General features: G+C 31.2%; 3 protein-coding genes across 5 annotated transcripts in view; 1 reads left to right on the top strand and 2 right to left on the bottom strand.

Moving 5' to 3' along the window:
• Positions 1 to 17,193, bottom strand: part of LOC111035532 (ankyrin repeat and SAM domain-containing protein 3-like) — a 17,509-nt gene extending 316 nt beyond the window's left edge. The window contains exons 1-5 of the mRNA XM_022317183.1: positions 16,896 to 17,193; positions 10,169 to 10,364; positions 2,475 to 2,593; positions 660 to 829; positions 421 to 550 (exon numbers count right to left, since the gene is read on the bottom strand). Of these exons, the coding sequence (XP_022172875.1) occupies positions 421 to 550; positions 660 to 829; positions 2,475 to 2,593; positions 10,169 to 10,364; positions 16,896 to 16,957 (677 nt within the window). The 5' untranslated portion in view covers positions 16,958 to 17,193. The remainder of the gene's footprint in view (positions 1 to 420; positions 551 to 659; positions 830 to 2,474; positions 2,594 to 10,168; positions 10,365 to 16,895) is intronic.
• Positions 17,194 to 27,980: 10,787 nt separating this feature from the next.
• LOC111035518 (cadherin-related tumor suppressor) lies at positions 27,981 to 63,352 on the top strand. Its single transcript, XM_022317163.1, is given in 14 exon segments — positions 27,981 to 33,122; positions 44,108 to 44,425; positions 46,357 to 46,590; positions 46,899 to 47,100; positions 47,745 to 47,938; positions 48,020 to 48,941; positions 49,019 to 49,199; positions 49,267 to 52,843; positions 53,206 to 54,758; positions 54,833 to 55,388; positions 55,448 to 55,718; positions 56,341 to 56,991; positions 57,514 to 57,770; positions 62,213 to 63,352. Coding segments are annotated over 14 exon segments (15,168 nt in total). The 3' UTR covers positions 63,323 to 63,352.
• A 3,778-nt stretch (positions 63,353 to 67,130) lies between these two features.
• On the bottom strand, positions 67,131 to 71,814 carry LOC111035529 (lipoma-preferred partner homolog). 3 transcript variants are annotated; one of them, XM_022317179.1, is made up of 9 exons: positions 71,638 to 71,814; positions 71,277 to 71,555; positions 71,098 to 71,213; positions 70,818 to 71,031; positions 70,540 to 70,709; positions 69,607 to 69,785; positions 69,017 to 69,137; positions 68,559 to 68,935; positions 67,131 to 67,943 (listed from the first exon to the last, which is right to left on the bottom strand). In XM_022317179.1, exons 2-8 carry the CDS (start codon positions 71,530 to 71,532, stop codon positions 68,804 to 68,806), a joined length of 1,188 nt encoding a protein of 395 aa, XP_022172871.1. In that variant the 5' UTR covers positions 71,533 to 71,555; positions 71,638 to 71,814; the 3' UTR covers positions 67,131 to 67,943; positions 68,559 to 68,803. The 3 variants fall into 3 exon arrangements, with proteins under 3 accessions (XP_022172871.1, XP_022172870.1, XP_022172872.1); XM_022317178.1 differs by having other exon boundaries at positions 71,667 to 71,814; XM_022317180.1 differs by having other exon boundaries at positions 71,098 to 71,210; positions 71,667 to 71,814.
• Between the last annotated feature and the right edge of the window lie 275 nt (positions 71,815 to 72,089).

The following is a 72,089-nucleotide window of genomic DNA, read 5'->3' as shown; positions in this document are numbered from 1 at the left end:
GATTAAATGTGATTATTTTAGGTCAAGTTAATATTTTAATACAATTACAATTTATACAAATATTAATATAGTTTCAATTTTAGATTACAATAAAGAAATTTCAGTAGACACATAAAACACGTATAAGTAAAGCTTAAAATTCAAATGCATTATTCAGTTTTATAATTGTGATTTAATTTGTTTAAAAAAAAGCATTTAGTAGGTATTCTAGAATAAAAGTCAAAGCAGACGTATTTTGAAACTATTTAAATACATGTATTTTAATAGGTTTACTTAACAAAAAACCCCTAAATGAAAATGGAAATAGGTAGGACCTTAGAACCACTGCTTATGCCACTGTCCTCGACCTTACTCAAATACAAAAAAATTTAATAATCATAACTTAAGACTGATGATTGTGTATATTTATTGTATACTAACTTTATACCGATATCTTTTAAGTCTTGCTCAGATAACTTCAAGAAATCATTATACCGGATGTTTCGTTCGTCGAACAGCGGCCAATATTTTTCCAGCGACAACTGTCTTAATAGTTTTTCTACGTGATAATCTATAATAATATACGACTATAAATAATTTCAGAATATTTAACTATAAAATAAACACTGTAGTGTGTTTATATAGTTAAAAGTATGCACATTTAGTGAAATGAAACACACCTAAACGTTCGTCACTTTGATGATCGATTTTGGCCTTTTCCATTTTTTCTGACCACATAGTCTTCAACACATTTTTTTCGTCTCTATTTTCATACTCGTACAACAATTTCATTACTCTCCGGAATCCTTTAGAGATAGCTGTCATAGTCATAGTCTTGCCGAAGTTGTCACTATAAAAACAAGTAGGTACCTACTATGTAAATGTATATTACAATCTAGATGCCTATAGTTAAGGTTTGAATTGTGGTGTTTTCCTGACTCCTATCGATGTAATATGTATTTTTCTATACGTCGGTTTTATGATTTTTAAAGTTTAAGTACCAAAATAATAATAGGTTCATTAATATTATTAATAAATTATGTAAGAAGTCAAACTGTCGTAAATTTATTGTAAATTGTATATTTACATTTTTCCAATTGACTACATTTATAAACAAATAATATAAAACCCCATCAACATATTGACTGCACCTACTTATCTAAAAGGTGTTTTGAAAGTTACGATATCCTACGTATAAGCACATCAGATGTATCGTTAATTTGTTAAAAATTGATCCAAAGTGTTATTAAGAGGTTTTTCAATTAAAATTTAAAGTTGCAGTAAGTATAAATACTGTTTTAGAAAAAAAAAATGTTATATTCAATTCATTTCTTCACACCATTTAGATTTGAAAAATAAAACACACAATGCAAGGAAATACGAATATCACGATATTATTTATATTTTGAACTTCAAATATTTTTTTTTTTTTTGTATTAGCCTCTAGTAAAAACTAACTTCGAATAGTTAAACCTTAAATAACTCTTGTCATTATTTATACAATACATGTATTACTTACCTATATAAAGGTAAAAAACAAAACAGGCAGTTATAGGTAGGTATATCGTGTCATTGTACAATGTACATAAATAAATTATTAAAAACCAATCTTGTATGCTTAGAATCTACTTATAATAATCTTTTTATATTTTTGTAACATATTTTATAAATACCGTGGGACATGGGAGACTGGGAGAGATACATTTGGTTATGGACTATACTACTATAGTGACAGTTTACCTGTCAGTTTATGTTTATTTTATAAATCGGGCGGCTGTATAATTGCAATAAAAAGTTCCCACCCGTTCCTGCTTTTTGAACGAAGGAAAAAAAGGTTTATCTTATAAAACGCAATGAAACCATATTATATTTTTTTTACTGGTTAATTTTTTATATTGTTTTATATTTGATAATTTTATTTTAATATATTTGAATGTTTTCTGTTTTAAATTAATTAACTCTAGTTTAGGATGGTATATACTAAATTAGAACTTTGAATTGAGTAGTTAAGTTATTCGGATAAGAATCTTTCAAGTCTAATATAAATTTTTGATCAATATAACTTAAACCCTCGTCATATTAAATGGATACATTTTTTTCTATTAATTTCATTATTGAATATAAATTACGCATAAAATGACATGTTATAAAAATAATTAGGCGGTAAAAATATGATGAGATTGTTAAATTGAGATAGAATATTGTTATAGGTATGTGTAGAAGTGTATTCTAGTATTAGTTTTAAATAAGTTTTGGAGTTCAAGCCAACACACAGATATTTTGTTATTATGAATTCAGTATCATTACTTAACTAAAGTATCTACATAAAAACTATTTATATAATCTTTTAACTACAAAATATGTTCAAGTGTAGATGTACTATTACAGTCTATGGGTTAGGTTAGGTAATTATTAACCTAACCTAACCTATCATTGTATTGTATACACATAAGCTGCAGTGCATTTTGAGTTCATCAATAAAAGAATCTACTAACATTACGTTACAATTGGCTTGTTTTTCAATAAAATACTCCAATATTTCTTCTTGATTGTATAATACCGCATAAAACATTGCAGATCTGCCTAGTTTATCAGGCATCTCCAAAATGTCAACCTAAAAAATTCGTTTAATTAATATTCGTATAATATGCCATTTTAATTCTAAGAACATTTCGATCATGTACATTTGTTCAATCGAAATAGTCGGCGTTTAGTGGTGCCTACATTTACAGTGGCTACAAAGATAACATGCCACACTATCTATAGGTACACTCATTAATTTGGAGTCTTTAGAATGCATGGCAATACTTAACGATGCAATTACACCAGTTTGCAGCGTCCGTTCAATTATCGATGGCAAAAATGTGACTGTGGGTAAATTTGTCTTTCGGTACCAGGCTCTTGTATATTGTCCACCTCAAATACTACATGCCGATGGGAAAAAAAATCAACTCAATTGTTGAATCATTAGAAGTTATAACCTGTTAATCCCCACTCCAAATCTTAAAAAAAAAATATATGAAATCAATGCACGCACTACTGGTTCCTGGAGATGACCATTATAGACGGCGGTGGCTCGTTGGATCATCTAACGAATATATAGATGTTTGTCACGAAGGAAGAATATCGCCAGAGTAGGTGTAACTGTGCAAGTAGATAGAAAACGTATATTGAGTGGGAAAATAGTTTCGCAAAGACGAGTGGCCTCAATATTGACAAGGGTTTCACTAAAAAATAGTTATAAATAATAAATATTCGCAAAAGAATGCCGATTCGAGTAAGATATATGACTTATAATAGTATAATGGGTCTATAGAGGTTGGCGACTAACGAAGGCAGAACTGACAAAACGCAATAGACATGTGTGTAGTGTTAAATGTGAAAGCGATCGGCGATCGCAATTATTTGAATGCATTTTTCATCTTAGATACAGTTTATGCTTATAAAATAGTTTACATAAAACGTTACTTACTACAAAAGAAACATACATATTTCAGTTAAATACCAATAGAACATTTTAATAAAAAAGAAAAATAGTTAATCACTAATCATTAACTGAGCAGTATTATTACTTCAGGCATGAGTACCTATATTACGTCTTAATCGACTTAATGAATAGATTTTTGAACACACCTCTTGTTTTCGTATCGCTTTTTCAAATTACTAATGTTATTAAAATTAACCATTTTTAAACAGATAATTTTATTGTGTATAATACAGAAGTAATTATTATAATAATAGAATCTAAAGTAAAATAATAAATATTTCATGAGTAGAAAATTTGAAAAAAAAATTAATTAAATATTATTAAACATAGACTTTCGGACCCAAATCATCATAGGGCTAGGGCTTATCAGTGTGTTTAAAAAGACAGGAAAACTCGCGTTGTTCCTATTGTGGGCAGCGTAGGTGCCGAGTGTACCTATAATTGTCATCGAGTATGCGCGGTATAGACCACAATAATGAACCTATAAAACTTGATTAAAACGATGATAAATTATTACATATGAAAAACGATTCTAAGCATTCTGTCAGCCTGTTTTATTATTTACTAAGTATATTTTGTATTATTATATACTTGAATTGCTATTTTGAATATTTTTTATTATTAGTAATACGGTAGGTTTAATTAATTGTTGACAAAAACATTTCATTTATTATGTTTTTAATTATTATAGTACTCGTAGTATATTATACTTATGTCATTTATAATTTTTATTAATTTAACGTAATATTGTTTTTTGTTTCCCCGGTTATTTTTATATTTAATCACAATATATTTTTCTATTTAATTGAAAACTTAATACAATAAAATCAGTGTATCTTATTAGTTATTACATTTGAACGTTGTCTTAAATATTTATACAAATCTACGATCCACCTAATTATATTTTTGAAACAATACATGCGGTTACTAAATGATAGTAGCACCGTAGTAGAGCCTGTACTTTTCAACTGACTAAACGTGACCTAACGTTTCAGTTTTCTTTTGTCTATTCACCGTACCCATAATATGTTTAGTTTTTTTTAAGTATAATGCCGTATTCATCAAACAGTGTTGAAAACTGGTATACCTGTGTAAAGCCTACACAAAGATTAATTTCACACATCAGTTACAAAATTATGTACAAAACAAATCGTTTATACGGAAATTTTCCATAAACTGTTAGTTGATCATCATTTCCATCATCAATAATTTATAAATTTACATTAAGTACTTGTATGTGTTTTACTAAAACGAATACAAGTCACACATAATTATTTGATTCCACCTTCTTTCACAAAAACCATATCATGGGCAATTTTTTCTACCTAGCGGTTAAAATATTCACTTGATTGTTTAAAATATTATTAATATTATCAATAAGTTATTGTATATTTGGAAATTATGATTAATTACCCGTCGTTAAAAAAATGATAATTTCCATAGGTATTGAAACCAAAATAAAAACTTATGAATACCTGTTTAGTGTGTACCTACAGTACCTACAAATGATTCGTATATATACATACTGAATATTATAATATTATATTATAATCTATATGGGCGATTAAGAATTGTCTATAAATCATTACTAGGCCAAAATATTTGTACAACACTAAGACAACCTATCTGTTTATAATGAAATTTAAATTAACCTTACATTATTCACTCGAAACACAACTCTTAATTGATGGTTCTTGAAAATAATTTTTTTTAAATTATTTATTCTAATCTTATACTTTCGTGTAATTCTTATTATAAAAATTGCACTAAGGATTTTTTAAATGCAATTTTAATCGATCGATCAAAAGATAACCAAATAAACAGCTTACACATTTTTTTAAACTACCTTGAGTCAACACACAACATAACATGGTTGGACCCCGGGGGGTCACTAATAAATATGACTTGTATAGTCAAGACGCATGATACAGATTATCATATTATTTCTCATTCTCTATTATACAGTGCTATGTAATTTTGGTTGCCTACATTTATGATTATCAGGAGATAGAAACATAAAGTAATAGACGAAAATAATAGATGATATTTTAATATTTTATTTTATCATTTAAAATAAAATATACTTGAAACAAATTTTCACCAAACATTTTAAAAATATGATTCATCGTTAGTTTTACTATAATGTTATAACTTTTATAAGCCTTTTTATATTATATTTATACAAATATAACTATTAGGAACTCGGAAGTAGTAAGACATTTTTTTCTGTAATGGTGTATTGTTTTATGTTTTGTTAGAGACTATTATTATTATTATATATTTTGATAGATTTTATTCTATTGAGATTTTGAGTTCATGGTGTATATTGGAACAGATTAAAAAAATTGTTTATATTTATATTTTAATTATTTTTTATATTATAATTTATTGTACAATAATTGATTAGATAACAAATAGAACATTAGGTTGATTAGGATTTATAAAAATAGTTTTTATAAGTTTTTACTTATAATCTTTTAAATAAGATTTATCAAACATGTTATTTTCATGGTTTCCGCAATATTTGGAAGTATAGAATATCTTAATGTAATTGTTCAATTTTAAACTATTACATTTTTCACTCTGTCAAAAAGCTCGAATATTTAATACAAGGTTTTTCATAAGTTGTTATTACTGAAATTAAAAAAAAATTTGATCGTTAATTTACAAAAGTTATGAGAGTTTGAAGTTAGAATTTTTATGACATTGTATATTCACTCATCAAATAACTATTTCTCCTAGGTCCTCGAACAATTTTCTTATTTCATTGTTATTTCAAAACCAACAACTGTAGATACTTGACAATTTCATCAAATATCTACAATAATATATTTTATACATGGTATATTTGTCAAGATATTTTGCCTCTTTTTATTTTTTAGTTTTATGTCTATAAATATCGATATAACTGTTTAACTTAGTCAAAAAATTGAAAATGTAATGTAAATTTCTTTATTCTTTATACTTATTTAAAAATATTCAATATCTGTATATGCTCAAGTTTTTTTTACATACATTTGAAGGTTAAATATTAATAAAATTCGCCAAAATGAGCAAATTGTTTTGGAGTAAAAAATGTATAAAATTATCAATTTTTATAGTTAAGGCTTGAAAATTTAATAAAATGTTCTTCATCATTAGTCATGCTGAATACTACAAAAAGTTAAAAATGAATATTATAATGTTAAATTGTAAAATTAATTACTAATGGAAATATAAATTAAATATAAAATATCGTAGGCTAACTAATATGATAAAATATACTTGGTAATATTGGCTTACGAGATGTCTCCAGTCAGAATTGTTTTTCGTTTATATTGATAAATCATTGAATTCAAATTTAACATCGTCGTTAGTGACTCACTAGATCAGTTACCAGGTATACTGTACATTACTGCGTTACCCGATTGCTACTATTTTCACGAATTTAAGTGCCTGTACCAACTTTCTAGGTTCAAATATGGTTGAGTAATAGCATTATGAATATTAGATTATATTATTTACATGTCAACTACGAAAACGCTTCTCTTACTAGCATCTCCACGAAAACTTCAAGCTGTTGCGCTCTAACTTCATATCCAATAAACGAAAAGGAACGAAATTTTAAATCTAAAATACGAAGTCACTGGATACATGTTAAATATTATTTGTGTATTAAAAATAATAAATCTTCCTAAATAATTATAACATAATCTGTTCATCACAAAATTTAAGAATCAGACAGTATATTATACACAATGTAGATTGTAGGCACATAATATGTATATCTACGTAAACGATAGTCTACACTGAAAACAATAATTTCATATAAAATGTCATCAATATGATAAAATTATACATCATCTATTATTCCACAGTTGTATGTTAAAATTGTTATTCAGTTATATGGAATGCGAGGCCAAATTTTGCGATGGTGAAATCCGGTGTGTAGGAAATGTACCAACTCTGAGAATTATATATCGATATGAGAATTGTCATAATAAGAGGGAACAGCATATCTACGTAATTTGTTTCTTAGCTGGAACACATAAATAGGGCCTAGACCCGGAATCATTTCATTCGTGAATGACGCACAGAGTTGGTGTCAATTGAACTTTGACGTCACCCAGTCCTAAGCTACAGATATTGTGAAACACTTATTAAAATTATTAAATAACACGTATTTTACTATTATTAATTGCCGAAATGTATTTTAACTTTAAGCAAAGTTTTATCCATTTTAACGATTGTTGATATTAGTACGAAACATTTCTTTGTCCCTATTTTATTTTATTTTATTATTATGTATATTATATAGTATTACTGTATTAGTTAGGTAATTATTAAACTATTGGTACAATGATAGAATTTTTTACTTATATTAATACTGATAAATCATAATGTATATAATATGTACATGTTAATTTATTTTATGATATCGTATATTCGTGTAAAAGAGTTAATGGTTACAGAAGATAAACTAATAATCAATTAAAAAGACACAAAAAACTTATGTTTTAATAAAATTAACTTTTTTATGTTTGAGTATTGCCACCGTATGATACAAAAGAGCATGATTAATACTTTAATAATAATTTAGATTTAAATAAAGCCTAGAGTAGTTGTTAGTAAATTAAAAGTTTTAAAGAGTTAAAAATTATAACCATTGTCATTAATTAAATGGTAGTTACCTACTCATTTTGTGCAGTTACAGTGTAATAGGTATCATGATCCTATCAACCAAATTTTGAAAATTGCTTATTCATTTTTAATATAAAACAATGTACTAGTGTACTACAATATATCACATATCATTTACAACTACATATACTACGCATTAATATATAATATAATATTAATACCTAACTTATAGGTACTTGGGTTCGACACTAGTATTTTTAACCAATATTAACCATTAGGTAAGGTATGTATGCAGTTTTCAGGGATACCTTATACACTTATATGAATATGTATGTATAGTAATATTTATTGTGGGTACATATTTATAGGTGATTACCTGGGTACATGACGTATGGGTTGTCATTTGAATTTGAATTTAATTTTATAATAGTTAATTTAAACTTTTTTAACATATTTGTAGACATTCAAATCAGAATAAATCATCTGAAACAATTAACATTTTTTTCTGAAACGTATAGCACTGCAGAATCTTCATTCCATGGATATATAGTTATATATAAACGGTATGTAGATACCTTCCTATTTTACATTAAATAAAATAGTGTGGCAGATTATTTAGTGAAAATTACAAAATCAAATCTACATAACACTTATAAATCTATGCACTTATAGATGATATGATGACTGTTTGTTGTTCGATGATATACATCTAATAATATTAATACATTTAAATATTATACGAAACCATTAATCGATATCTTTAGTTTACCATAATAATGTCCACCTTTCCGGTATATTTAAACGCATTAAAATATCTATTCATAAATACCATAATCGTGGACTAAATAAGTGATCACATATTATATTTCCTTTTTCCAACGCAAAAATGTAATGCTTTTTACGTGTTTTTTTTTTATCCTCTCAACTGACCTTCCCACTCGGATACTGGCTAAATACGAGTTGATTTTTTTTTCTATATCCACAAATGTGCTAAATATAATTATATAGCGTCCGAATGAAATATCTTGATAGCTGAGTTTTTTCCGGATCAAATGTCACTTTAAATACCACCATGCAAATTACGCGAATAAAATACAACGAAACTAGATGTCCGTGCATGAATGAGCGGGCAACGACGCGACGGCTCCGTTGTTGGTGGAACAAATAAAATCATTTTAATTTATTCATGTGGTCACGTCCTTATGGTCGGCTATTTTAAAGAAATATGACGTTGGTTAAACACTCCATTACATACGTTCGTTGTATCCGTGAACTATAATTAAATATAATATAAATTATATATTCAACATTGTTCTTCTTATGCAGGGAAGAAATTGTCTTCAAACTCCGGTGGGTAAACGAAATGTTTAAACCGTCAATAAGTCAATATACCGCGGATCACTTAGGTGAGTATTTAAATTTAATAATATCCTTATGCACATGTTATAATAAAATTGTGTTATTTAAAATATTTATTAAGTATTGAGCAACGGTTAAATTTTAAAATAATTGTTAGTTTTTCTTGTGCTTATAATCTACAATATTTATTACCTAGGTACTCTGAGATTATAACACTATGGAATTTTATTTGGTACATTTAATATTTTAATACGAACAATTATGGTGGTTATATTTACTTTGATAAAATATTAATTGTATAAAAATAATGTATAACAACTATAACACAAGTTATTTTTGTGCAAAAAAATATAAATAAATAGATTAAACGTGTATATGTAAATAGGCAATGATTTAGGTGTATAGAATGAATATTGATTTTCATGCAGACACCTATATTATTTGTACTCAAAATTGGAAGATATAATTATTAATTTAATATTTGGCGCTATTTATTTGAAATCCAAAAATTACATATTATAATCAATAATTATCAAGTATTACAATATTTTTAATTGGTACTTATTAATAAGAGATTTCTATTCAAAAAAATATTGAAACTTAAAATTAATTTTTTTCTTTTAGTGTTTTGAACATTATTTAATTATTGGAAACTTACAATCTTATTGTAAGAATAATTATATAATAAAAATAAAAAATAAAAAATAAAATATTTTTACTTACGTGAAATGTTTTCTTCACTATGGATACGTTACCGGACATGGTTGCAATCATTAAAGGTGTTTGTTTATCGTTGTTGATCGAGAACAATGTTGTTGGATCTAAATCTATTATACGATCTACAAGATTTTTGTTCCCATAATAGCAAGCATACATTAGGCAAGTCCATCCTTTTTTATTTGCCATATTTAAATTGTTGCTGGGAAATAAATGTTTGAAATTTAAATTTAGTAAACAGCCAAAATATTATTTTAATGATAAATGTAGTAATACACCTATTCCTTTCTTAATCACGAATTTCAAGTTAAACATATACAATATACATAGATAAATAAATGGATGCAAACCATACTATTTTTATTTGCTAATATTTGGGTACATTGAAAATATGAAAATATTATAGGTAGGTATAATCAGTCATAAAACTTAATTTAATTTACTAAAAAATTGTATTTTGTCTCAAATATCTTTCCATTGCAGAATTTTATAGACAAATTTAGGATCCACGCAAGAATAGAAAACAAGACAAAACTTAAATTCAAATTTTCTCAACACAGAATTAACAATCTAAATTGTTTTTAAAAACAGAAACTAGTGTGGACTCGGCATAAGAGCTTTAAACTAGAATTTATGAGTAGTATCCGCTTAATTACTATAATATTATATCATATTTAAGACCAATATTTTAAAACCAGTTTTCTTTGCAATTACACCTTGCTCAGCACTTTATTTTTGAGAACCAATAATTGTTGAATGATATTATTTTATGGTTTTGGAGCCAGTTGAAAATTTTTTTTGGGTAGCCAATTTAATTTGGATTGTTCTTAATATGAGAGGATCCAATTTGATATTCCCCTCTTTAAAATCAGCCATTGTACATACAATTCTCATTTTCTCTTGTTGAATAAATACAAAAATTCGTACACTAAAGAGTTTTGAGAAAATATTACTTTCTATAAAAATATAATATATACTATTCTAGATTTTATTCATATAAAATAACATTTAGCGAAAAACATGTTCATTTTTTTCTGATACAGGCATAATATTTAACAAGATAATTTATAATTAATTCGAACTGTAGCCTGTATATTAGAAATGTACAATATCTCTAGTGACTTGTTGTAAACGTTATGGGAGTGTTATGCTTAAGAAGAGGGATGGCTTAAGGCTTGGTGGTAGTATATAATTTGTTGTCATAACATTTTTTCGAATACCCATCGTATACAAGTAACATGTATTAAATTACTATTATTTGAATTAACTGTAACAATTATGTTGTCATTCCAGAAAAAGTGCTACAGAAAAACTCAATAAACTATAATTATATATTTTTTAACAGTCTACCCACGTTTAGTACATATTGAAAAGAACACTGAGTAAAAATTATCGTATTTTAATAACAACGAATTAAACTCAAAGGATATTTTATATATTATCATAGCTATTTCTTCAAATTTATTATCCATTTTTAAAGTGTAGCTATGTATAATTTAAAATGGGTACATTTAATAATATAATTTTGTAATACATTGTATTTATATAGGTATATGTAACCAACCAATAGGTACATGAATGTGTAAATTATTCTTAAACTTTTTAAGTAAATAAATATTGATATATATACACGCAATATTGTAATCTATTGAGATTAATATAGGAATAGGAGTGTACATTTAGTTATAGAATAAAATATAATTTTCGATGTTGAAGTGACTTGACTAGAAATAATGAGGAATATTCCAAATGTATAACTATAAAATGAAAGTTTATTCTATTGTATATGTTTGAGATAAAATATTTAATATTGATTAGTTGAAATGAAGGTACCAAATGATCATACTCAGATCATAGCCATAAGTCTTCAAGTTTCCACAGAAAAAAATATATATAATTCGATAAATCATGATTAGTAGTCACTGGTAATGTAGGTATGTCTGTTTGGCAATGTCTTCTAGGGACAATGTCTTCTAGGGACAATGCGCAATGCAGTTTATTATTTTTTAAAAGAGTTTTTTTGTAATTTCTTTTATATTTTAGTTACAGGCACCTTAAGCCTAAAGCAACAATGCAAGACGGAATGTAGACATAAGTTGTTAGGGGCATTTGTCATATTGCTTAACTAAACTAAGTGACGGATGGTGCACTATGAGTCAAGTGTGCACTACTATTATACATTTGAATGTGATGATAACTTATACCTGATGTTAGAAAAAACAATTTTGAGCAGAGGATTATGGTTTTATATATCATTTATAGCAATATTGCACTACCTATCTTTAATGTTATTTTAAGAAATTGATCCATTTTCTTCACTTACAAATGTGCTGTGATATCATTGATTTATGATTATACATATTAGTATTTAATATTTACAATCTAAGACGATATCAATAAATCATGGAGTATCTATACCATGTATTAACTATAGTGTATATGTACTAAATATAGATTTGTATTATTACTAGCGATGACATTTTTAACTTAAAATTTCAGTAAATACGTTTGGTCTATTTTAAAATCGTTATTGAAAACCATATTTTAATATACCTAATGATTTTAATAATATTACTGATATATTTAAAATTATGATTTGATTTATCTACTAATATTTACGCCTATATTAATATCTATAAGAATCACTCTTAACTCTTAAACCTAGGTTGAGATATTTATATCGAGAATATAATATACATATTATGACTAGAACCTGAAGATTTCTGAAGTATGCGTTTAATGTGAACATATTATTATATAATATTTTTGTAGCAAGATCTGATCTCTACAGCACTAATCGTTATGACGTTATAAACATTATTAAATTATGATAATTACGCCTACACTGTTCATACTGGTATTCATGTAATTGGTTTTATTGTCAAAAAAAAAAAAGAATAATAATAAAAATAAAAATCAGTATCAAAAACCGATACATGTTCGTGTTATAAATAACTATATTGTATGTGTGTAAAATTGTAAACTGCATCAACCCACAGGCGGAACAAGCGAGTAAAAAAATGTATAAAATAAAATTTACCACTAAAAGCCAGGGGGCATGATTGTACTCTCTACTTGCCTTCTCCCTGTTATAGACGACTGCCCTTGGACGTTGGAATGCAGTGGGAGATTAATCGGAACGCAGACCCCAACTGTGCAAAATGGCTTAATGCAAAATTAAAGAAAAATTATCTTTAAAGATTCATGTTAGATATTTAGATCAGGAATAATTAATAGTTAAATATATTGAAACATGGTAAGTACAAGTTTATAAGTTATTTTTTATATTGATACCCCGATTATATTGTATCTATACATTTATGCTTTTAGAAACAGGGTTTTGGTCTCGTTAGGTATATTTATTAAAATCTCTAAAATGTATTTATAATAAATTCTTATCATTTTATAAAATATATAAATATCTATGTTATTTAAGTTATATATAATTATTTGTGTTTAATTTTTATTAGGTGATTAAATAAGTAATGATTTTTAAAATGATTTTATAGAGAAATATCTTAAGCCTTAGCTTAATAAGTCAGTTAAATACAGAACCATATTGCATTAAAAAGTGTAATTTTTTTGTGTACCTACTTATATAATTTTCAAATGGGTGTCTCTAATTTCATCGGGAAATAAATTTATTCTAAAAAGAAATCATAAGCGAAAAAAATTATCACGTATTAGACAAACTTTTTATCTGGTAAGTTGTTTTATTCCAAAGATATTGATGACACATGGATCAAAAATCATATTAACACATAACGGATTTAAAATTTATTTGATATCGCTTCTCTGTAGTCTGTGAAGATACAATGCCAACAAGTTCCTAACACTGATCATAATCTATGACTATTGACTACCTATCTAAGTATAATATTACTTCATATCATTATGTATACCGACTATGCCATAATTGTGAAACGTATACTTTAAAACCAATAAACTAATAAAAACAGTAATCAAATTAAAAAATAATATGACGGATTTCACGATTTAAATAAAAATATTTTATTACTACCAATTGGTTATTGAAGGTTTTTCACTCCTGTAAATGGTATGACAGATCAATGACACATATCGTCAACAAATAACAATAATAAAAGGAAAATTACCTCTTTGATATGTAATATTGCAATGATTATTTCAAACAATTACCAATAATAGATAATAGTATAAACTATGAGATGTATAAAGAAATATAAGTATTTTATATTTTACAAGAATAAAACATTGTTTCTTTATTCCCATATGGTCATATTTGTTAGTTGTACCTATGTAATTTATTCTTGTTATTATAATCCAAAGTCATGTTTTATTTAATTTAACAAATTATGAAAATATTATTTAGGTAGGTAATTATATTCCTAATATGTAGTTTTAAAATGTTTGATCACTGAATATTGAAAAGTTTTTGATAGTTTGAATATATGTATTTGATAACCGAAATAAGTTTCACAGTTTCACTTTCACAAGTGTGAGATAGTTACATAGGTATTAATTTTTTTTTTTAAGTTAAATTTTATCATACAGTTCCGTTTTTCTTAAGAATTTGATCATATTGTTGATGTTTTTTGTGTTTGGACTTTATGCTACGTCTATATTATGTTGGATAGGGTGTTGTATTTTCTGAGGTCCCTAATATATTAATTGCATTCTGCTATTACGTGTTTTACTGTTAGGTTAACACGTATGGAAAATTGTTTATTTCGTTACCTACAATTTAATTGGTACCGATTTTTATGTTTAGGTACTAATCAAGGTACAAATGTATTCATCAGATTTTTTTTATGAAGTGTGAAAAAAATTATAGGTAGGTACTTCATTTTAGATTTAATAAAAACATTGTGGAACTTTTGATATCTAAATGGAATTTATATATTTTTTAAAAAACAATTTAATTAGTCATATGCACAAGTTAAGAAAGCACACATTGCGAGCGTTCTAAATTCCCGGTTTCTTAACTTATTTTAATGCAACGCAATAAACTATGATCTAATATTTTAATACCTATATAATTTAAATATCTGCAGGAATACAATCAATCGTAACTATGTACAACACTACAACAGTCAATAAATATAATATATCTTAAACATATTAATATCAACAATCGTAATTAACTCGAATCGGACGGACATAACAGGGATATAAGGCTTTTTCAAATTTATCTTCTTAGATACCTAAACCTTTTATTAATGCGAATCCTCTATTGCTATATGGTAATTGACTTTATATCAAATCAATTTAAACACCATCAGTTCTTCGATAGAACATTAACTATCTAGAATTATAAAATAATATCTTAAATCAATTGTATTATTTGTAGCATAGTTAATTTTAAATTTATTAAAACTAATTAGGATTGCGATTTGTAATTGAAATCACATTTTGATTACTTTTATTGTGTTACAATAATTGTTAGCGATTCGATTGACGTAGTTATTCAATAATTTGTTGCATTGTAAATTCGTTATTTTATTTTTGAATGAAAACATGTAAAATGTTCTTTTAATAAATATAATTACGTAGGTAGGTACCTCTCAGTTATTACTTATCTCTATCAGCGATATGAATGATATGATTTTATTTAGTTTATTTAATGTATATAATATATTATAATAGTGTAGAACTTTAAGTCTGTAGACTATACTTTATAGCAATAGTACCCAACTCGTGGCCCTCGAAGGTATACGCTATGTGGCCCATTATAATTTTTCAAAACAAAACAAAATATTTAAAAAAAAAAGTAAAATATTACCTAACCTTGATTTGTAATCTTTTCAATAGTCAATAAAAGATAAGAAAACAAGTCCAATATGTACCTACATGTATTGCACATTGTATACCTACTATGTGCAACAAAATTATATTGATGGATTGAGATTGGGATTATTCGTACTCTTATTATTTGGTGGCCCGCTCGAAGATAAAATTGTTAACCAAAGTGGCCCGCAGAGGAAAAAAGGTTGGGCAACACTGCGGTTTGTAGTGCTGAATGCCCATTTAAACGGCTATGAAGGTCTGTTTCACTAAACATTACTAGTGTAGTACTACTATAATGTATAACATACAATAGTCAGTAGGCACCTACTTGCTTGTTTCATTTAACGAAATTTGTATTAAAATTAATCAATATATCTTTACAAAAATATTACGGCATTATTATGAAACGCTTTAATTAATTTAAATCGAGATTAAACATTATCGGTAGGTGCCTATTAACGGCCGGCGAGGTAAAGCGATTGTCATCGTACTGATAGATACGCGTATTATTGATGTTAGCTCTAAAACACACGTTTATTACTGTTATTATTATTTCCGTTACTGTCGTTCGTAAGTAAAACATGATGTGGTACTTTTTTTTTCCATACATATTATATTCCGAAGGGTATAATCAAAAAAATGGTCAATGGTAGTTTCAGACGTTTAATATCGAGATTTTTACGTTTATGTTTAAATTGTATGTTCAAGTAGGTTATATACTTATATCATATTATGTATATATCTATCACAGACACACGATATCATAACCGATTGAAGCGTGTACCTTCTTTCTATATATTCGTATATACCTAGGTACGTATTTTGATGATGGCGACCACAGATCGCAACAAAGATAAATATGTTTAAATGTAGAAAACTATCGGCTGGAATTTCGAATACAAAACATACGCTAACCCTTCGTAAGTACATAAAAGTTTCTTAACATATAATTGAATATAATCATTACCTTAGAGGCAGCATGTCAATCACCTTTGGGTGATTCAGTGTACACGCTGTGTGCAGGTCCATGATCTGGTGCGATCGACGTGTGTGTAGCCAAAACAATGTAAGATAATTATTGTTTTTGTCAAATAAAACGTTGTCCGTATGAATGCAGTAATATAAAGTAGTAAAATTCACGAAAAAAAGAACATATCAAAACTGATCATATTTATGGTGACCGGGTCCGGCATTTAAAATGAGAGAGCATACCCACATTCGTGTGCCGGTTGTAGCATATTGTTGTTCGCATCACGATTCACAGTGAACTATCAATCAATGATAATATTGTTAATATAAGTAATATCTTATCGTTATTCACCGATGTTCAAATACATTCGACAATCGGTATTTTGTTTAAACAATTTATTTCTGTCTACCATTTTGTTGTGTTTTTTTTTTTATATTGTTGCTCTATAAGCCGACCGGTCGTGTCACGCTAATTACCGGCTCTTTTCCACACAAACCGCTCCGGGCGATTCGATAATTAGGAGCAATCTTCATGCGGAAAATTTTGTTAATTTTAGATAAATTTTTTTATATATATGTACATAATATGTGTATCGTGTTGCGCACGATTTCTTTATTACACATGTATGATAGCTTGGGGAATGCTCAGAGGAATAATCTCGGGTACACACACACACACACACACACTATACGTATGGCATATCGTACGATCGAAGTAATTTACGCTGTATAATAGGACGTACATACAGCGCTGCTGCTGTAAAAATATTCCCCACACGCATCAATAGACATTCTGACCACCTTGAGTTGAGTTCTTGAGAATGTTAGGGTAGAATACACGCCACAGAGGGGATCGCGTCTGACCCATACCGAAAGGTTCGTGTCTGTGACGAATTCGGATTTCCAAGACTTAGGTATGTTTTTTTTTTATATTTGTCATGGAATATTGTGAGAGAGTGAATTTTCCATTTACCGAGGCGGTCAGACCTATAGGTTCCGAATTTAAAATTTAAATTCAAAAATAATATGTACCTATTGTTGTATCCATATGATAACTTCTAAATTGTAAGACGCACATAAAACGCAATATTATTTTTCTTCATAAAAACTAAACATAATAATATTATATACAATACAATATTACAATACATTCATATTAATAAAATATAACATAATATTTATTATAAATATTAATTCCTAAGAAAATTATACAAATTAATTAATAGTTAAAATTTAACAATCGACTTATGATAGTCTATTAATCTGATATAGTTTTGAATAATTCCACTTCGTCTTTTATCAAATAATTCAATACGTAAGATTTAAATGGATTAAAATGTTTCAAACAGTTCCGAAAATCAATTAAAATTAAAAATATATGAAATATAATATAGGTACTTTATTTGTTGCATAGTTTATATTAAATAGCACAATATAGGTGTTAGAATGAGTAAATATATTCATACTAAAAACTAATATTATTATACAATCAAATTATAATATTATTTAATTATTAAGATTTAAGACTATAGGTAATAATAGTGATCTGAAAATGTTTTAAAAAAATAACAATGATATTATATGATGGAACTATGGAAGTTCGGAGTATTTCTGTGCACTTCATATAGATGTAAAATTAAATCGGTTCATAAAATAGGTTCGTATCTATGTACATTTGAAGTTCTTAAATAAACCAAACTCGGCTCTGAATCGTTTTTAAAAGCAATGGCTTAGTAACAATTGGTAGTGACTAGTGGTCAGTGGACAGGGACTCATGTACCTATCTCATTTTGATTTTAATTTTAGTATTTTCTAAATATTAACAAGTAGAAGGGTTAAAAACTTGATTTAATACAAAATAATTTGATCTTTATGTATCTATATTGAATAGTTCTTTTAAAATTATCCTTCAAGAACATCGCATGCCGTATTACGTTTAGTGAATACAGTACACATACACATAGTACAAATTGCGAGTACATTGATTGTATATTGATTTATATACAAGGAAATATATGTATAGTGGTTACAACAATCAAATAAACAACTTTTTTTATATTTTAACCTAATATTAATAAATAATAATGATTACACTCAGTGATATGATGATATTAGGTACTGTATTAATTTTCTTATAAGCGTTTTAACATTATATTATGAATTATTATTTACCTATAATATCTGCTCTTAAGCTACGGTACAAAAAAGTAAAAACATGTAGGTACTACGACCAAAATGAATTATTTTTTACAATTTTAGCTTGGTATTTTGTACTCAAAATATTATAATTAATATTTAAGTTTATATTCTTGAATATCTATACTGTAAATTGTGGTTTGTGTGTAAAATATGTTTTTGAAATATATTAATATTAAAAAAACCAGCATACGTATAACGTATAATTGTTGAAATTGTTAAAAAAAATATAGTATGTCTCAATTTCTATGATGTGTTCCATCTACAATATAAAATACTCATCCGTACGCCCTGTTGTTCAAATTTGGTCATTGTATACAATGATTTTCATTGAATTCGAATTCAATATACACATTACAATGACCTCAGACCTTCTCTATAACGATATATACATGAAACTTACACTACATAGTTAGCCAGAGCAAAGAGATTTTCCCAGTTTGTATACAAGTACGTATGATGTACATTTTGTTGTTGTCCCATAGGCATGCGCACGGAGTACTATGCAACCATGCAGGGTATGCCATTGAATACTCCGCACTCTAAGCTAAGACCCATTTGTTTTCCTTTAAGGCCATTTTTTTCTCAAAAAACTCAATATTTGTACATTTGAAATTTCATTTTCAATGAAATTAACTTCAAAATGCTTCTAATATTTTTTTTATAAATAGTTATTATTTCTTAACAAATATTATATTTTAATGACAATAATTTTGGATTTTATTACTGAATTTTTTTTAAGGGAAGGACCAACGACGGTAAATTGTCCTGGATCAAATGTTTTGTTTTGCATACGCTGGCAATAAAGTCTGAGTATGCTTATGTTATGTTCCAATGTTCCATAATCTATACTCATTTAGTTATTACTTATTAATTATTATATGCCAAAATATATAATATTTTTATTATTTTTTTTAGTATAAAATCTAGTAGTATAAATCTTAGTATAAATAAACTTTGTGGTGTGAACCTGGAAATGGTTTCAAATATTTCAAACTTTTATAGTTTTGAATTATTTAAACTTAAAAATAAAATATTATGTTTTATCGTCTTATAGTAATAGATTATTTTTTATACTTTAATAATTTATAACCACTCATATTAATAAAGCAATATTTTAAAGTCAAACTTTCTCACAAAAATTAATATAAGTCAATAACTTATGGCATATGCAAGCCACCATGGAGTTATTCTCTATTTAAATTGTTACCAATTTTTTTTTTTTAATGTTCCTAAGCAATAGTTATTTTTATAAAATAATAGTTTTTAATATTAAAAATGTAAATAACAAATTTAACTGTTATGTCTGAAGTATGGTCAAAATATTAGGTAGTTACTATAATTTATTGATTTGAATATTTGATAAATCTACCAACAATACGTACGTATACATTTTGTTGGATAATTTGGATATATTTCTACAGTTACGTTGAACATAATGATAAAATTCTAGCCAACTAAGTTAGTAAGTTTGAATATGAAAACAAATATATTTCCATCACACATTTAATTTTTGTTTGGAAATTAAATATTCAGGAATTTCTATAATGTTAAACAATAGCTATGGGCTATGACTAAGACCATCATAAGCGTTTTTATTGGATATGTTTATTTTTTATTCGATGTGTTTCTAAAACGTGTTTTTGAGAAATTCATGTAGTCTTGTGAGGACATAGCCTAAAAATGTTCAGAGAAATATTGGCGATATTGAAATAATTAGGATGTAATATTGATATAGAAAAATTATTTTTTAATACATTAATTATCAACGTATTTTTCAGGCAATAAGTGTATTAAATATTCATTGTTCAATATTTCATTGATTAACTTATACATTTTAAGCTAATTGTAATTTTTTAAAAATTTTTTTTACCAATAAATCATTTAATAATGATTCATTTTTGTTGCTTCAATTTTAATTTGTTGGTATACTTTGCGATAATTGTTTACGTGCCTTCTATCATCAAATCACGGTCATTGCGATTATAATATGCATTATATTATATTATTATCAAATAATATAAGAAAGAATGTTTGTTAATTGTTTCTGGAATTAATTGACTACAGGTACCTATATAAAAAAAGGTACACTATTGAATATGGTTTACATATCTGAAGAATTACACAACTACACAAGTAATGTAGATTATAGAATTATCCTATTATACATTAATAATTTAAGGTTTAATTTATTTAAAATATTATTTTTTAGCTATGCATAAAATTATATCTCTAAGTAATTTAAAATACAAAACAAATTCGAATTTTACGTTTAGCGTTAGTTTAAAAATCACGAAAGTAATAGGTTTATCATAAACCTTAAGAGTTATAATTTATAAGCTACTAAATATTTTGTGTACCTATATGTGGGGTGAATGTAATAACTAATAACAAAATGTATAATTTATTTCATATTATAAATTTATAAATACATAGTATACACCACACTGCCGTATATAATGCGGTTCTTATTTAAACGGGGGATGATGTGGTTTTATCCCTTTTTTTATTTTATTTTTTATACCTATAGGTATAATTAATTCCAAAATATTATATTGACTATAATTTATTAGTTATTTGTTTAGATTTTTCCACATCCTTTCATCGGGACATTGTAAACATTAAATACGTCACTAATCCACTTCAAAATATCAATCGTTTTTTTATTATGTGAATACCGAAGTAGTATGCCATTATTTTGTTAAGCCGAAGCTCTAAAATGTATATATATAATTTCTGATATTAATAAATTATTATAATAATATATATATACAACTATACAAGCATTTAATATATAGGTACGATAATAATTAGTAAAACTTAAATATCACATCAGATCTTTGTATAGTATAATAATTATCAAATTGCTGGTAAAAAAAAATCAATACAAATTACAAATCTTTCTATGTATGGTATTAAAAAAACAATGGCCTATAAAGAAAAGATGTATTAAGATAGGAGAGATTTGATAACAGCGCTGGCCATTCACTGTAATATATATTATGTTAACTGTATTTTTTTAATGCTTCAAGCATTCAGAGACCATTTGGTTTTGTTTTTTGTAATATCTTTCTAATGATAACGCCCACGTATTATTATGTATTCCTGTCGTTCTGTCAAAAATAAAAGAGAGTAGATACCTATACCTATAACTAGTATGTTCCGACAGAGATCCAACCCATGTTCCTTGTGTATACGTGTTATATATACTCGTATATATACATATATGTATAGTAAAACTTCAAAATAGCATTTATTTAAAAATACTCAGTCATTCACTGGCCAGTGGCCATTTATTATCTTATATATTATTTAGTAGGTATTTATCATAATAAAAAGTTAAGCTAAGCTCTTTGTTTCAATTATATGCGGTTCTATGTGAACGTGACTCTTAGTTGTAAATATTAATAGGTAATAAATAAAAATATGCATCGATTTATTTACTACAAGATCTACAGGTTGATCGTTTAAAAATACATTGGAATAAAATCTATAAAGTTACAAAAATATTACGTTACTTCAATATATTTTGTTTTTAATCATTAAGGGCCCATGCTTAATATGGACAATTTGCGTTCAGCAGAACCAATTTTGTTTTGTTAGCTTTAATATTAGAGCGAATAAAGTTTACATCATTATCTATGTTTATTAGTTGGTTTTTTAACGATGCTTCAATTTCCACGCAAGTTCATACTTGTATGTAGAATATTTAAATTTAAAAATGTCTATTTATATCACCAAATGATTGAAAACTAACTTAGAAACACAAATCACATTCTTAACTTAAAGATTGAAAATGGGTAAACTATCATAGATGTATTTGTCTGTAATCAATTTAACCATAATCAAGTCAACAATCATTTAAATATCTTTAATAAGTTCAAACTTTCCATAAACAATAGTTACTTATAAAAACGTATGGATGAGTATGAAAAAATACTCAGTAGTGATTAAAATTAGCTTATAAATAAAAGTTTCTATACAACTACTTAATAATATAATGTGCCTATTTAGTATTTACCTAAAATGTATAATGTACATGTCACATAATACACTTATAGAGTTATAACTTAAACGTAATACATATAAACTTCTTAAAATGGTGTAAATAATTATTTACGAAATTGTTTTTGATTATTACACTTGGAATTATAATATTTGAATTAATTTTTATAACAATGAAAAAAAATTAAAAGTAAATATGAAACATCGAAATAAATTTCTATTTCTATTTTCTATACATTATATCAAGAATAGGAAATATTAAACGTTTTAAATTTGCTCTAAGAAAATATAGTATAGTTTCTTTGTCAATTGTCTTGTCTGCATCCGAAATCAATATTATAATTGATATGTATATTGTACATAGGTGTACCTACCCATATTTATTTAATCAACCGTGTAGACATTAAGATAGTGTTAAACGTGTTTTATGTTTTGTAACAAATGTCCAATAGTGTTTTATCTTAACTACACACAAAACCGTGTATTTTTGGGAATACAGTGACAATATCACGCATGTCAATCAGTAGACACGCTGAAATGACATCTTCATTCTACTCACATTGGATAATAAAAGAACCACCTACAATAATAGCAGTCTTTTGAAACTCGTGTAAATAGGGGGCACAATATTCGGATGAAACCTGTACCTATACGTAAATACGTTATTATATTATATTATGTACCTATACTATGTATAGGTATGTGCAGTTATACCTACCTACATTTTTTTTACTTTATTTAAATATGCGTATGTCTTTTGTATTGGCACTGTCCCATTCGTAGTAAGGACTACGCTTTTATATATTTGAATACGCTTAAATGTAATATGTATATTTAATTTCGCATTAAAAATAAAATAAAAATCTAAATCGATTACGATTAATCAACCAAAAAATGGCAAGTTAAAATTTTTTTTACACCTATTAGAATGTGAGGTAAATTTAGACTGCGCATAAAAATGAGAAACTAATAAATAATCGAACCGATTAACTCTAAAATGTTTGTATGATGGTACTTAACCGGTCACGTGTGGATACCAAATACCGGACGAACAAATGAACAAAACGAGTCTCGTACAAAAGGTTAGATGTTGAATTTCCCAACACTCGTTACGGCCTACGATTGCTGCATATAATATATATGTATATAAATATATAATATATGTATGCCTACGTGGATATACGAGCACAAATTTTTCTATTACTGTGGCTTCGGATAATACCTATATACTTGTTATTCTTATAGTTTATGAATACACGCACACATCTACATACCTATATCGAACGACGGAAGGCATGCAATTGACATATTTGGGGGTTCCTGTTCATAAAGTAATGTTTACAATTCATTCACGATGAAACGTGAAAAAAAAAATAAAATTGAATTTCAATCAAATTCTTTTGAATTCAGGTGACGTGATATTTGGTTAGTACGTTAGGTTTAAGAAAAAAAAACACCTTGTATTATAGGTACAATTGATAATATTCTAAGTTTTATTGAGAGGCCTTTTGAAGTATGTCCATATAGTGCGATGTATATTATAGATAATATATTGTGTATAAATAGTATAATAAGAATAAATATTTATCAAATGTCAAATATTCTATACATATAATGCAACTATAGTAAAAATGTTATCCATTTTTGAATTTTAATATATCATCTTATTATTTTAAGTTACCACAATAAGTTTACTCACAGACCCTAATAATACGAAACAGTACCTATTATTCCAATAACATTTAAACAATAATTACTTATTCAAAATAAATATTTCTAAAAAACAAATACAACGACTGAGTGAACACGATGGAAATGAAATATCCACAAGTGAAATTAATTAGTGAATACTTCATTTAATACAATCATACAATTGAAATTACCTGGTATAATAGATTATTATCGAACTTATTAAAGGATATCTATAAAAATACATATAAAACTAACAACTTATTTATTGCAAAACAAAATACTAAAATGTGATTAATAAATTGTTAGTTATTTTCACTGAATAAGTGTAATAAATAAACTTAATTGAAAGCATGTGATTAATAAAGACAATATATTATCTTTAACAACTAACAATATTATTAAAATCTATTTTATAGTTATAACTGTTATAAAACTATTATAACGTCATATAAGTTTATTTTACGTTCATTAATCAGTTTTCATTAAATATGGTCCACTATAACATATAAATTATCCGAGTAAACTAATACTTGACCGTCGCTTAACCAGACAAGTGACAACATATTATATAGTGTACCTATTCTATCTATCTATCTACCTACCAACCGAAATATTAGTAATAGTTAATTTACCGAAATATATTTACTGCAAACAATAAGAATAACAGATGCAAGCCAAATATCGGAATAATAAACGGAATATAAACAATATTTACATCCGTAGCTGATTCTTCAACAGGCCCGGCGTGTACTAAATGCCAGACGGACAAATGACCAAACGGGTACAAATCGTTGGATGTTGAATTTTTCCGACGCTCGTTACGAGAGTCCGTAACCCCCGGCGCGTAAGCGGCCACACGTTTCTTTACGGATTCGTACTCGAGAAGTGCGTTCTGCTGCCAGCTACCTGATAGAGTATAGACAAACAACGTGTTTTTTTCTTCTACACAGAAAATACGTATACTTAAGAGAGATGGGACACAAAATATTGAATAGGCACCATCTGTCTGCCGCGTGGACGACATTGTTGCCGTGTATTTATTATTTTTCTTCTTTTTTTCTATGTACAAGAACGTCGCGTGCATACCGTGGAAAAAAAAATCAAAAACGTCGTCGAAGTTATTATACGAACGGTGCTGGCCGATGTATTTTACGATTTTTTTTTTTTTTGAAAATAGATGTCTAAAATATTAGAACACTAAAATATTGCCGATATTATAATATAATTTATTAATATATAATAATATGTAACGAAAAATGAAATATAATATTAAACGCGCACACGCGCATTTTGTAACAAAACACAAAAAATTAAAAACAAAACGTCGATAATTGACGGTTTGGTCGGCACCCATAAACGTTTATTGGGCGGCGGAAACGGTGGTGGTGGCGGTGGCGGCGGCGGTGGTGGCGGGAGGGGTACCGACTGCTGTAGTGGACCACAGGCGAAAGACAGGTGTGTATATCTTTCCGATCAAATTCGGCAATTATTGTTTTTATTTGAATTTCAGTCGTTGGTTTTTGATTGTACGAATCCCATATTGTTTTCCGTATTCTAGTGTTTGGTTGTTATAGCGTGGGCACATACACCAAGTACAGTCGGACCATATAAAATGTGCCTTTGTGCACACTCAGAACCTAGTTCACTGTATATTATAATGTGTTCTGAGAACTGAGCATAATATGTATTTAGAGTGTGGCGAACCGTCGTCGTCGATACTTGGATACTTGGTCACTTCATACTTGGCTTATAATATTAGTCGGGTTATACAGCTATACGACGTATACTAATGGTTAATATTATTAATAAATTATTACGCGATACGTATAATAATATTACGTATGATGATTAACGATTGTAATGTACACGCGCTGAAATGGAACGAATGATGCGCGAAACATTATTCGGTTACAGTAATAATAATAATAATAATATTATAATTCGGATGCCACTGCCGTTTCTCAAAAATAATAATAATAATAATAATAAATAGTGCAAGATGACCGGACACAAAGCGCGGACGCACTCGCATGAATGGGCGCGAGCGCGCGGGCAAACGAACGAAACGAGCGCGGGCGCGGGCACGGCGAATCCCCCCGTCATCGTCACACACACACACATGTACCACACACACATACACACACACACACAAACATAATATGAGCGATCCGGTGGTGGGCGAGTGGCGAACGGGGTGCAGCCATCTTGAATACCTTCAACTAGAACCCGGGCCGTGTATATCCGAACGGCAGTAAAATACTCAAGCACCACCACCGCCGCCGCCGCCACCGCCGCCGTCGACGACGACGACGACGACCGGGCCGACCGACCGGCGCGCACTCGCACACACACTCTCGCGCGAACACCCGTAAATACAACGGTACGAACGCACACACTCGTACGCACATACACGCACACGCACACGTAAGCATAGGGCCGGCGGCGGGTAATCTTGACAGGTAAAAACGGGCTCTCCGCCGCCGCGTGAACGCGAAGCGGGTCGACGGGGGTCGGAGGACACACGGTTCTGACGGGCGGGCGGGCGGCGATGAGTATGGCCGTGTGGCCGGCGGGGTTAGTGTGGAACGCGCGCAGAAGGGGGCCGACCGAAAGAATGTTTCCACTTCGGATCCGACTGAGCCGGCCGCCGCCGCCGCCGCCGCTGATCCGACCGAACCAAACCAGTCTTCAGTATACGCGCACACACTCGTCCGTTCCGTTTTGCGATCCGTGTGTGCAGCTGTAGTGTTATATCGCGTGCGTGTGTTCACCGTAGTCGCCGGTTCGCCGTAGTTTTCTACCCTGCGTGTACAGTTCAGGGGCGCGATATATCATAACCTATTTAACAATCTGACGGAATCGCGATTTTTTAAATATTTTTTTAGTCGATTTTTAATCGTTCGCTAGTGTTGGTGTGTTCGCACACGTCAAACTCGGTTATCCTTCCGCGCTTAAGTTTTTTTTAAAATTATAATATTGTACACTCTCTCGTCGTATTGTTTCCGAACCGAAGTGATCGTCATCGTCGTCGTCGACGTCGCCGCCGCCGCACATGGATTACGGTAGTGCTGTGAGTGTAGTTGTTAGTAAAGTGTGCAGTGGTACCTATGTGAGAGCGTACGTACTTAGGTGCGCGCGCGTGAGTGTGATGACCGGGTGATACGGTGTGAAAGGGTTCATCCCTCGCATAATGTCATGGCGCGCCGTGATATGTGTGGTATTGGCGTTGGTGGTAGGTCCATCGTCGGTGGTTTGTGCCAGCAGCGACGTGGACAACAACGCTCGGGTACAGCTGGAAGTGTTGGAGGGCCAGCCGAAGGGCAAAACCGTCGGACGGATACCGGTCAGGCCAGGGTTCGTGTACAGGTTCAACGAGCCGTCCGACGAATTCGTTCTGAACGCCACCACCGGCGAGATAACCACAGCACAGATACTGGACAGGGAATCGCTGTCCAATGACAGGTACGACCTGATCGTGTTGTCCAGCCAGCCCACCTACCCGATCGAGGTTCGCATACTGGTGGCCGACGTCAACGATAATGCTCCCGAATTCCCGGAGCCGGTCATATCCGTGTCGTTCCCGGAAAGTGCGGCGCCCGATAACAAGGTACTCCTAGACACAGCCACGGATAAGGACGCGGGTGCCAACGGCGTGTCGTCCGATTACAGGATTGTTGCCGGCAACGTGGATGACAAGTTCCGGTTGGATGTCACATCCAACCCGGGCGGTGATCTCACCTATTTGTACCTGCAGACCACTGGTAAACTGGACCGGGAAACCGTGTCATTCTACCAGCTCAATATATCCGTACGCGACGGTGGTGTGCCTACCAGGTACGGTTACCAGACGGTCAACGTCACCATACTGGATGTCAACGACAACCCTCCGGTATTCGCTCACACGGATTACAGTGCGTGGTTGAATGAGAGCGCGCCGCCGGGTACGTTCGCACTACAGGTGACGGCCACAGACGCCGATCTGGGTGAAAACGGCCGGATCGTGTACTATTTGCCGGAAACATCGGACACTCGGTTCCGCGTTGACTCAGAAACGGGCGCCATATACACGACGGAGATCCCCGACTGTCCGCAACAGAACTGCCCACATACTCAGCAGCCGAGGGCGTCGTGTCCGAAGAGCTGCGTGTTTACAGTTCATGCTCGAGACCACGGGTCACCCAGACAGGACGGCCGGGCGTACGTCACCATCAGCTTGATCGACGCCAATGATCACGATCCGGTAATAAGGTTCCGGTATTTCCCGTCGAACGCGGCGTACGCAACGGTAGACGAAAATGCGATAAACGGTTCCGTGGTCGCCGCTGTGTCTGTTATGGACCCCGACGAGGGACTCAACGGCGAAACGACCATAGAAATCATATCTGGCAACGAGATGAATCATTTTCGATTGGAATCATCGCAGAGCTTCTACATTGTTCGCGTACATGGCATTTTGGACAGGGAACAGATTAATAAATACAATCTGACCGTGTTGGCTAGTGACAAAGGGACCCCTGCCAGGACCACCATGGCATATCTGCTGATATACGTCAATGACATCAACGACCATGAACCGGTATTTGAAAAGAGTGAATACTCGGCAACACTAAGCGAACTGTCGCCGGTGGGCACGTACGTGGCCAGTATTACGGCCACTGACGAAGACACCGGTATAAACGCGCAGATTTACTACTCAATTGTGTCGGGTAACGCTTTCGGATGGTTTGACATCGATCCGGATACCGGACTGGTGACACTCAAAGGGCGACTTGACCGCGAACAAATGGGTGCCGCGGAGATAAAGATTTCAGCTCGAGACGGTGGCCCCAATCCCAAATGGGCGTACACACAATTAAAAGTTATTGTTTTGGATGAAAATGACGAACGTCCAGAGTTCACGCAAGAATTAATTATTGTTAAAATGTTGGAAAATGTACCAGAAAATACGTTAGTAGCCATGTTGACGGCTTCAGATCACGATCAAGGCACCAATGGCAGCGTGTCATATAGTTTACATCCTGAAGTCCAGTACAAGTATAAGGGTGCGTTTGCGCTCGATTCGTTGACGGGTCAACTAACTGCTAAAACTCAACTTGACAGGGAAAAGGTACTGGAATACAAAATTAAAGTATTAGCCAAAGATCAAGGATCTCCGCCCAAATCGTCTACAGCTACTGTCATACTTGATGTGCTGGACGTCAATGATAATGATCCAGTGTTTTATCCACAACAATATGTAGCATTTGTTGGCGATAATCATTCGACCGGCACCAGTATTCTTACGGTATCAGCATATGATATTGACGAAGGAGAAAACGCAGTCGTTGAATATCGATTAGCTGGTGGCGGTGACTCGGGCCTTTTTTATATTGACGCACGTGATGGATCGATATATTTGAAAAGCAGTGGGGATCTAACGAAATCCATATACCGCCTAAACGTAACAGCAGTTGATAGAGATGGTCGGCGAGCAGCCGAAGACGCATCTGTAGAAATAATAAAAAATGCTGATGAAACACTTAAGTTCGACACGAATGAGGGATATTCTTTTCAAATTTACGAAGACCATAGTGGCCAAGAGGATCCGATTTCAAATCGACAAGTGGGCCGCGTTCGAGTTAAGGATACTAAAGCTGATGTTGCTTATTTCATACTGAACGGTGATAATGGAAACTTCCGGGTAGATCGAAACGGAGTCTTAACAACATGGAAGAAAATCGATCGGGAAAATCAATCATTTTACAGTATACGTATAGGAGCGCGGGCTGGACTGAAGTTTGGTACTGCTTTGGTAAATGTAACTGTCTTGGATGTGAATGACAATGAACCTACATTCGTCACGGTAATCGATGAAGTGGATCTTTACGAAAATACTGCCGTTGGCCAAGAACTGTGTGTAGCAAGGGCTAAGGACAAGGATGTTGGGTTGAATGGCCGGGTAACTTACCGATTGGTATCCAAACCTGACAGCTTGTTTCGTATCACCGAATCGTCCGGAATTGTGTATCTGCATAAGCCGGTATATACAGCCCCAGGCACCGTACTAGCCGCCGAAATTATGGCCACTGACTCTGGCAATCCCCCACTTAGTGCTAAACATGTAGTCCTATTCACTATTCAAGATGTAAATGACCATACTCCTGTATTCGATCAAACTTCATACGAATCGTCACTTTCCGAAGCTACTGCCGTTAATAGTCGGTTTTTCGGTTTAACAGCTACGGATGGAGATTATGGGGCCAATGCTAGATTATCGTACGCCATTGAAGAAGGGGACGTAGAAGGAAATTTTGGAATTTTTCCAGATGGAATGTTGTACATCAAACATCGTCTGGACAGGGAAAGTAGAGATTATTACGCACTTTCTGTAGTAGTCCGAGACGCGGGCACACCAGCTCGTAGTTCATCTGTGGTGGCCATCGTACACGTGACCGACGAGAACGACAATAAACCGGAATTTGCCAATGTCACATTCGATTTTCACATCAACGAAAATGAACCAGCTGGTACATTTGTGGGCAAATTATCGGCTTCTGATCGGGACACGGGCCGAAACGCCGAGTTAACATACTCGTTAATCAATTGTAAAACAGACTTTTATATCGATCCTAAAAACGGATTCATCAGGACTCAGCGGGAATTTGACAGGGAACAATTGATCCGTGCTACGGGCCAAAATGTTATTACATTGGAAGCTACAGTTTCAGATAACGGAAAACATCCACTTTATGATAAAACTAAGGTGAACGTCTACGTAAACGACGTAAACGATAATCGACCACGATTTTTCCGACAACCTTATAGAGTACAAATGTCAGAAGGGTCACCTGTTGGTACACACGTGTTGCGAGTATACACAACTGATGAAGACGATGGACAAAACGGCGCTGTGCATTATACCATGGAGGACGGGGATGATGACAAATTTAGAATTGACAATGGAACTGGTATGATTACAATCAATGCGCTTTTGGACAGGGAGTCACGTGCATCGTATATGTTGCGAGTTACTGCACACGATAACGGCACGACTGTGCAACTTAACGCTTCGGCAACAGTCACCGTAGAAGTATTGGACGATAACGACAACCCGCCAAAATTCGAGTCACCTCCGTCGGGCGTGTCAATTTTTGAGAACGCTACAGTGAACACGGAATTAGTTCGATTCCGTGCTACGGATCCGGATTTGGGAGTGAATAGCGAAGTGCGGTATTCTATAGTATCTGGAAATCGGCGAGATACGTTTCATATCGATATTGTTACCGGTGTACTGTATTTGCACAAGCGACTTGATTATGAAGACATCAGCGCATACGTATTAAATATTTCTGCTTACGATAATGGCAACCCCAGGCTATCCTCCGCACTAGCATTCCACGTAACTGTTTTGGACTGTAACGACAATCCGCCTCAGTTCCCAAGTACGGCCATTGTACGACAAATTATTGAAAATCTGGAACCTGGCACCTCCATCGTGCATGTGGTCGCCGACGACCCGGACTCTGAATTAAATGGTCTAGTACACTACTCTATTACACAACAACAACCAGATAACGACAGGCGTAGTTTTAAAATAAACGAAAAGACGGGCGTGATAAGCACTGTGTTGCCTATCGACAGGGAATACGTGGATACTTATAGACTAACCGTCACGGCAATCGATCAAGCCATGCCAGTGGAAACTCGGTTGTCAGCTGAAAAAACGGTGACCATTATAGTGGATGACGAAAATGACAACGCTCCCGTGTTTGTTTCTGTGGACACCGGACTGATACGGGCCAAGCACGCCGGTGCACTTATCATGCATGCTTTGGCTAGGGACATGGACACTAGTACAAACGGACTGGTGACCTATGAAATGGTAGGCGGGGACTCGGAACTATTTTCCATACATCGAACATCGGGAGCAATCAGTTTGCGCCGCGAGTTGACCCGGCCCGAAAGGTCGTACAAACTGACGGTGCGCGCCACAGACGAGGCAGTGCAATCGGAACGAAAGTCTACCGACGCCTACATTACTCTATTAACGGACACAGATGGCGTCGATAAGCTGGCTGACCTGAGGGACTATGAAGGGTCCGTGTACGAAAATGAACCATTGGGCACGAGCGTGCTGAGGATGGATCCGTTGTCCGGGCAAATTGAATACTACGTGGTGAACGTGACCGGGTTCAACGGGCAGCAGGCGGATCGGATGTTTTCCGTAGACGTTAAACTGGGCGTGCTTTACACGGCCGCGATGCTGGACAGGGAGGGTGGCGCCGACCAGTACGTTGTGCACGTTTATGCTACTAACGTTGGATCGCAGACACCGAAAACCGGTCACATTCAGGTATTTTTTTTATTTATTTTTTTTTTATTCTACAACTTCTCCTTCTCCTCTTTTCTGCTCTTCTACTTCGCGTCTCGGCGTCCGAAACTTTATCATTATTGTTATTATTGTTCGCTTACTATATGATTTATTCGATTCGCTAGGCTGCAATTAGCTAGGCATTCCGGATTTTGGTAGACCGCGGTGAGTTCAAAGTGGATCAGTAGTAGTTGACGAGTTACCTATTCCCGTGGTGTGTGTGGGGGATGGTTACAGGGGGTCCACTGCTGAAGTCTTGAAATTTGGTTAGAACAATGGAATGTACGTAACACGCGAACCCGTCTACTGTGCAAGAAAGTATTGTATTCCGGGGGGGGGGGGGAGAGTAGAGTTGGGACATAATTGTTTTTTATGTCATTTCTCATTACGTGAATTTCGTTATATATATCTACAAAGAGTTTGTTATTTTTAGAAAAATTTTTCTTTTACAATTAAACATACCTACTTAAAATTCTATAAAATGTTTAACTCTTATTATTAATACTAATATCTATATAGGGTTTATTTGTTTCGTTCTTTAAGTTTGGTACAACAAAACAATTAAAAAACAAGTATACCTACTATAATACTGAAAATTTCAAACAAACTAGGTATACATTTATATACATATATAGGGAGATATTATTATAAATTTGCGAAATGCATATAAAAAATAAATATTTTATACGATCACACAAGTTAATTATTACTTATAAGTTATAACAGTGTGTGAATATATCAACAATAATAATACGTTGATTCATTTTTGTTGCTATAAAATTATCTTTTTACGTATGTAGGAGGTGATGCGTATGTATATTGTATACTTGGGTACTTATATTTTTTTAATGTTTGAGTAAGTACCTTATGTTATACTTTCAGTTTCTTATTTTAAAAATATTTAGTTTACCTTTCCTCCGAAATTCGTTGTGTTTACATTACACGGAACAGGTAATACGGTTTGGCTGGGCCGACAAATACATGTCATAAATATCAATGTCATTATCACATTTATTGGTTACCTTTATACAAACAACAAAACATTTACTTGACAATTTATGATATTACGCTGCCGGAGTTTTGAGAATCGCGACCCTTTTTAACTGTAATTTTATGAACATGTTGAACACGTTCTTTATGTTAAAAAAACACATTTTTTTTCCGTTTATTTCTTACCCTATTTGTACTCCGGTGCCGAGGAATTAATGCGTCTTTTGTATAGAGGCGAATGAATAAAACTCCCAATCTTGCGGTTCAGCCACTTCGTCAGTTGTCCTAACCCGACGCAAATCCATTGGATGATTAAATACAAAGCGGACAGCTCAGCCGACAATATATATATATTTAGCGAACTGACGTTGGTACCATTATAATATATTATAATATTCACAAATATTTCTAAAACCGGCCTACCGAGTACCGGCGTGCTAGAGATGTGGACGTGTAAAATAGCTTTGAATATGCATAGCTATAACTATCGTCGGCTAATCCTTTGGATAACTGTTCCATTTCGTCCGTGTAAACCCGTGTAACTTTAAAATGTCAAGGTTCGAACTGGCAGTCCGTGTGTGAGTGTGGGACGTTTACATGACGTCTATAAAAACCATGAAACATATCTTTTAAAGACTAATATTATTTTGGCACGGTGTACAAGAATTTATGATTTTATGGTTTTTTTATGTTACTAGCTAATAAACTATATAATTTCAAAACCATCGGAAATTAAGTTTGCTTTTGAAGAATAATTGTTAACGTTTGTTAATATTTTAAAACTATTTTTTATGTTCGGATAGTCACCCGTATTTCCTCAGCTTAATTAATCGTAAAATTTAATAGCATCGTTTATCTTTCCGATTTTAACACGATCAGATCTCCGGAACATACTATTTAAATGTACAACTAATTTTCATCTGTCTATAAATCGTATTGAAAAACTGGCTTAATTGACTAACAAATTAGAAAAATGTAAGGAGTTTAAATTTCAATAGTTTATAATGTACTAAAGGTACGCATAATTTGGATATAAATATAATATATATATTGTATCCATTAAAAACATTTTGGAAAAATATGATTTTACTGTTTTTAAAAGAGGCATTTAAAAAAAAAAAATATTAATTACACATAAATGTATATAATCGATAGCAAATTAATTAAAATAATGCTTTAATTTATATCGTTATAGGTTTATGCATAAAATAAAAATTTAATTTTGTCACCGTACACAACCAATTCCTTACTCCTTAGTCCTTATTATACCCGGTTACGGTATAACTATTTCTTCATTCTAAATGTTTATATATTAGTATATATTACCTATTATGTGTAAATAAATGTTTTTATCATAAATAATTAACGTAATGTAGATTTAATTGTCTATGAAATTATTTTGATATTATAGTTATGCTATGTGAAACATCATGCTAAATATTAGGATAAAAAAATCGAATTCTAATTCCAAAATAAGTTTATAACATTTAAGGTTTGTAAAATTCTATTTCACCACAGGTGTAAAAAGTTATTGTCAACCCAATTGTTTGTTTGATATATGATATCCGGCCTTTGAAAATGTCGAGGTGGTAGAGGGAATAAATCCCCTATTCAATAACAATATTATTCTACCAGCTGTATGCGTACCGCGCTGGCCATAAAAATATCTATAGGTACACACAAAGAGTTTAGAACACAATTCCAACAGTAGCAGATGTTCAATTGAAAAATTTGGCTCGCGCTTAAGTATGATTTTTTTTTATAAATTCTCAAATCATAAAATTGTTGATCATAATGTAGGGGTATTTTAACTTTGAGTTGGAATTATGTGTTAACCCCTCAAGCCCCTCCCTAAACATACGCCCATATAGGATAGTTGTCTGTCAATTGCATAAACTGCCATATTGGAATGCGTATATAACTCGTCAGATAGATATGGTTAAAGTATACTCAACATCTGTATAAAAAAAAAATTTACTTACGAAGGTGAACAATGAACAGTACAGTATCCTCTTATGGATTCAACTATTATTATACGCAATTTCGAAAGTAAATGACTATCCTTTAAGGAGTTAAAACACCTTGAATTTTTTTCTTATTCTTACCCATTAGAAATCGAATGCTTATGTCTATACAATGATGTATTGTATCAAATTAAAAAATATTTTATTATTTTCATATTTTGAAATGTGCATTATATTTTTATCCTACTCGACATTATATTATATCTGTACGGCTGTGTATATAATACAATAATATTGTTTTCAAATTTCTTCTAAGAAACACGATTATTGTGTTTATATTATGTTCTAATAAACCATCTTAATTTTATTGTTTTAATTTAAAAAAAAAAACAAAACATATACTTGGGTACATTTACTTACTTGTTGTAGGTACACCTGATATAATATCCGTATACGGATATAATAATTTATTGAAATTAAAAATATTTGTAACGTTCATTAAATTTATTATATTTAGTATTATATTATTGGTAACAGCAAAACGGTTAAAATGGTTGCGTGTCCGTAAAATGTAAATAATTCTTTATAATTTTTATGTTACTATTATGTTTAATATTTAATATAATATATAAAGTATAGGTATATAGGTACTTAACTTAAAATATATAAAACACAATATCTTGTTTTTTTTATAAAATAAATCTTTTCTTTTGAAATGTATAATTTAAAAGCGTATCCGATGTTGTTAGTATTATTATAGTGGTGCGTATATATATAAAAAAGTGAATTTATAATATCGTCTCGTCTATAACCGTGCACAATAATGTGTATATAGATATCAGTATGCTAATGCGCTTGAGAGTGCTTTAGAGTTATCGTAATCGGAGTGTCTAATAAAAATCGTTTTTAACCATTTTGTATTGGATTAGTGCAACAATAAATGTAAAATATGTTTATTGACAAACCCGCGGAGTTAATTAGAAAAATTACCACTAAAAAGATCGCACGGCTCTCGATCATTTAGTAATTGCGCAACAGCCGGACGTATATTTTAGGGTTTAGCATATTTGGTTTCATCTTAGCGTATAGTTAGAAGATAGCATCGGTGCATGGAAACACTTATATAACGATAAATTAAACTGACAGTTGAAGATTTTTCCGTGTTTTTATTATGGTCGCGTATGTTAAAAAGAGTCATCGGAGAAAATATTTAAGACATATAACTATGTAAGTAACTCACTCGGGGCACTTTTGAAGTTCAAAAATCACATGACATATCTAGATACGTACAGCGGAGACGTCCGATAAAAATAATTCGAGAATGTTTTTTTTACAGAATCAACGCACATACAGTATAAAACATAGTATGAATTTACCACTTCCGTGTCTTTTGCAGAACGACACAATTATTCCGTTTTTCATTTTAACGACTTGTGTGATAACATTGAAAAAGCGGGGCTAGACGTTGATTTTAATCACAAGGAGTTGAATAGATTCAACATTTTGGACACGCCCACATTCTCACGATAGCGTCTGAATAATATTTTCCTTTTCTTGCTCCCCATTGGCGAACACTGCACGCTACAGACCGCAAATACGCCTAAAGGTACTGATTTCAAACTTATAAGAAACAGGACCACTATACGGCACACACACTCACTGAATGTGCATATAATATACATTTTTATTTTATTTTTCGTATTATACGGGTATCGTCAAAAAAAAAAAAAAAACTGTGGTTAATCATCATAATTAATAGTGCAATAATTGTATGGGTTCGTATCGGTTGGCTATTAAATATTATAATACCGGCGGCATGCAGTTTTCGCATTTATTGTGGTTTTTATTTTGTATACATACTCGTACCATCAAACACATCATATGCACACGCACGTACGTGTATGCATTATAGTTTGTACACACACACGCGCGCGCGCGCGCACATTATAATAATATATTATAATATCGGTTATTGAAATTAAATCAAGTGACAATAATTGGCATACAAAAACAGTGACCGGCTATATGTGTAACTCGTATAATATGTGTATTATGAACGGCAGAATCCCGTTGGAGGTATTTTGCCGATTGGATAATGGGTTCCTGCTACAATGATGAATATTTCATATGTACTCGCAGTATTATATAGAAGTATACCTACAATACGCGGCTGCAGCAGTGCGGCATATATAATATAATATGTATATACGTGTGAGCGTGTGCGTGCGTGTGTGTATGTTACTCTCATTGTCCACGGCAGGAAGAAAAACCGGGAAAAAAAATATATATTTATATAAAAAAAAGGTCACTGTCGCTGCGGATTACACACAATACTCCAATAACAATATAAACGATGTATAGTATATATTAGTACATAATATTATAAAGTATATACATACCTACGAACCGTGCGCGGGGGGTCAGCGTAGTAAAAGCGTTATATTTGACGATATCTTAATATTGTTACGCGTCCATTTCATTACAATTCGCAATAATGTTATATCGAAGAATATGGGTAATATATACATGTATATACGATATATATGGGCACTGACTACTGGAGGTGTATAGTGTATTAGTTAACAGTGTATTGTAGTGCCTAACTAGTAACTACTAACTATTATAGCAATAGTACATAGACTATAAGCAGTACATTCGTACTCGTACGTATCGGCAGTTGTAGATACTTACCTACCACTTACCAGCCACTAATAGTAAATCGCGTGGGCTCCGTGAACGGTGAACGTATACAATATATAAATTTATAGTACCTATGACCGGGTGTAGGTAGGTTACCTATTACCTATGGGTTTCAATAATGGACATTGCTCACATAACACAATATTATTACACGAGTGTCTGGCTAATATAAACGATATAGTTTTATAAGGTTAAAACTTGAAATTAGCTAGATGCCGTTCTAATTTGTACCAACACATGTTATTATTTTGTTTTTGTTTTTTATAATATACGAACCAAAGCAATAATTGTTAATTATTATATTGTGGCATAACTGTCGTGCGTCCTTATTATTGTTGTTATTAATTGTTTGTGTAGTTAATGATGCTTTTATATAGATTAAATTAGTTGCTACTATATTTGTTTATAGTATACCTAATAACGATCTTAATTGTTTGTAGGATATTTCCGAAAGTGAATTTCCCAAATGAGCATTTATCGAAAATATTCAAATAAGTTGTAATACATTAAAATATATGTATAGATCATATAGCATATGATGAACTACAAGATTTATTTTCAAAATTATGAAATGTTTATGTGTTTTATATCAACAATTTACAATTTATTGTCATATACGATATACCGTACAACAAAAATAAATTGTAGGTATCTTAATAACTTCAAGTTTGGACCATATCAGAAAATCTGTACACTAATAAAAAAAAAACATCAAAACTCTACATGTTTAGTATTTATTAATAAAATTATTAAATTGTGGAACATTTCTCTTAAAAATGTCTCAACATTTAAATTTCTGAATCCACATAGGAGCTAATAAATTAAATGCAATAAAATCGACGACAGTAGAGGTAATAATAAAACACGAGTATATACGAGTATATTCGTACTTCTTTTCAAAATGTACATAATTTATTTTTAAGAATTTAAAATATAGTATTTAATCATTAGTACGATTACATAGAATTTTCAAATATAGTTAACATAATCCATCAAATTGGTATTTATGGAGCAAAAACAGATTTTGTTTTTCATGTCTTAATAATTTGTGATTTGCGAATTATTATACTTATCATTATTATCTATACTTGAATATTTTCTACACACGATTGCCAACAAATCAAAATTGGGTAGGTAGTATAGCGATAAATATTAATTTCAAGTATATATGTACGTTTTATACTTGCATAATATAATTATGAATTACATAAAAAAAAACCATAATTTGTTGTTGCATCGTTTATAGCCCTTAATAGTGATGAATTGGGTTATATATAATAATTGTATGACTGCTCCAAATTATATTATTCATATATACCTAGGGTATAAACGAGGAAAACGAGGGGAACTTGGAGCAGTCCTAACAATAAAATATAAAGTATGAGGTACCTATATGATAGGTATAAAATTAATTTTGATGTATTCTTATAGATCTAATTTCGACACCGGTTGTTTATAACTTTGTAAAATCTAATTTAACTATATATTTGTTTTTCGTAATTACGAATGCAATTACTGCGTTAAGTTTGATAGAATATATCTTAGTCAACTATCGCAGTAAACTAATATCTGAATAAACGTAGTGATCAGTGATCATTAGTTTTGAGTCTTTTACTTGGTTAGTGGTTACTATAAACTTAAATTAAATATTTTAGTCAAAATTTAAATAAAGGGCGATGAATAATTTGTGCATTTCTGATTTAATTGTATATTCTTACTTAATATTATTAATTTTATATAATAGGATAGTAATTATATTATATAGTAATGAAATAATAATAAATAAATAATAATTATTTAATTAGTATGAAATCTGTTCTATACCATATCTGATATCACTGTTGACTATTGGCTATTGAAGAACTGCTTTCAAGAAATAAGTGGGCAATCAAATTTCGAAAAATATTCATTGCACATATTATTATATAGGTGTATAGTGTACGCTGTGCATAAAGTGTGTACTACTGTACTGTATACTGTATAATATGTATATAAATATATTATATCGATTTCGAATTTGAACGTCCCATCACGTGTTTATTTAGTACTCGGTTTTTTGTTTTTAATACGAATTTGTAGGTCGGTTGTCAATACATATACGATATACCTATACATGGCTACCTACATGCACCGATTTATCATTTATATTAATACAGCATAGGTATAACTGGTATATATTAAAATGTAATGAAATGAACCACCGAGATGATCGCCGGCTGTGCTATAACATCATTAACCAATCATATTCATGAAAATTGTATCCGGATTAAAATCGGATAACATGTTATTGATCACATTGTACCTACTATTAAATGAGTTACGACTTAGGCGTTCGGAGTAGAAGATTATGTGTCAAAAAATTTGATTCCTTTTCTCCTTTTCTAATAGCGGTAGAATACGATAAGTTTAATCCTCAGTAGTCGGTTCGTATAGACTATAGATACCAACCTATCTATGTACAGCCAGTGTAGTTCGTCCACCCATTGGGCTGTATAATTTGTTTTTGTACAAGCACGTATTTTTTTCATTAATTCCAGGAGCACCTTTACACAACAGTCAAATAACCATTAAAATTTAATAGCCCTATCAACTATATCATTTGATTTCTTGATTGTTTTTTAATAGTACGATGCTACTCTATTGAGAGCTTGCATTTTGTTATAAATAAATAAAACGATCACTCGTGTCTTTAGTAGAAATATATCTGCAGTCGAGTATTTTGATGTATACCTATATAAATTATTGAAAAGTACAATTTGGATTTAAATTCGAGCTATTCAATTCTTTATCAATACAACTATTTATCGATTTTTAAAAATGTCTAAAAACCTTAATAAATTCAAAATAAATAGTTTTGTATTATATTCAATTTTACAACCAAACTCATGTGCTGGGTGGTTATTCTATACACGATACCTACATAAATAGCTACAATTAATCGTGTCTACAGACTACAACGCATGTACGACTACGGGAAGGCATATATTTTTTGTTTTAACTAACCGCCGCCGATAAACATGTTACCCCTATATCATAAAAAAAAAAACAATTCCCATAGAAAAAAAATATATATCCATTTCGGTATAGTAAACTAATTAACATCAATTGTACCTCTTTTTTGATGCCTGCGGAAAGACTCGTTTAAAAATACCAAATAACAATGTACCGGTTCAGTAAGAATGTATTTTTTTACCCGTTCAAAAATGTCTGTACGTTACTTTTTATTAAATTCTATTTCTATATAATATATTATTTAGGTACCCTTATTTCATAATACTGTCGATTCAGTAAAAAAAATAAACGCGTGCATAAAAAATAAAACCGTTTATTGATTTATGAATAATAATAATAATTGTATTCGAAAAATAATACAATTGTAAAATTACTTATATTCATCTTTAAATTTAATTATTTTTACGCAGAATATCTCATATCTTGTCTTGATAGTATATTTATTTTTTTGTTCATGAAATAATAACGTGTGGGTGTGAAATTAAACTGAAACATTTATGTATTTATTAAGTCTTATCGGAAATAATATTATTATGATAACATTAATATAAAATAATTATTTATAAATAAATAATCATTATTTCTTAATAATGGTTTTAGAATTATAAATTTATTAAAGATCATGTGGTGAATAAGTATTCGAAAACATTATATTATTTTGTTCCTTTGTTAATATAAAACTTGACTTACTGTGGGATTTATTTGGGAAAACAGGTTTTAACAACAATTTGTACAATAAAAAACGCTGTCTTACCTTGAAACTGTCAAGCCCTCAAATTATTGTAATATATATATATTTATACAGGTATATTATATATATACATAATACATATATATTTATACAAGTATATATATATTTTATATATAGTAGATATTACTAGGTAATCATAATACAATTTTGTTTTGCTGAAGTCCAAAATTATAGATCACACTGCGTATTCGTTATGGTCACAATGAAAAATGTAATTTAAATAAAATAAATTTATGACACATAATAAATTCAGTTTTTAGGGTAAAAAAATATATTTTATCTCTTTTATTATTCTCTTTTATTTTTCTGCCCTGAATCTTACAAAACAAATATTTTTTAATCCAATGAAATAATAATTCTGTTGATTATTCACACAGAGCGTCTTTAATGAACACATATTTTGGATGCATATAATATTATGTAGGTATATACGGAGAGGTTTTTCAAAAAAAATAATATGTAATTTTTTGGAAAAGAAAAAATAAATGTAACAAATAATAGTGCCGGATTTTAAAAATGGGGAACACAACCTGACTTGATATTATAAAACTATGAAAACAAAATCTTGAGACGCAAATATACTTCTCTAGGAATGTTAAAAACCAAAAATTATATTGTATAAAAATCCCAATGGTTTAATTTTATAATTTCCATAACAAGTAAATTAAATAATTACTGTTAATTAGAAACACTAATTTTTAATGACTTTAAATATTCGTTACATACCTAACATTATATAACACAAAGAGAATTAGTTATACCGGGGTGTGGGATAATATTTGAATAGCTGGTACCGCGCTCTGTGAAATACCAATGGCTACTTGGATACAGAAATACTTTCAGTATATTATACGGCTGTTGTTCGTTTAAAGATTTGTTTTTAAGATTATGTAAAAATACATTTATACACATTAAACAAAATTTCATAATTTCGATCAATTGAAATCAAAATGGAAATTTATATGAACATATTTCTTTCTCAATGTATATTGTATTATGTACCTACATTAAGGATGTACGCATATCCACGATGGTCGAGGCGGCGGTGCCTAAACGGTTGAACAGTGGATAGTTTTTCTGGTCGTCATGCTCTGGCGCAATTGCTCGGGTCATTAAAAAAAGTAACACCATTGAATGAAAATATACAGTGTTTGAGAACATGATCCGGAATGCGTTAAGTTATTTTAATAAGATAACATCGATTTGAATATAATATATATATATATATATGTATAGTTATGTACCGACGGGAGATTATGGGAACAAAAACGTATAGCATGGAGCCAATTAGCGTTTTTTTTTTGTTTAAAAAAAAAATTTTCGGCTCCCGTACGGACAACTACGCTTGAGTTGATTCGCGAACGTGTACCAATGATTTATGTGTTCCTTATGTTTATATATATATGTATGTATAATGTTTAATGCATACCTATTTATTTATACAATTTATTAATATATCGTTATGCGTACTAATGTGTATTTGTATTATCTTCATCTCGAGTGTGTAATAATTGTTTTTTTTTTTTGCGTTTTGTCTTATCCGTATATAGGTGAAAGTGAAGATTTTGGACAGAAACGACAACCGCCCGATGTGGCCGAGCGCTCCGATCGAGTACAAGATCTCCGAAGAGATACCGATCGGTTCGCTGGTCGCCACGCTCAAAGCCACCGACCCCGACTTGGATTCGACGCTCACGTACACGGTGATCGGCGACAACGACAGCAGTAGCTCGCCGCTGCTGCTGGACGCGTACACGGGCAACGTCCGCGTGCGCAAGCCCATAGATAGAGAGACCAGCCCCAGACACGTGCTACCGGTACGGGTATCCGACGGGGTACACCACAGCGACACGTCCGTAGTGTTTGTCGTAAGTATATTACAATTTATTGTCAATCACGCGAGATTAGAACAAACGCATTATATACGTATATTCGTATAAAGCGTAGTGCACTGCTGTGTGCACTGCACGTCTGCACGAGTTACGTATACGAGTATAGCGAAAATATGCCTTGCCCGAGTAGGAAACAATACCGCCGCGTATGATTTTTATAACGTCGTTCCGAAATCGCCATATATTATTATTCGTCACTTTATAATGTATTATTATATCCGTATTGGGTTTTATTCGGAGGTAGGTACAATGCATATCAATAATATTGTTCTGCGCATTTTAAATTTAGAAGTTTCAGTTTATTTGAGTACGCGCTGCACATTTCCATCCACATCGAGTTACATTAAAAACAATAAGATATTAATTACTCGACAAGTACTTAAAACGTATCAACGCCCTATGGCCGCGTCGAATTTTCTTGCCACGTTTAACATTTTTGCTGCTCTTGTCTTACCAAACACGTTCTTCCCCTCGGCAACAGCGCAATACTGACTCTTCAGCACGTGCCATACATTTCTCGTGAAATAATTCCATAGTACCTGCATAATACCATACCTAATGCAGTCATACGAAAACATCACGCGATCTCCGGCTATTGTTAATTTCATTAGCTATATTTTACATAATAGCAAGGCTGGACAAGTTAACTAATTTTTTCAACTTATTTAGTTAAACTATTATAGACAAATTTAAGTTAAGTTTAAAGTTAAAAGTTACTTTTCTTTTTTATACAACTCGTTGAAAGTTAAAAAATAATTTGAAAAAAAGTAACTTAACTTAGCTAAAAATATGTTACTATTTCCTTATAAAATTAATTATCAATTGTAATACCTTTTCATTAAATCTTAACAAATAACATGTTATAGTAGGTCCTACTATTTACAAAAAAATTATGTTATTATATTAATTACAGTAGTACTTACATACTTCTATCAATTAAAAAATTAAACAAAACAAATAAATTATTTTAATGAATTTTTGTTACCTACAAGTTATTTACTCGTAAATCATTTCATAAATTGTATTGGTAAATAGTTGTACTTATTAGTTATTAGGTTATCTTAATACCTATTGAAATCTCCAGTACACAAATAATGCATAACACTTGTGACAGTGAACAATTTAGAACTTATTTAGAATACAAAATAAAATAAGTAATAAACTAATAACATATACGCAAAGTATTTGATTTTTCAGAAAATTATTTTTTTTTTTATATATATATAAAAATGAAAAAATAGTTTTAATCTGTGGAACTTTTATTAGGAAAAAAATAAACAAAAAAAAATAAATATATTGAAACACTGTAATTTAGAAGTTATTAAAAAAAAACAAACCCGTCAAGTTAGAAGTTACTAATGAAGATAAAAGTAACTCGTTAAGTAACTTTTAAAGAACTTGAACTTTTTTACTCGTTAATGCCTAGCCTTGCATAATAGCAATATAATATTTATTCATTTTACATTTGTAATTTATAATTTATTCATTTAAATCGTTCGAATTATAGTAGTGGCGTTATACCACCCTATACGAAAATAATATTTTATCGAGTCTATTAATGATTATAATAAACGGGGTATAATGAAATAAAATACACGTTGTGCGCATATTATAGACCGTGGTATTATAAAGTAAAATATTATCGCGAAACGAATCGAGTTTATGCTTAACGCGGTAGAAAAAGCAATTCAATATGTACATCACACCACAAAATCGTTTTAAACGCGTCGGTTGGACGATGCCTGGCATAAATTTCCGGGATGGTGTTGATTGTGCGAGGCGATCCTAGCTGTATAAATAGATATAAAATATTATCATAAACAATAAACCAAACAAAACCGAGATATCGTCAAATAAAATTATTCATAATATTTTGTTTAGAATTTTAATGGTTTCCCCGTTTGCAGATTCTCGACACCAACGATAACGCACCATCGTTCGCCAAGAGCGTGTATTCTCTAGATGTGAGCGAGTCTCGGTCTAGGGGCACGAAAATCGGCGATATCACGGCAGTGGACGAGGACGAGGGCGTCAACGGTGTGGTTACATATTCGGTGATCAGTGACTGGGCTAACGACGTGTTCAACATCGATCCGCACACGGGAGCATTCTCCCTGACTGGGAAACTGGATCACGAGGAGGTGAGTACTTGAGTCAATTTTAACGAACTTTTGAATCACATCGTCTTTTCCGTTTTGGAGAAAACTGATTCACTAACAAGATTGGAAGTTTATTAGTATATAGTAGACTAAAAAAATAAACAAAAAACTGATAAACGGTATAACTCGATTGGGTGGGCTAAATCAAATATTTGAGAGGAGTGGTAGTGGCTTTTGCTCCCTAAGCCCACCTTATCAAACCTCTCTCGTATTATTATAGACTTGCGCTTATATATTATATTATAATATTTTATTGTTGTTTAACGATGTCGTGTGTTTGCGTTGTTCAGGTGCAGCACTACATCATGACTGTCCAAGCCCAGGACGCGGGAAAGCCGATGTTGTCCTCGACGGTGACGGTGTACATAAACGTTATCGACGAAAATGACAACGCTCCCGTGTTTGAGACAAATAGTTACAATGTGGATGTTTACGAAAACGCTACTGTCAACACGATCGTGGCGACGGTGATGGCAACAGATCGTGATTCAGGTAAACATTTAACCCGCCGCTGAAGTTGACTTCGAAACATAATATTGCGTGCGTGCGTGCATGTGTGCATGTCTGTGTATTATTATGTATAATGTATGTATGTATTTAGGTATAGTATAGTATATACTACATACCAAGTGTTTGGCGGAAACACGTGTTTTATAATTTATTAGTAAACATATTTTTTCAAACACTCTTTGCCGGCATTAACCAGATAATGAATTCGATCTGTCGAGTGTGTCGACTAAGTAAAAACTATGATTTACCATAAGTATACAATATATATACATAACTTTAATAAATATACATATTTTTAATATAATATGCGTTATTATTAAAATTATATTAAAATTATGCTGTATAGACCAATCTCGGGTTTTCAGATATAAAAATAATTATGTGTAAATTATTATCGATTGCGTGTTTAAATTTGTATGATATAAATTATTATTAATATGTATTCTTTTACTCAATCAGTGAGGTATTTATTTATTTTTGTTATTTTATTTGTACGTAAGTACGTATAAAACGCCTCAATGAATTCTTTCGTTTTAGAGTTTTTTTTTATTTAACTGAACTTATTCATACCTTGTTGTAATACTTGTTTTTGATTTTAAAAAGCTAACGCGTGTTGGATTTTTCAGGAATCAATGGAAAAATCAAATATTCAATTCAATCTATTGACCAAGAAGATAATGATTTTACTATTGATCCGGACAATGGCACTATTTGGCCACATCGCAATTTGGACCGTGAGACCGTAGCTTCATATAATCTCGTAGTAGTAGCCTAGGACGGGGGACGCCCGGCGGCTTCTGAACTCTCAACCACTGTGCAGGTATTAACACCACAGCAATTTATATATATGATATATAATCTCATTGTCTTAAATAATTATTAATGAGTTTCCTTCGTATAGATGACAATTACGATCAAGGACGTTAACGACTGTTCGCCTCACTGGATTACACCAAACGTAACTGCAGTCATGGAAAATGTAGAAATTGGTACAATAGTTACGGTTCTTAAAGCTGTAGATGATGATGAAGAGAAAAATGGATTTGTAGAATACTGGATAAATTCTGGTGATGAAAAAACATTTACAATCGGATCCATCGATGGAGTTTTACGTGTAGCAAGTTCTTTAGATCGCGAAACAAAATCATCGTATAAATTAGAAATAGGTGCTAAAGATCGTGGCGATCCTTCTCTAAATTCAATAATGAAATTGACGGTTAATATTTTGGATGAAAATGACAACAGTCCAATCTTCGATCCAAGGCAATATACTTCGTCTGTACCAGAAAATGTAACCATTGGATACACAGTTATTCAATTATTCGCCACTGATAAAGACGTTGGTCCTAATGCTGGTATAAGGTATACGATCACAAATGGAGATGAAAATTTGGACTTCAGTATTGCTGATGATACAGGTTTAATACGAGTTGCAAAATATCTTAACTATGAACGTAAATCTCGGTATGTACTAACTATTAAAGCTGAAGATGGGCCCGTCGGTATTGACAACCATGCAAATTCTGATGAAGTTACAGTTGTAATTACTGTTTTGGATATAAATGATAATTATCCAGTGTTTCCAGATTCCCCTTATACCATTCATGTTCTCGAAGAGTATATTCCTGAATCTAAAGAATTTCCAGTTGCTATAGTAAAAGCAACAGATGCTGATTCTGGTTATAATGGTAGAGTAAGATATTATTTAAAGGACACTGAATATTTTACTGTGGACAGCGTTAATGGAAAAATACACCTTGTGAGGAGCTTAGATAGAGAAGCCCAATCTGAACATTTGATTACTGCAGTAGCTATGGACTCTGGTAAATATAATAAATTCAAAATTATATTAGTTGAAGTTAAATAGCGTTGTGAATAATCTAACTTAACTGTCTTTCAGGTATGCCATCATTAAGTGGCACCGGATTTATTCGTGTGATTGTTCAGGATGTTAATGATCATAGTCCACAATTTCAGCAACAGAATTACGTAGTATACATTGATGAAAATAGTCCAATTGGATATTCAGTAACTCAATTGACAGCAACAGATTCTGATATCGGGTTGAACGCCAAAATAAAGTATAATTTGTTAAATTTTTAAAATATTGAAATTTTTTTTACAAATTTTTTTTGCTTTTTGTTTTAGGTACAGCCTTCTGGGAAATAAACAAGATAAGTTTCAAATGGACGAAGATACAGGAATACTAAGAACATTATCGAACATAGACAGGGAAGAAAATGAAGTGTATTATTTAACAGTAGTCGCTCAAGATTCAAGTTTAACAGAACCTAAAGCATCAGTAGCTAACTTAACAGTGTTTGCAAAAGATGTCAATGACAATTATCCGATCTTTTCAACTTCACAAAGCATTATTTATGTGTCGGATAAAACTCAATCAGGACAATTTATATTTGGAGTAACTGCTATAGATTTAGATTCTGGAGATAATGGAAAAATTGTTTACCATTTAATTGCAGGGGATATAGATATGTTTCATATTGACGAAAATACTGGCGTTATTGAATCAATTCAAAAACTAAATAAACAAATGGAGTACAAAATAAAAATTGAAGCTAGTGATAAAGGACAAATACCTAAAAATGCAGAATTTGATTTGACAGTGATCCTTTGGCCAGATCGAGACTTCCCTGTAGTACGACATGTAGGAACTAAACAGCTATCGATTGTTGAAAATTCTAGTCCTGGAAGTAGCGTATCACGAATTTTAGCAACAACTCCAAAAACTGGACCAAAAAAAGTCAATCTACGCTTTTCTATAGCAGGAGGCGATTTCGACAACACGTTTGAAGTAGATCCAGTGAGTGGTGAAGTAATAATTGGTAAAAATGGAATTGATCATGAAAAATCTAGTCAGTATAAAATTTGGATTGAAGCTTCAGATTCAGATGAGCCTAAACTTAGAAGTGCTGTGTTATTAACCGTCAATGTTACTGATGTAAACGATAATCCACCCGTTTTTGAATATCCATTTTACACAGTTTCTATTCAAGAAGAAACATTTCCTCCAACTTCCGTCATAACTGTTGTAGCCATAGACAAAGACACAGGAAAAAATAGCATCATAACATATAGATTAGTCGACGATATCAATGGAATTTTTAGCATTGACGATATTTCTGGAGAAATAGTAACCAACACAAAATTGGATAGAGAAACTGATGATCATTATACGTTGATGGTCGAAGCTGTTGATCAAGGTTATCCACCTCTTACCGGATCTGCAATGGTACATATAACTGTTCTAGATATCAATGATAATCCACCACGATTTACACGTTTGTTCAGTGTTAATGTAACTGAAAATACAGAAGTTGGATCATTTGTTATTGGTATCACAAGCTCAGATTTAGACATAGGCGTCAACGCTAAAGCAACCTATAGATTTACTGAAAATCCAGGAAATATGTTTAAAATTGATTCAGATACAGGAAAAGTTTATATAGCATCTGCTATAGATCGCGAGGTTCAAGATGAATATCTACTTAACGTTGTCGCAGCGGATGGTTCATGGCAAGCTGAAACTCCTTTAACTATAACAATTCAAGATGTTAATGATAACGCACCTGAATTTGAAAAATCTAATTATAAATTTAATTTTCCGGAAACGCAAAAAATTGGAGCCACCGTTGGTCGTGTAATTGCTACCGATAGAGACAAGCAAGGTTCTAACTCTGTCGTTTCTTTTAATTTGAAACAGCCTTCTGACGTATTTTTTATAGATCCAATATATGGTGATATATTTACTAAACGTGCATTAAAATACAAACATTCAACAAAAGATATATCACCAGAAAATGAATACACATTAATTGTTCTAGCTACTGATAATGGTAAACCACCTCTGTCATCTGAATGCTCCATCATCATTAACGTCATTGATTCAAACAATAATGCACCGCAATTCGAAAAGAAGAAATATTTCTCACCAATACCTATCAATTTGGAAGTATGGTCACCTTTAATTACTGTTGTCGCTACTGATCATGATTCAGGCGTAAATGCTGAAATTGAATACTTCGTATATGGAGGCAATGCTACAGATTTAGTTCAAGTTGACAGATTTTCTGGTTTAATATCGTTAAAGAAAAAATTAACTGATACAGATTTAAGTAAAAATTATGATTTAGTGATCAGAGCAACAGATCACGGAGTACCGCCAAAACAAGACATAACTGATGTCACCTTTACAATGACTAGTGAGAACAATTTTAGCCCGGAATTCTCATCATTAAGTTATCAGGTATTTGTACCAGAAAATGAACCGATTGGTTCAACAGTACTAACAGTTAAAGCAACAGATCAAGATGAAGGGCCAAATGGTTTAGTTAGATACACATTTGAAAATCTATCCGATAAATTTAAATTAAATTCAGACACTGGTGCTATAACTATAGCTCAAATTTTGGATTATGAACGCATAAAAGAATACAAACTCACTATCATTGCAATGGACACAGGATTTGAACCAAAAAAGTCTAAAGCTACATTATCTATTATGCTCACTGATATAAATGATAATCCACCAACTTTCAATCAAACTCTATTTAATGTGTTTATTCTTGAAAATTCACCAATAGGAACCTTTGTTTCACAAATGGTAGCCAAAGATTTAGACTCTCCTAAAAATGCAATAATAAATTACTCTATAACTGGTGGTACTGGAGAAAATTTATTTTATTTCAATAGTACATCTGGTGCTATTTTCTCGAAACAAGTATTTGACTACGAAAAAGAAAAATCATACAGTTTGGAAATCCTAGCTATTAATCCAAACTCTACACTATTTGGATCTACAAAAGTTATCGTACATATAGAAGGCGTAAATGAATATTATCCGACTTTTAGTCAATCAGTTTTCTATTATGATGTACCTGAATCTGCGGAAATCGGTGCTAACGTTGGAGCAGTAAAAGCAACAGATTTAGATGCTGGAAATGATGGTAAGGTGTATTACTTTTTAGTTGGATCTAGTAATGACAAAGGATTTACGATTGACCATAATACCGGACTGTTAAGAGTTTCTAGGCACCTAGATAGAGAAACACAAAATCGAATTATACTTACTGTTTTGGCGAAAAATTCTGGTAGCATAAGAGGAAATGATACTGATGAAGCTCAAGTAATAATATCAATTCAAGACGGAAATGACCCTCCAGAGTTTGATCAAGAGTATTATGAATGCTTGGTTTCCGAAGGTACTAGACCCGGAGCAAAAATATTAACTGTCCACGCCGTTGACAAAGATGTCTGGCCACAGAATAATCAATTCTCTTATTCTATACTTTACAATATGACAAAATTATTTCGGGTTGATCCGCAAAATGGAACTATTGAAACTGTTGGACACTTTGATAGGGAAACTATCAATTATTACGAAATTGTAGTTGGCGCTGTGGATACGGGTTCCCCGCCTCAGACTGGAAGTGCAACAGTTAAAGTCATGATTACTGACGTTAACGACAATGGTCCAGTATTAGCTCCTGACAACAGTGTGGGATATGTGTCTGAAAACGAACCAATTAATACAAGTATCATGGTATTAACAGCAACTGATGCAGATCAACCACCAAATGGGGCTCCATTTACGTATAGAATCGTTGGTGGACCTCATCGAGAATTTGTTACGTTGGACGAATCGAGTGGACTTCTTAGAACTGCTAGATCAATTGATCGTGAACAAACACCAAACCTTAGTATTGTGGTATGTATTATAACAATCATAAATTAGGTAGTTAAATTAGGTAAATAGTAAAGTTGTTAAATGTGGATGTATCATCAATGAGAATAATGAGAATTAATATAACATGTTTATAATTATTAGGGCAGATGACTAGTAGAATTTACATACTTGTTTAACAAAACAACAAATATAGCTGAATACATGAATATGAATAGTTTTTAATTTAATTTTGCATATGAGTATACATGCATTTTTTTCTTTTACATCATATGAATATTTTTTTCGTTTTTTTTTTTAAATTTTGATGTATATTTTAATATTTTTTTCATGTTCGTTTATAAGATTTGTACCTATAGTTAATGGTATTGTTTTGTTTTTTTTAGATTTCAATTACGGATAATGGTTCTCCTCAAATCACAACTGAAAATCTGTTGAACGTCGTAATTTTAGATCAAAATGACTGTCCATCTAGCCCAAGATCAGTAAATGTTCTAATTTATTCAATTAAAAATGAATATCCTGTAGGAAAAGTTGCAGATGTGAGACCTATTGATCCTGATACAACAGGAGATTATAAATGTTATCTCGAAAAAACAAGCAACGATTTTTCGATTCCCGAATCCTGTGATTTACACGTCAATAGCATATCTCAATCAGTTACTATGCTTCGTGTGTCTGGTAATGATGGCAAACACGATTCTGTCACTAATATTGTTAAAGTTGAATATCAAACAATCGATAAGAATATAATAGAAAATACTGTTTTTACGAGAATTGACAATATTACTTCTTCGGGTTTTATTGAAAATCATTATACGAAATTTATGAATGTATTGAACTCAACATTTGAAGATAACGACCCACTGTTGTACAGTATTAACGAAGTGGATGGTGGTATTGAGGTAGCAATAGCTGCAAGAGGTTTGACTAAAGAGCATATGAACGACGCGTTAAGGAGTAAATCAAATAGCATTGCACAGTCAACAAGATTGCCAGTTTTCTTCGATTATTCACCATGTCAAAAGAATACTTGTGAAAATTATGGAAATTGTTCTACCTCTCTAGTTATATCAAAAGAACCACGTGTGACAAATTCTCAAGATTTTGTTTTTACTTCACCCACCATATTACAAGAATTTTTTTGTACCTGTGCTGAAGGATATGCAGGGAAGAAATGTGATAAACGCCAAGATCCATGCGCACCAAATCCTTGTCAGTATGGAGGTACCTGTAGAAGGCAAGGCATTAGTTATCAGTGTTTTTGCCCTTCGGATAGAGAAGGTCTAGAATGCGAGAAAGAGCGTTACGATAAATGCGACAACAACCCTTGTATGAATGGTGGTAGTTGTAAACAAACTCAAGACAACATTGGATACTTTTGTTTATGCAGACCGGGATACCGAGGAAACATATGCGAGTTATCAGCTGATTCATGTCGACCTAACCCATGCTTAAATGGAGGATCTTGTGTTTCTTTAAAACCTGGATATAAGTGTAATTGTCCGAATGGCTTGCATGGAAGACATTGTGATAAGTCATCATTTGGTTTTAATGAGTATTCGTATATGTCATTCCCGTCATTGGACAGTATAACCAACGATATCACAATCGTTTTTTCCACATCTAAACCGGACTCTTTACTGTTATACAATTATGGGACCCAAGTTGGAGGAAGATCAGATTTTATAGCAATTGAATTGATTGAAGGGAAATGCGTGTTCTCGTACGGTGGGGCTAGAAGCTCTATAACTGCGATTAGTGTTGGAAAAAGTGACGGATCTTCATTAGCTGACAGTCAGTGGTATAAGATAACTGCTGTGAGGAATGGCAAAGTTTTGTCATTGAGCGTCGCATCGTGTATAGATAATGGTGACAATTGTCAAGAATGCAGACCGTCGGATAAGTCATGTTATAGTGATAATACAGGAACCGTGGGGTATGTAATCGTTGAATGATAAATGTATAATATTTGTGTTGTTTGTAATAAAATAAATTAAAAATTTGTTTCAGAACTTTGAATTTCAATTGAAATAATTTGTTGATTGGTGGAGTTACTTCAGCTGATCCCTTATTAGAAAGACCTGGCCAAGTACGATCGGATGATTTTGTTGGTTGCGTGCACAGTGTTACTATCAATGGCTATGGTATGAACCTTAGTAGCCCAATATCTTCAAAAGCTGTCGATCCATTCTGTAATCGCCAAGGTCTTTGTGCTCAATCATCAACACTGTGTGGTGAAGGATCTTCTTGTTTGGACCGATGGAATGGTGTTATGTGTAAATGTGAAGATAATGATGTGCTATCACCAAATTGTTTTCAAGCATTTAAACCAGTCTCGTTGGGCGAAGGTTCGTTCCTCGAGTACAAGATCACAGAGAAGCATAGGCGAATGCATTTATTGGAATCTATATATAATGGAACAACTGTATGGCGACAAGAGTCTAGAATTAAGAGAAGTTCACTCATTGTAACTCCAGTTAAGGAACTTAGTGTGATGTTTAGAACAATGAAATCAAATGCTACCATACTTCTTGCAGCTTCTAATTCGGATTTTACGCTAGTTAAAGTACATATTATATTTAAAAAAATATCAATCTAAATATTTATAATACCTTATTTTTTCAGCTTATAAACGGTAAACTACTTTATTCATCGTTTTTAAGTACTTCGACGTCTACTGTGAATATGTCAGTAGAAAAAAATGTATACGACGGAAACTGGCATAATTTAACAATGGTAATCGGTGCTAAAAGCTTGAAATTATTTTTGAATGGTCAAAAAGTTGGAGAAGAACTGGATTCTGTCAGCGTACACGATTTTTTGGATCCATATCTAACTAAAATGTACTTAGGTGGTGTCGATCGTGAATATTTCTCTGGGAAAATCGATACTTCAAGTGAGTTTTTTGTTTTAATTAAAAAAATTAAAATTTAGTTAAGTTAAAAATTATAAAAATTTACTTACATATTTAAATTAACTCAGTTATGCTGAAAGATACATTAAACAAATTAAAACATTATCTTAAGTTGAATTTCGAATTTTTTGACTAGAAGATGGTATGTTATTCGGTTGACAAGTTTGTCAGGTGTGATATGAAAATTATTAAAACAATTAAAAAATATAAATACCTTACTTAATAGACTTGATTTCAGTAAGTAATAGCAATATTTATATAGGTATAGATGTATGTATGTATTTAAGAAAATATATAAAAATAAATGAGAGTTTTGAAATGGTATCTATAAAACTTAAATGGGTTTTTAAATCATGTAAGAAAATTACTTGTATTTCATTAAGTAACTAAAAAAATAATAAAGTTCAGTTTTTTGCAATTAAAGAAATTTGTTACCGAAGTTAAAATAAAAAAAAACTTATCTAAAAAACTCATCAAGTTAAAAAATGTTGATTAACTTTTATCAACTTATTAAATTGTTTAATGCTAATCGTTTTTAGTGTACTTTTTACAAGTATGATGCTAATGTTACTCTGGTATTAATTTTTAAAAAATTTTTTTTTAGGTTTTTCAGGCTGCTTAGCTAATTTAACCATCAATAAAGAACTTCAACCATTTAATGGTACTGGAAGTATATTTCCAGAAGTTTTTCACACTGGAAATATATCATTCGATTGTGATCTGTCCGGGCTAGCATCAGTTGGTGTGGCTGTCACTGATCCGCTTAGCCTCGGGATAACATTGGTTATTGTGTTTTTCGTTATATTATTGATGGCGATAACAATAAGTTTTGTCGTGTTTAAAATACGGAGACAAACTAAATGCGATAAAGATTCTGATAGTGGTAAAGATCATTTCCAAAGCGGTCTCCATTCTGAATCTCCAGCTCTTAACACAATACCTGTGTCATCGTTCATGTCAGAAACTGGAGATGTAATACGGCATCATATGGTGCCACCGGAAATACTTTCCAAGCGCTACAAAGACCAAGACATGGGCATGAACGATACACATAGGCCACATAGGCCGGATATAATTGAAAGGGAGGTCGTGGGAAAATCTCCACCACCACAAAGAGACGAGCTCAATCAGCACATGAAGAATATGCATCAGCACGATAGTGTGACCGGGGATCACGATATGCCCGAACACTATGACCTAGAAAACGCTAGCTCTATAGCACCGTCGGATATAGATATTGTCTATCATTATAAAAGTATGTGCTCATAAACATTACATCGATAAACGAACTAACATTATTATATTATTTACACCATTTTAATTCCATGCAAGTATTTATTTGAACGCCAATACGAGATTTTCTTTAGCGCTACATATTGATATAATATATTAATGTTTAACCCAAACATCATTAGTGAAATTTGCTTTTATCTGTATTCTATGCAGATTTAATTCTATAATTGATTTGAATATTAGTTAATATGCTTTGAGAATATTTTATTAAAATATTGGTCGTTATCTTAATTCACTCGTTAAGTGTTTTGCATTAACCATAATATTTAATTGAAATGCATTATTTATTCGAACGTTAGTTTTTATTTTTTATCTTTGGACGTATGGTAATAGTTATCAATTATCATGCATTTAAATTAATGAATGCCGTTATTTTTTGATAATGAATAATGAATATTCTTAATAAATAATAAATGACATTCATTTTTGATTCCGAAATGTTTTTGATTCATTTAATGTAAATTATGTTATGTTGACTGTTTAGGTTACCGAGATGGAAACAATTTACGGAAAATGAAGTCTCATCTTAGTCCTGGGATGCCGTCTAACATGTATCATAAACAAATGCGACACGCGACTGGCTTTCAATCACCACATTCCAGAGATAGTCGGTCAGCGGCACCACCACCACCTCCGCCATTGGATTCTACCAATCACATGCAACACCAAAGCACACCGCTCGCGAGGCTTAGTCCTAGCAGTGAACTTAGTCAACAGTTACCCAGAATACTCACTCTGAGAGTAAGTAGCCTTTTTGATTTGATTTGACGTTTAAAGTTTTAAACACAATATTGTTCGTTAAAAAAAAATATTAGGTGAACAAATAATTGACCTTTTATTTATTTTTAATATAATAGTATATCTATGCTCAGAAAATCAATAATTTATATTGTCCACTACTATTAACACATACATATTAAAAATCGTTATAGTGAACGTTTTAAGAAGAAAACTTTATATTATTATGTATATAGGTACACCATTTTAAATTATTAAACAACTTATAGAGCGTAGTGAGATATATAAATGCAAATGTATAGAAATTATATTATAAGGAAATTAGTTATTATTATTACTATAACGTATGGTATAAACAAAATTAAAAAATACTGCCAATAGCAATGATTAGTGCATAATTTATGCATTACCATTTTTGTAGTACAAAATATATCTTGGTGCTAAATCATGGTATCAGAATCGTACAACATTATTCGAGTAATTTAATTTTAAATCGTAGCTCAGCGATAAAATACACAATAAAAATAATATAATTTGGTACCTTCCAATGCGCACACTGCCATAAAACTGCATAGATTTATTCCAACGATTGCATTCAATATACCTATAATATTTCGTTTAATCTGTTTTATTACAAGACCGCTATAAAAATTAGTATGTTTTTTATATTGACAGTTTTTTTGAATGAATTAATAACACAAATGACATAATATATACTACCTACATAATAACTTTTTAAATAAATGTTTATTTATAATTTATAAAACAACATAGGTAAATATTTTTTTTAATAGGCCTGCTAGTAAAAAGGCTTTTAAAATACCGATGAGGTTTATATTTTGTGAATAGATGTATAGTACCCATAGAAGTAGTCGATAGGTATACTAGTTAGATGGTATGTACCTTTTTCACGCCTACAATTTTCTTATTAATTATTATTTGTCGATAAATCATCTGTTTGGCGGAGTGCGGTGAAAGTTAATCGGCGTGCGTACCCGTGTGACAAATACACTTGCGAGTTGCGGAACAACCATATTATATTATTAATCATTATTTTCCAAATCACAAACATCCTTTGATGTTTGTCAAACTAGGATTCGATAGGTATAAGTACATACCGACAAAGTTTGTATCAGCTGCGCCTTGAACCCAATGATCGGACACACGCATTATAGTTGTCATCGGTTTACAATCAAATCGACATAAATGTACGATAAATTATAATACTTTTTATTTATTTTATCATACACAAAAAGTAGTCATACAAAGTGGTCTTCAAGTGATTATTTAAGCGATATTTTCTCAAGATTTTCCAAATTTACCCATATAATATATCATGAAATTGCAATAAATCTAATTTATAAACAATAATGATCGCAGAATGCAGATATGCACGAAATTGTCTACTCCTATATAATGTGAATAATATAGTGACTTTGTGCATCCTACCTTGACGCGCCGTCTGGCACGTAATCCTGGGTAAACGGACGGCACGTGTCGTCGGACTGGATGAAGTAATCAAGATTCGTTTCGCTACTGCGCTATCTAATAAGCACTCTTGAACGGCGACGTGATAACAGTTGGTTATAGGTCGACATGATATTGAAGTAACACGCAAACCCAAAATTAAAAAAAAAACAAAACCTCGAAAACGATCGCACAGATCAAAAACCGGACGTTGAGAAAATGATCTGTTTCGTGTATGTATAGGAAATGCTATGATATAAGCATTTGATGTAGTACCTTTGTTTGTAATAGGCAGAAAAACTTAATGAAAAATCTTGTTTTAAATTTTAAAATCTTAGATATAATGAGACAATTTTTTATGAATTCCCTACGCAAAATAATATTCAAATTTTCGTGACATGAATTTCATCAAGATTCTAACTTTGAACTTTGAACGCTTGTAAAAAAATATTGTGACTACTTATGTGTTTTCGATATTTTGAACTTCTGAATATTGATACAGATGTACCTATTATTTTTATTTGAATTATTAAATTTATTGAATGTTTTAAATTAGGAATTTTATCCGTTATGACCTATACAAATGTTCACTATAAATCACAATAAGTCGGTCTGCATACTACTCGGATTTATCATTTGTAATTTAAATTATTGGTTTCAAAAATAATAAAAGTCGTAGGTAAAATAGATTTGTATTCAGTAAACCGGTTATGCAACCTGTGTACCTACAACCGGCTATATTGTTACAAATTAAAATTTATTCTATTTTATTGACTTTCGACAGTTCTAGACTTTATTATATAATAATACCTTTGTTTTTAAACTGCAGGCTGTGTGGTGTTACCTACTTATTATATATTATGTTTATGTATATATATATATATTACGTCATATTATAATGGAGCCACAAGAATGTAAGATTAGGATCTAGGTAAGAGGATTTTGAATGTATACTAAATAATTAAACAATGATAAAAATCACAGAAGACATATTATTGTCATTATTTGTTTTTACTTTTTGGAACGTGATTTGATAATTATTTTTTATTTGGATAATATTAGTTGATACCTTTATATGTACAATGTACATATATTGCTATAAAAAGGATGTTAGTATTATATATAATATACTATTAATGCTATTGAAATCTACCAAAGCCGATGTGTGCTTTACTAGTTAACTACACTAAATTGTAGAGAAACGAATCATACAGACATATTATATTATATTACTCACAGCAGGCAATATAAGTGTATAACATCGTTTAATAATAATATAATATATATTTTATATTTGCCTAATATTATAATGTATTCGGATTACAAACATAATAAAAATAACTTATGCTCGGGAATCGTTTTACACGCCAGCATTACGCGTTTGGCCGCACTCATTATCATATTATTATATAGTTGAATGTGAAACGAAGTGAGTGGCGAGATAATTAATTGGAATCTGTTGCGGCAGCGTGGTGTTTTTTAGCCCGTGTAAATGCATACATATTATGTATATTTATACGCGCAGACTGCACTTATAATAATACGTCCAGGAAAATATAGTCGGGTCATTATTTTACTAATGGACTGGGACATTAAAAATCAGCGAAAAAATAATATATATATAACCAACCAACTAAACCAATATGGCAATATTATCTGTGTATAAGTTGCAGTAGTGCAATGGCGTTAATATACGATAGTAGAACGCACATTATTAAAATATTGAAAGCAATTATTGATGTATATACATACACGTATTATGTAAGGATAACGAGTCCTGTAGTAGAATACTTGAATAAGGTGTACCCTATACTCACTATATTCAGGTGTATAAAATTAATCTGTAATATTATTCTGGGTATCATTCTATTAGCACATGATATACGATATACCCCTCCCGACCGTGATTGGAGGGGGGACGGCAAATTTTTTTTGATGGGTATTTATCTTTGGCAAAATTTGTTTAGTGAATATTTCCTCACTTAAATTTTAGGAAGTAAAATTTAAAATTTAATTAAATAATGTATTTATCAGAGGTAAAATGTCAGTAGAAAAAATTGGCCCAGAGGTGAAATTTCAATACCATTAATAGCTTATGCATCAATTTTTCAATCGTATGTAATACGATACAGTATAATATTATATTTTAAATGCAAACGCAATCTTTTTATACCAATCGGACTGCTGCTAAAAACGCGTTATTCACTTAATTCGTTTTAACAATGGTCAGACTATACTGAATTGTTTTATACATGAAATACCCAGCGAAATATTAAATAGCCACTTTTAAAAGGTCCTAAGTCCCTACATATGCCACAGAACTCTCCACCAAAGTTACATTTATATTTTCATACATTTTAATTTTTGGTGAATTAGATTATATTAGTATCTTATACTGCGTTAGAACCTGAAGAATAATTTAGAGTTATTTTTATCTTTTGGTCTTATATAGTCAAATAAGCTCATCTTCACCAGATCGAATATATAGTAAACACGCATATTATGTCATATTTTTATAAACCAACTATAGTAATACTATGCTATAGTATGACTATTTGTTATGTTTAATATTATACATATTAAGTAATTAGTATTTTATGACGATTTTTTTATTAATAAATATAATAATTTTAACAGTATAGGAACATTTTACTCTTAGGTAAATGTACTATATTTATACCTATACTTAATATTTTCCTGGATTAGGGGCTGAAATATATATCACATGAGTACAATTCTCAGGTTACAGGTGACCCGGTTACAGTGGACATAAAATGGATGCTTTTTAATTGTTGCTAGTTTTTAGTGTCCATATTTTAATTGATCTCAATTATGATTTATTACTTAGGTGTGAGTACATCTTACATAAAAACTTTCCTATTACACGTTTTTCGTGCATATTTTTATAGTTTCTGTAGAATGTTATGATGCGAACCAAGACGGTAGATATTAACCCGATCAATTGTTTTTGTGTGCAGGACATAAGCGGTAAACCTCTTCAGACAGCACTGTTGGCGACATCGTCGTCGGGCGTGGTGAGCAAAGACTGTCCTATGCATAGCAACAGCGAACGAAGCTTGAACAGTCCGGTAATGAGCGGTCACAGCCTGTCGGGCAGTGGTATGTCCGGCGGCGGCGGTGGAGGCGGCGGCGTGGTCGGGAGCAATAACAGTGGCGGGGGCGGCAGCGGCGTGGGCAGTGGCGGTCGGTCGCAGTCGCAGCTACAGCAACAGCAGCAGCACGGTCGACCACCCAGCCTTGGGAGCACCGTGGACGTGGTGTCCGGGACAGGTGGCAGCGGTGGACGGCCGGCCAACATAATGGTGGACGACCACGCACACCTTCGCCGTCACCAGCAGCAGCATCACCGGCAGAACGACGACGATGACGACGACGACACCGGTACGTCAACGTCGTCGGACGAGAGCGGCAACGACTCGTTCACGTGCTCAGAAATTGAGTACGATAACAACAGCGTGTCGGGCGAGAAGCTCAGCGACGTAATATTCAACAAGATCGGCAGCAGCGGTGGCAAGAGCGCGTCAGGGTCGTCGGACCGGGACTCTCAGCGTCGCCGCCGGTTGCCGCTCCCGTCACAGCTGCCGCCTTCGTCGTCGTCGTCGTCCGACGCCGCCGTCATGGCTGCCCAACACCAGCAACAGCAACAGCACCAGCAACAGGAACAAATGCAGGCGGCCGCGGGGTATGACACGTTCGACTCTTCGTTCAGGGGCTCCTTGAGCACGCTGGTGGCGTCCGACGACGACGGCCCAATGTACCGCAACGTCCGGACGCCCAACAACAACCCGTCCGAGTCGTCGAGCATACCAGTGGGGCTCGGCTGGGATTACCTGCTCAACTGGGCCCCGTCCAACAACGGCATGAGGCCGATCATGCAGCCGCCGTCGCCGTCTTCGCCGTACACCGATCACGATCACCGCATGCACCACCACCATCACCATGTTGGCGGCGGTGTCGGTGGCGGCATGGGCAGCGGTCAGTCGGCCGCCGACTCCGTGGCGACGAGAACGGGCGAAGGTACATCGTCGTCGCGACAGTCGCCAAAGTCTCCCGAAGAGTACGTCTGACCACAACGACGACAACGACCGCCGCGACCGTATTGACAAATGATTAATAAGTCGCGCCGGGCCGACGCAAACGGTGCTAGTCCAAAATATTATTCCCCGTCCCCCGAGCAGTCACCATTATTATTAATTATTATTATTTTTATGTATTTAAATTCCTGTCTCTTTCGAATCCCTTTTTTTTATATATATATATATATTTTTATAGTTTTAAGTAATTTTACTGCGTGTACATGTGTAATTATTATTATTACGATAATAGAAAAAAAGTATTATAATATAATCGCGTTCTGTAAAAAACATTTTAACGATATGTACAAATTTCATATACATAAGATACCTATTATAAATAAATATATACATATGATATTATAGTCGTAGACGTATATGTGTATACAAAGATACGTGTTTCGCGATTGTACATAATATTTGTGCCATATAGTTTTGTAAGTAATTATGTATTATGTATATATATAAAAACAATATGTGTACCAATGAATAAAAAATTGACTGATTTTCTTATTTTTCCAATTTCGTGTTCGCTTCATTTTTTCCAATGCGGAAACGCTCGTTCACTAAATATATTCTTTTCTCCACTGCGCACAAAACGTTGTTGATCGTTTTTGCTTAAACTCACCCACACAAACGGATAATAACGCGTGTCCAAGTGTCTTGGAAAGTCGGAACCCTGACTGTCAGGGCCATATTTGGACACTAGCTGTATGTCCCAAAGCGATATATTTTTGATACACCATGTGACAAAAAAGTAAATTCTTAAAATGTAAGGTATAAATAAGTGTAATAACATTATAACTATAACTATTGTTATAGACAATGTTTGTTCACAGAAAATTGATCCAATTATTTATGTTACTCTCACTAATGTAGTATTGGTGAATTACATAGTATATAAATACATGTATATGTATACATAATATATATATTTAAAATATGTAATACCCATGTGGGTTTTTGTCAAATTTATTACGAATCATATAATCATAAAAATAGGGTAAGTGGATGTCGCTCTGCTGTAGGTACATTGGGTGTTTAAGAGGTCGCTGCAATGGATGGTATTAAATTTGAATTCAATGATATCAAATCATAGTTTACGAAAAACCATTCTGAGCGGAGACGGTATAGTCAGTTTAGGATATTTTATATTGTTATTACTTACCGCGGTTACAACGAAATGATAAACGTTATTCTTTGTGTTAATATGCAATCTTATCCAAATTTGAACTTAAAATGTCTGTAAAAATAACTGCATTCATATATTTTTTAGAATATTTTTTTTATTTACGGAAAAACTGCTTAAGTGAAACCTTGTTTTAAATTTTCAATTCTTAACTATAAAAATTGAAATTATTTTATACATTTTTAACTAAAAAGTAATTTTCAATTTTCAATTTGATAAATATTGCCAACATTTGAACTTTAAATGCTTATCAAACAAAATCGTGCTATGTGTTTTTAATATTTTTCAACTGCTGTTGTAACAATATATCAAAAGTAATTGTATTCAATTTTCATGCTTTTTGACCCAACCAATAAAATTGTATTGACATTTATAGAAAAAATCCTTGAAAATATCAATCAACAGCTGAAAACGAGTCAAAATATTTTGAAAATGTTATCACGCATATAAATTGATGAAATAAACATTTGGTGTTAATTTAAAGTGTCTACAGTTATTCGTTTTCGAATTACAACAAAATAAGAAAATCGCTACAAGAAAAATCGAGTGAATAACCAATGTTAAAAAAATTTAAACTTCAAACGCTCATAAAAATTTAATTTGACTTTCCGATAGAAATTGTATTAAAGGTAGAAAAACTTGTAAGGAATCTTGTAATAAATGAATTTTTAAATCTTAACTATAAAAATAAAAGTTTTAACTAATTATAATTCGCTGATTTTCGTGATTTTTAAGAATTTTGTCAAAATTCTATGTTAAAAGCTCATAAAAAATGTCTTGTGAATTTACACTCAACTTTTTTTTAAATTTCCATTAACAACAACTTAAGAGGAATTAGTAGTATTACATTTACAAGTTTTTGACGTGGCGAAAATTTTTTTATCGATTTTAGTTTAAAAAAAACAAATAATAATCGAAAATTTCATATGCCTATAAATAGTTCAACACAATTCAAAATATTTTGAATTGTGATGAAAATGAAATTTAATTTTTGGTCATTTTTGTTAGAATTACACTAAAAACCAAAATCGATTTTTTCGAAAAATAGTTTTGTGTGAAAATTCCCGGTTTTCCTTAATTTTTTGTTTGTTTTTCCTGTTGCTTTTGAAAACTATTGGGAATTAAAAATTGTTTTCCTCCCGAATGCACCAACTAGATTCACTTTCCTACCAGAAAAGTTGTGGTTGAAGAAAATCGAAGCATTTTTACTGTAATAAACTGTGATGACAGACTCAAAAAAATATATAAAATATAAATAAATATAAAAACACTCATCGTTGTAAAATAAAATAAATATATAATACAAGTTTAACTTAGAATGAGTTTTTAAAATGATGTCCTAACGAAATGTAATTTAGATATCAATTATACATCATTGAAATCCAATCACAAAGGAATTTTTCCGGAGAGGATTGTGATCCCTAACTACGTGTTAGCGCCACTGATCCTGTTCAGTCATTACATGGCATTTTATGATAGCTTTCAGTTAATAACTTGCCCTGTAGGTACTCATAGAGTTCATTGTCTTGTTAATAGTATACTACACTTCGATTTAAGCGGTTAGTGTTCAAATTATGATCATTCAACACTATGATAGTACCTTCCTAATAGGTATGTGACAATGCAATATTGTTTATTATTTATATTGTGTATACATATTTACTATTAAGGTACTTATATCACATAATACTGTAAAAAAGTGTGGACATTTTTTTTTTTAATGAATCGATGGTTCCATTTAAGTCACCTATCGGCTATCGGTATAGTGGTACCATAATACTTATACTACTTTTGAAGTACCTATCAATGGGCCACACATTCAAACAGAAAGAACTTGAACATTAATCAAAGACGTGAATATTGAATTGTTGTGTACAATTATTCTGTATAGAAAATAATAAATAAATATTCGATTTCATTAAAAATTTAAAATAAATATTCTGATAAATGCATGACTTACATTAAAAATTGCTGCAAATGCACATTGTACACTCTTTAGTATAGCCTGAACCCTGTAACACTGATGAATGATGATTAAACATCTCATTCAAATTAGTTTTATATAATATATTACCTTCTTAAGTTATAAGGGCATATAAAAACACGGAACTATGTTACTTCACCGCGGACACTCTTTTATTTAAACTTATGCAGATGAGTACATTAAAATCCATGGCGAGGTCAGAATTTTCCGGTCAGAATTAGTTTCGAAGTTAGTTGGACATAAGTATTTTAAAAGTTTAAAATACCCACGAATATTTTTAAATAACAAAAACACAGGTAAATAAAATCGCTATTTTCTCATAGTTATAAATTGCTCAAAAAGAGTCCAAAATATTTAGAAAATGTTATATCATGTATGGCAAATGATCATATAAACATTTGGTGAAAATTTAAAGTATTTATTTTAAGTATCGGTTATACGTTTTAGCGTTTCAACAACAAAAATAAAATCGATTTTGTTAAAAATTGGTTTTGCATAAAAATTCTCATTATTTCCTTCTTTTAATTTTGGCCCCCAAAATTAGTAATAAGTAATTAATAACGTAGGTTGTGAATAACGAGCTTAACAAATGCATAATATTTATGAAATATATAAAATACACAATGCTCTGCAGGTTAATTAATGTTTATTTTTTAATAGCTATTATATCACTTTCTAGGCTACATATATTTTAGTATACATTAGAACATAATAGATATAAATAATGTGGTATAATGTGAGAATAATATTATCAATAATAGCAGTTAAATATATCACTTCAAACGCATTAGTTAATAATCTAATATAAATAGATAATGTATTAAGATATAAAATTGACTAAATCAACAAGAATGTTAAATATATTTTTTTGTACACCAATATAAAATATTTTATATTATTGATGTGATTTTTTACCTTTAAAAAAAAAGTTTTTATTTTAAAATTAATATAACTATGTGTAATGAATACATAATAATTTAAAAATTTGAGAATTGTATTACAAAATTACTATCAGTAATAGACTAGCAAAGAATGTGGTCAACAATTAGAACAATCTTAAAATATAAAAGTATTACTATAACAGTAGTATGGAATGACAATTATTACAATATATAATGGCTCATATTGATAGAGTAAAAAAAAAAATAAAAAAATAGAAAAGTTAGAAAAAGAAGGAATTATCAGATAATTGTAATAGTTCTAAAATATTTTAATAATACTAACATGCTAGTTGCAAATGTGAAAACCATCAACTAATTTATCAACAATTTTTAAGCAGCTACTTTAAATATAAAAATCACATAATTAAAACATGATTATGATGGATAAATAAGATGGTTTTGGTGTTTTAATAACTATTATTTAACTCCTAAATAGAGTTCTCAATTACAAACTTTGGTAGCCAATTTCATGTATTTGATTGCTGAATCCAATTTAGGAATCTGTAAAAAGAAAAAAATACAATAAACAAATAATACTAGTAATTGTTTTATAATATATATTTATATGTAATAACCAGGGCTCGCAAGTTCACACCCTAAAAATGCATGCACTTATTCATTATGAACCAGCCGAAAAACCAACTTTTGAAAATGCTTTGAACAGTACAGAAATATGCATTTAAATGCACTAAAAATCTAAAGTTATGTGGATTTAGAAAAAAAAGAAATCATAAGTAATTTTTGATGTAGCAAGAAATATTTTAAGAAATGTATTTTATACAACTAAAAAAATGCATGCTTATGCTTAATATAATATCAATAGAAATACCTCAAAAAATTATAAATAATATGCCCAATAAAATGGAAAAACACATGCTTATGCAAAATAGTCAAAAATATGCAAAATAAAACTTCACACACTGGTAACCTTGGTAACTTGAAATGGATGAAATTCTATATCATCTAGAATTAAATAGAACTTAGCAAGATTGATATGCAAATGCATGAACTTACAAGCTCTGAACTAATAACTTAATTTATTCTATTAAATATTAAAAGTAACTAATATTTTATTTAATAACTATTGGTTAATGTTTATTTTAAAAAAATACTAACTTATGAAGTCCTGACGTATTTTCTATTCCAAATAAGAGTGTTCTACCGCAGTGCATACAATAGGGCCACGAAACAATGTCCCCCCCCCTTCCCCCCGACAAAGTATAATTGTTTTGTGATTGGGTACTGTTGACACTATTGTGCACACAGTACCAGAAATGGCCTAGTGGGTATGCATGCGTGAATTTGACTGGTTTTTGTTTGCCACCTGGTATGCTCTTATTTGGAATGGAGTATAGCGTTACTTAAAGCTCGGTGATCATGGTTGATGTTAAAGCTTGAACTCTTTTAGCATTACAACTTTTGCACAACACATGGTCATCTAATGGATAACATCCTCTACCTTCAGCTTCTGATCCTAATAAAGTATCACAATCCTAGAAAAATAAATTTACAAATTTATGTAAAATAAGATGAAATTGAATAAAAAATTATTAAAGATAATTTTTTTAACTGACTTCACATCTATAACATTGTACATGGAAGCTTCGGTCCAATGCAACAAATCTGACTGTTTCATCTTGACCAACCTCTGGCATAATAGGAAATTGGCATACACTGCATTTTGGAGCAAATTTCCTATTCAAAAAATTGTGTTAATATTTATTGAGTTTATAATATGCACTCATTTAAAAGTAACGGTAATAAATATTTAACATCTTAACATTTATTATTCAACTATTTTATTTTTATACAGAAATTGATGAAAATAGAAAAAATATTCATACTCTCAAATGTTTTAATCAATTTTCTGCATTTTTAATCTTTGTTAAGAAAATAAATTGATTATATTTTATGTGACCATTTTATACGAGCAAATCCATGTTTTTTGATCTTAATAATATTAAAAGAAAATGATATTGTTTTTTCAAATCATAATCAATAATCCTTATATAATGCAAAACTTCTACTTATTTACTACTACTGTTCTTTTATTGTCCAAACAATATGAACAACCCACCTATCTGCCTACTTGATAAATATTCAGATATCTTTATAAATTTGATTATTATATATATATGTGTGCAGAGTATACAAGATGCCTTACTTGTGAAAGTCATCAATACAATAAATTTGATTGGCTGCATCAATAGTGAAGGGTATACCATCTAATAATGTAGAGCATACAATACATCGGAAACAGTGTGGATGATATGGGCGTCCAGTGGCTCTCAGGATTCTATCCAAAATTGGTATTTGACAAACAGAACATTTTTCCAGTGTATCCTGAGTACAATACAAATTAAATCTAAAAATATTTGTTTTAATTGCTATCAAATACAATTATTATATTTAAATATCATGCATACATAAATATACTTGGCGCACGTTAAGTCGCGACTGGTCATGATCTTAACGTTCGCCGAGTATATAAACATACATACATACATTAATAACAGAAAATAAAAAATATTAATTTATAACAAAACTAAAGAATGGAAAATTTAAAACATTAAAGAAAATAAATAATCATTATAAAAATGCAGAAAATATTGTAAACTGTTTATTGATGAATAAAGGCATAGGCGACTTGTGTGTAAAATGTAATTGTTATAATATCACCAAGATATTGCGAACGCTGCATGGCTTATTTGACTTATAAAAATAGTCAGAAATTATCATCTATCAGATTTTATTTAGTTGAAAAATATTCCCCATCTCTGATTTATTTTTATACAAGAATTAATTTCTATGTTTCTAATGCATGTTTATTTATAATTTATACTAGGGGACAATCAATGAAATGTTAGTACACAGTTATGTATCATATTTAACAAGTAGAAAATGATTCTTACACCAATTTGTTGAAAATAATTAACTATTAGAAATTATTTACAAGTTTTGTTATCACTCAATGTTAAATTAATATAAAATATTACAGGATTACATGATATAGCATTATATTCAAAACTGTAATAACTAATAACTAATAAATAGTAACAATGTTAACTGTTCATGTTATAATTAAGTTAATACTTACCAAATAACCCTCTTCACAATATGGTTTGTTATCAATGTGATAAAATGGTTTTCCTTCCAATTGATCGCCACAATGGGTACAGGTAAAACATTTTATATGATAAATATTACCCATTGCCGTGCATCCAAGACCTTCTTCCATTACTTTTTCATTGCATTTAGTACAATTCCCTAAATATATATAATAAAATGGTTATTTTTATTAATAATTTAAATTATTAACTCTTAATTAATGTAAACAATAATATTATAAAATATACAACTATAAAAGATACTTACAATCTAAACAACTTGCATTACTGTCCAAACTTTTTTTACCATCATTGACAGACATTGAATTTACAAGGAGATCAGTTAAAGAATCAACTTCGGTTTCATGTTCACGAGTGGTAATAGACTGTGAAAGACTGCTCATTGAATATGTAGATGATAACTCACTAGGTGGACGGACAGCATTAATAGGCTCATAGATTGATTCATACATTTTTGATGCCTATAAGAAATAACAATTAAAATACAAATGATTAATGCAGTGATACCTATCTTATTGCCTACTCACCTGAGAAGAAGAATTATCAAAATCTTTTGCATCATCTTCGTAACTAACTGCTTTTTGAAGTTCAGAGTAACTAGAACTTACTGGAGATGGAGGGCAGTGTATGTTATCTTTACCTACTTTAAATAAATATAATAACATTAAATTAAATTAAAATAATGTACAAATAAATAATAACAAACCTAATGGTTTTAGATTGTCATATAATGGATATTGAGTATTTTTATAAGTTGGTTTGCCTGTTTCAGCAATGTTAGAATATATGTTGTTGGATTTTTCATGGTAGTTCACATTGCTATAAATGCCCTGGGAAGGTTGTGGCATTTTATTTGTTACTGTATTGTAGTAAGTGGGTTCATTCTGGGGAGTCAACTCTTCACTCTTGTACTTCACTCCAGAAACATTGGCATATAGTGGACTAGACGGTTTTTTGTACATATTTCTGAGAACTAGATTTATAACTGTATAAACAATAGTAAAAATATTATTAGTCACTTGTGTGGAATTCGATGACAATAGAACGAATGTTGAGTTAATAATGACATTTTTTTGTTGATGATCGCTGTTCTCACCTGGGAAATGTCTTGATTGCGGTCTAGTACTTACAACTATTAAATTTTAAATACCTTGACAGGTCGAGAGTCGACCGATTGCGAACAGTTATTTTTTAATGTAGTTTGGAAATGGGAATAATTTTAATAATGTGAGATTAGATTACAATATAATATTATAATTAATAATAATAATAATAATATTTGATAACAGAATGATATCATCAAGAAATATATATATAATATCCACATTGGATATCATGATAAGCAAGATGTCATAATAATCATTATTCATGCAGAATTCCATGCCTCATGGAGGAAAAAGTGTTGTCAATAGAAAATTGGTGGGCTGGTGTGACATTTGTTTATAGTTTCAATTGAAATCTGTACTTGTGTAAATGCACATTATTAGTTAGTTGGGCAGAAGACTTGTAGCATTTGCAT

Source organism: Myzus persicae, unplaced genomic scaffold (genome assembly GCF_001856785.1).
Source record: "Myzus persicae strain clone G006 unplaced genomic scaffold, MPER_G0061.0, whole genome shotgun sequence".
In the NCBI taxonomy this organism is placed as follows: Eukaryota; Metazoa; Arthropoda; class Insecta; order Hemiptera; family Aphididae; genus Myzus; species Myzus persicae.
Note: the sequence above shows the minus strand (reverse complement) of the source record. Positions and strands in the feature narration are given on the sequence as shown.

Excerpts from the sequence above, each read along its gene's own strand:
- LOC111035529 (XM_022317179.1), bottom strand. The coding sequence starts at position 71,532 with ATGTACAAAAAACCGTCTAGTCCACTATATGCCAATGTTTCTGGAGTG. Across the intron at positions 70,710-70,817 it reads TAATGCAAGTTGTTTAGATT|GGAATTGTACTAAATGCAAT; the intron begins GTAAGTATCTTT and ends ATATATATTTAG. Across the intron at positions 69,138-69,606 it reads TGTATTGATGACTTTCACAA|GAAATTTGCTCCAAAATGCA; the intron begins GTAAGGCATCTT and ends TTTTTTGAATAG.